Genomic DNA, 72,089 nt, shown 5'->3' with positions numbered 1-72,089 from the left:
ATGTCAGTATTTGTGTAGTATGCTCAACCAAGAACCTGAACCTGTTCTCCAGCCCTAGAACCAACACAGCCTTCTTAAATTTGTATACAATTTCAGGGTGTGTGCCTATGTAGATAATAATATTAACTCTTTAGAAACATCATACCAAAAGGCTTAGAAGTAAGATCAAATCATGGCACATGGTATCTATCATATCTATAACTGACCATAATATTTTAATGTCAAAACAATTAAAAAATATCAACAATTAAAAATATTGAGATATAGGAATGGAAAAGAGCCTGAGGATATGATAGTTCCACTTTTAAGAGTCAAAGAAGGTATTGAAAAAGTAAACTCTCCATTTAGCTATTTCTATACAGAGGGACCCTCAAAACTATTTATCAGCAAGTGATGACAAAAACAACTACAAAGAATATAAACAACTCTCCACACTGAACAGATGTTTTACCACTTACATGCCGCAGTCCTGAAATTTTCAGAATTACTCAGATGGTGCAGAAGCTGTGAGGCCTCACTGTTTATTGCTCCTAGTGGATATAAAATCAAATAATGATTTGTTTGTAATTTAATTTTATGGAAAGTTTGACACTGTCTAGCCGTGAACAATTGTGTTGATCTTTCAAAGGAGACATAAAACTTGAGGTTTGAACCACTTGTTTTCATTAATATCTGTTGAGGATGTGAGGTTGTTTTCTTTTTTTGTTGGGGGTGGGGCTGGCGTTTTGTTTTGGTATTTTTAAATTTTTTTTTGAGATTAGGAGTATTAGCATCCTGACAAAATTTCTGCTCTGGTAATTACATTAGTCTTATCTACATATCCTCCTGCAGCTTCAATGGAATATGGTTTGTTCCTCTCCTGATGTGCTGTGCAAAGCTGGTTTGCATATTAAATGTTTTGCTTAAGTGTGCCCAAAAGTTCCTACTAGCAACATGTAGCATAAATTTGCTTATTTGGCACTCTTTGTACCTTTTCTTTCTGACTCTTCAGTCTGGGGTGGGGCCAAAGCCAAAGGATGGGTGTGGAGAGCACTGGCCTCCTCCCCCTGTATAAGCAGAGCCTTCTTTGAGCAAAGACTTAGGAGTGAGCATTACTTTGGCATTTGTGAAGAAGGAACAAATTTCATTTCTCATATCATATGCTCTCCACAGGTTTCAGAAAGAACACAGGGGCAAATGAAAACTAAGGGCAAAAGCTGATGGAAGCACATAGGAAAATCCTCAGCTCACTAATATTTCCTGTGCAGCACACTGGCTGCTTTTCAGTTTCCTTCTTTCCTAGTATGGGAAGGTCTTTCAAAACAGCTTAAATGACTGAAGTGCAAAATTTACATTCAGTTTCTGTGAGCGTAAGGCACCTAAAGCCACAAGTCCCTTGGAAATTGAATGAAATAACAGGGAGCAGAGCCAGAGGCATTATGTGGTCCCCTGGGAATTAAACCCTTGCCAAACCTTTTTATGTGTAAAATACTCAGGTGCTGCAATGGCAGGAGCAATACAGAACCTGGAGTAGACAGATAATAAACCACGATTAAATATAAACTACTGTCCTTTCTTTCCCAAAATAAATGGTGCTGACTTTATCAGTTTTGAAGGATGCTTTTTGGCTCTGCTCTTGGGGCAATGGAAACTGATGATAAGACAAGCAAGTAAAAATAGGTGACATTGCACAGGTTAGTGAGACTGCTGGAAGAGATACCTTGGCATGCGCAGAGAAGTCAGCCTTAATGAATTTGTGGATGGGCTTTTATAAAGTTAAGGTACAGGCAAGGAGAGACAGTTTTGGGGTTGTGACTAAGGACATTCTGACTAAGAACATGTCCAAGCCACTTCTGCTTTTTATTTGGGGTGAAATGGTCAACAGGAACAGCCAACCACTGTGATATCTCAGCCCTTAAAATTTTTATGAGTTAGGAAAAACTACCAATATGTGCAAACAGTGTTTATGATTGACTGGAGGGAGGTGTGATTGAAACAGTGATGTATTCTGTGCATTGGTACAGCAATTTTTTTAACGTTTCTCTGTTTAGATGAATTTTAATGATACTAAGTTGATTAACAAACAAGAGTTGATTTCTCTACTGGCAGGTTCCATTTGCTCCATTGGAATTTGCAGGGGTGACCAGTTCATTGTGAATCTATAAATGTATACTTATAGACCTGATAAAAGAGAGGGAAAGTAGTGCCATAAAAAGTCATATCTGGTCAGCTTTATCTTCAGAATTATATACTTTGCAATAGTATAAGAAGTATTATTGGGCAATATAAGACATTTTTTCCTTAAAGTAAATGGCAGGAGAACAGTTAGCTATACAATATAATTTCATTTGACTTGGCTGACTTTTGATAAAATCATTAACCTCTGTGTTAGAAGGGTAATAATGTAAGACAATATTCCTGGCAAATTAAATGTTATTTTTATTGGAGTTGAAAAAAAAAGTCAAAGCACGGCCATCATTCATCGTTTCTGCAAGTAAAAGCAAAATAAAACATGTTTTGTGTTAGTATATTTTGGATAAGTTATGAGCAACTGCCTTCAAGTGAGTGATCCAGAGTTCTTTGAACTTTGTTCTAGGAATGAGAGTCATAAACTCCCAGACAGTGCATGGGACTCTAAACCAATAACCACTGAATGGAAACAGGATTGAGTGAGAGTCTTTGTTGGGGATTGATGTGAAGAAATATTGCCAATTATTTGTCCAATAAGGCCCAGTGTGCTTTTTAGCAAAAGCAAGAACGAGGAGGAGACTTGGTTAGGGGAGGACACGATGCCATTGGGTGTCTGCTGGGATTCTTGGTTAGTTCAACAGAGGCACTGAGAATTTAGAATTTAAAAATCTGAAAACAAAGAATACCAGCAGCTAATTTAGTTTAGCTTATAAAAAACATGGTTTCTTGCAAGCTGAAGAGAATCTTTAATGGATATGCAGGGAAGATATTTAGGTCTTTAATTTGTGAAACAATATTAGAACTAAAACAAAGTTTTGGAAGATAAAGAGAATGCTAGTGTTGGATATTTTCGATAAAATTCTCTATATGTAAATTAAACAAAATAGGACCTTTATAGAGCATATGTTAAACAGAGCATCCTGGCACAGGTACTCTTTCTGACTCAATTAAGCAATTAACAATCTCAGAAATCAAAAGCAATATTCCAGCAGCAAGTGGTAGTGCCCCACATGCATTCGTCTCCACTTCATTCCCTATCTACTGAAAGAGTTTCAGAGCTGGTGTTAAAATCTGGCTCTCAATACTTTGACACTGTCAGTGGAGAGCAAGTCCTTGTTCTTATGCATGATCTGTTCAGAAAGTAAATCCCACTGTTCCTGACACTTTGGTTAATAACCTTAGTCCCTGAAGCAGAAAATATGTGAGCACAGACTGATTTACCTGTACTCACACAGGAGCCACTTTCAAATTTGTTAAGATGCAGATAGGAGATGAGTAGGGTGCTCAAAATCTGGAAGCAGATTTCAACCTAAGCACATCACTCAAAGTGCTGTTTTGAACTTGGCCCTTGAGGTAGTGAGAGTAAGCAGTCAGATAAACCTCTTCTGCTCAGCCTCCTGGCTGAATTGATTTTCCCCAGAAAACATTCATGGAACAAACACTACTGGAGATATCAGTGTATATGCTTGGCTGGGCATTTATTTTTTTTTTAAGTATTGGCTGCTTAAGAAAGGCTTGCATTTATTAACCTGCCATAGAAATTTTTTGATGGCTTGTGAGTATCTTTAGGGTTTTGCAGAAAGATGCTGGCATGGCAACCACCCATCCAAAACCAAAAAGTCATCTACATCTAGAGCAGCAGAGATTTCTGAGAAGGTCAGTTAAGCAAGGTGGGTTCAGATTTTGGCAGCCACTGTTTACTGAATAGCTGAGAGTGCAGAGGTCTTCTACACTGATGTGGTTTTTGTATTATAAAAGAAGTAATTCTGCAAGCAAGAGTATGGGCCACATCTAATCTGTGTAATAAATTAACAGCATTTTCTCAACATAACACTGAATTTATATGACCTTACTAAATCAAAATTATTTTCAATAATATCTTTATAATGAATAAATCTATGACAGCTGAGAAATTAAGTCAACTACATACTCTGTGCACTAAATACTTGAGATTTATCTGGGTGGTTTTTTTTGGTGTCTGTAAAACTCACTAGCTGTGAATTTTATGGTATTGCCTGAAGCATGTGTTTTTTATCAATATAGTGGGATCAGGTAACCACTGAAGATTAGCTAGTAAAATTCAAATACATCAACTGCTGTATTTTAAGGACCATATATATAACCTCCCAATGCAGGGAAATCTCTGGAGCGAAGTTCAGGAAGGATGTTGATGCCAAATATGGAATTTAGGCAGAATTGAAATATCTAGACAGAAAAGTGTAATCTTGAAAGTCTTTGTTTAAGCTTCTGTTTAACCTAAGGGGTGTTAAAACTCCCTCAGAAGCTCATTATTTTCATTTTCAATGTATCTGGTCTTGAATAATGCACTACTTAGAACTGCTGCAGTAACAGACTTTATCCACAGGTTAATTAACATTTTGGTGTGTCATTCATTCCTGCATCTAACCACAGTCCATAAGCTGAACTCCCTTGCCTAAATCCTTAGAGGGGGGCCTTAAAGCACTAGATAAGGCTGACCAGACCAGAGGTTGTGGTTATTGTTTCTGTTTGAATATGACCACTGGTATCATTTTTTAAAATTTTTTTCTGCTGTCTTAAAGGTTTGCAAGTAATCTTGCAAAAAGTTGCCAATCCATGCTCTGCTCTCTTCTCAGCCTCTCTAAGGGGCTGAAGGCCAGGAAGAGTCCAGGGTTTGTTGGTGACTCAAGACAGTCCCAGATGAAACTTTAGTCTTTTGGGAAGCAGATATACTCCACTAATCCTACTGTAACAGAACACAAGACAGAGAAAAATTCAGGATTGACTGGTAGATATAAAGAGCAAGAGGAGTCTTAATATTTTTCTACAGGCTGTGAATATTTACCTGATTTCTGTTCTCCAGGGACATCACAGTGTTCTTATGAACTTTAAGGAAGTGTGGATCAAACCCTTAAATATTAAGTATGATAGCACCTAAATATTAAAGGCTTTGGTATTTAATTCTTTCTCTCTCACAACCCTGAGGTTCAGGTACATGTTCAAGGAACTCAGTAAGGGCTCCTGATGTAACCCTGCAACTCAGGTAAGTGTTGTGCAAGGCAACTGCAGATGATGGTGCAATGTTCAAGTTCCACCAACTGCTCTGTTCAGATTATGAAATGTGAGGCTTCCACTAGTTTACCTGTGGCATCTCCCATTAATTACTCCAAAATATAATAATTTTGCACAGGCATTCATTCAAATTTTAAATAGTAAAATCAACAATTAGAAATCACTTATACTGTTCTTTACATTTTAAAAGTGCTGAACAAATATTAATTCAGTTTCTTCATAAAACTGCAGGCTCCTTGTGATACTAATAAGCTGGCTGAGTCATACCTTCATATTCATAAACCATAGGTTTTTTCTCCAGTATATCTCAGAATTTATACAAATTGATTTTGAATCCATTTGTTTAAAAGAAATACAGCATTTCCAAAGCACAGGTTTGCATTATTGTATTTACTGTATGAAATTAAATTTGCAATATAAAACTGACAAGATATTTTTTTATTTTTACGCAGGGTTGGAAGATCTTTGAAAAATAGTATTTACATTTAATTTCTTTAAGTGCTGAAAATGTATCTTTCTCAGCTGAAAATGTATCTTTCTCAGCATATTTTTGAAGAGACATGAAAAACTTCAATTCAATTCCTAAACTTTCTGGAATCTTATGCAATAGACCCAATGCTACCCGCCCCCCGCACCCCCCCAAACAAAACACACAACTTAGAACAAGCAGAAACCTTGTAGTGTCTTCTTGTAACCTTTCACTTCAATTGATAACTAGAAGTGCAAAAATGTGTACTTTGAAGGTGGCAAATTTCTTTGAACACATGTCTTACAATATGTCTATTTTTACCCTGAAATGTGTGAAAACACTAACTATGGTTTATAAATATGAAGGTATGACTCAGAAAATCTAGTAGTGTCACATGGAGCATGGAGTTTTACCAAGAAGTGAGAGTGATTTATTTAATCCTTCTCCAGTTCAGGGCCAACTTCAGTTCTTATATATGCAATGTATACAAACATTTGTATGACCTGAAATCCCCAGTAACTATGCCAGTAACTATTGTGTAGAGGAAGGGTGGTCATATTTTCAAGCTCTATTGTAATCTATCCATTATTCTCTTGAGACTAGAATCTAGCACTTTGGGAAAGCTACTTTTAAAATAAAACATGTCAATTGTTTTATTGGTTTTGAAGTAATGTAACTGCTGGCTTTCAGAACAATTAATGCATAGAACCTACTGTAACAGGGCAGAACGATTGCTCTGTACTACATCAGGAAAGTTTTTATTCAAGGGCAGTTCAAAAGGATATAAAATTGGCAGAAAGAGATGTACACTTCACTTGGACCCACTTGCATGTGAAATTGAAAGTGCTCACCCCCACCCCAAAGGCTGTTAAATGTTCATTGCCATGAGTTGGGAGAAAGTCTGTGAATTCAATTCTGCACCCAAATCTATTTAAGTACTTTATCTAATGGCTTTTTAAAATGAAATTTTTAAACAGTACCCAAGATTATTTCTTATCCTTCTAGTGTAGTACCTTAATCAGAGGTATGACATAAGTTCCTTCTTATTTATATTTAATCTGATCTTATTTGTCTTACATTTGTTGTTGCCAGGGGATCCTACCTCATCAGGACAGATGGACAGAGATCCCATTGGCACTGTGTTTCATTCGGCTAAAGCTGTCCCCTGGCTGTGGGAGTACTTCCAAGAAGACTAGGTGAATATGCTAAATCTGCCTCATGATCCATCTGTCTCGGTGCTTTCCCCAGCATCTGTCTGTCTGGGTAATGACTCTTTCTTCTATTTAGGTTCAATTTGCTGAAAGTTTGAAGGAACAACCCCAACAGCAACTCCCAGACTTTCCTTTTCCTCCTTCCTACCACTGCTTCTTTCCATAATAACTCCAGAAGGAACGGGATGAATCACAACCTCGTGATTCTTAACCTTTTGGTGTGTGGAAGCTTAATGGGATTCACAGCTCTTAAACGACAGCCCTAGGCTCCCAGAATGATGGATTGGTTAAGTATGCATCTAAAAGTTAATCTGCTAAGAGTCGGATTGCCAAAAGGTCACACTCTGTACAGGAGAAAAAATATGTGCCCTAAATGTAGGTCCCTTTCCTGGCTTGAGTGCTGCAGTTTCCCACTGTTCAGCCCTGAGGCTGGTTCTGCGATTGGGTGCTTAATGCCTTTTTCTTTTTCAGAAGCTACCAGTGAGTGAACCAGAGCTTTGGAATACTGTAAAAGTAATCCCATGTCCCTTTTTACTGAGTAAAAGTTGGCCAATTAAATGATTCACAGACAATGAAGGAAACCTGTCTTCTTTCCTGAAGAAAGTGAAACCACACCTTCCATCTACCACTAGGAAAAGCCCAAACCTGACAACTTAAGGAAATATGTGGATTCTCAGTATTTGGTATTAAGGAAATCTTCTGTATTCTTGGTCCTTTGCCTTTGAACTGTGCCAAATTGCACAAGTTTAATTAAATATCAATTAAGAGAGATAATAAAACAAATATTAGACTTATATTCAAGTCTATACCTTTCTGTCTAGGACATTCACCTTAAAGGGATGAATCTCTGTTCCCAAATGCATGCAATGTAAATTAGGGAAAATGTCCTTTGAAGTAGAGCTTAACGGTCTAATTTTCTTTATCCTGGGTGAAGGCCTTCACTATTAGCCCAGAAGCTGCTCTCTCTCCATGCCTGACCAAGTTAATGTTACTTTTTTATTCCCACCCTAAAATAAAAACTTCAGAAAGAAGTTCAGGGAGGTTACCTGCAAATTCCATTTGTCAGAGTGATTTTTCAAAAGCAGTTCATTGGCTTGGAAGGCTCAATTCCACTAGGTTTGCTAATTAGAAACTATTTCTCGAGTGGGTTGAATTGAGAGAGCATTACCATTCCCAGGAATAAAATAGAGTTGACAGTTGCTAGGAGTTCCAGAGGATGTGCCCTCGATGAAATGTTTACGATTAAGCCTCCAGAACACTATGTGAAGAAGAGATGTGTCACAAGGCATGACACAACTGGCAGGTGTAGGAGCTCTGTATGAGCTTGTAGCATAAAACGGCAACTCAAGTCCAGCCCAAGTTGAGGTGAAGAGAGAGAGAGGAATGCTGTGACTCACAGGGATCTCATGAACAGGCCTGCCACAAACTCAGTTACTGTGAGCAGTTTGTGGAGTTTCTGCTTCCCCCTCCTCTGCTCCAAGGCTTTTCACACAGCACCTTGGAGGAGCTGCTGTTACTGCAGAGGTGCTGGGCACCACGATAGATGAAACGTCCATAGAACATTTTAAAGATCATGGAACCTGCTAAGAAGAGACAACACAGAAAGGCCTTCAATATATTAATCCCACAAAATCTGTGAAACATTTGGCAATAGGTGGGTGGCCAGTAGTGTATCTGTCATGCTTTACAGGATTGTCTTGCTCAGGATTGTCTTGCTATTGTCTTGCCATCTGTCTGCTGCAGCCATCTAATATCTGATTAGGAAGCTCTTTGAGCCAAGATTTTTCTGCTTATTTCAGGTAACACAATGATCCACCTCAGGCCCCAAGGTGCTGCCCCACTACTGACTCCATGAGACCAAATATTTCCAAACTAAGGATCAAAATCCCTATTAATATTTGTATCTGGAACTGCTTGAAAACTTTTGATCTACAAGAGAATGAGAAACAGAAAATAGGTTGATAATCACAGCATTAGATCATCTGCTCTGGAGATATATTCTATTGACATTTTCTTTTTAATGCTCATTATCATGTCTTTCTTTTCTCTTCAATATTTTCTTTTTTAATAACAGAATGTCAGAGTAGTCCAAAAGCTCTCATCTTTCATTGATTATCAGACAATGCTTATATTAGAAGACACCTACTTTGGTCCCATTTCCAGATCCCTTTTCATGTACCCATCTTCAATATTCCTTGAAGCACAAAAAATCTTCCCTACTGAATTTGTCTTTTAAAAACATTTCTGCTATAGAAGCCTTCTGTTAATGCCAATAAAAAACCACTTAGATTTGAGGGACCAACTGCAGTGTCTAGAAAACTGACTCTGAGAAGAATGTGCACTCAAAAAATGCCTTGACTGAATTTATTATACTAACATATGTTAAAACTTCCAGTGCTGCAAAGAAAACTCTCTATATCATCTCCTCTCATTTACAGCACCAAAAAGGATAAAATTTTATTCTAATAAAGTGTGGTGTGTTTGCAGCTGCAAGTGGGGTAGAATAAGATACATTAAGTGAAATAGACATTAAAAGTGCAAAATAAGAGATGGGTACAAAACTGAATTTTTATCATGACAATCCATTAGTGTTTTGCAGCCAGGCAGACAAAAACAGTGACCTGGAACAAATCAAGAAGAATGATGCTTGACTTTTGCTTCCTTCTGCAAATTGTGACCCATATACATAGTTTTTAATTAAAAATGTGTTTTCCTTATGAGATGATGAGCTAATTTCTGTTAATTTTTATAATTCATTAAAGACCCATGTAAAATTACAAATAAATGGGGAAAGAATGAGCTGGCCTTTGGACCAGCTACAAAACCCCCTCCCTGTGAAATAGAGAAATCTATCAGCATGTAGCTGTGTGCTGACTAGTTGCATAAGCCACCGTTATCCTCAGACAACCTTGACTAAATCTTGCCATCAATATTTAAAATAAATCTAGCACAAGCCATGTTTTTAAAATCCTAAGCTAGTCCTCTAGAAGACTGATTTTTTTGTCCCATAAATGACCTCTGGAAGGAAAAACACATGCACAGCACTTTCTTCCACAAGTGGAAAGATGTTCACCGCATATAGGACTGGCAAGCAGTGCGCAGGAAAATACATTTACTTGAAACACTTTAAGGGAACTTCTGAAGGAATGCAGCAGTGCTGTCTAGCAGGATGAGCCCATGGGCCAGTCCCTCTCTAATTTTAAAAAGAACTTGCCCCTGTTAATTACTGTGTCTGACACTGGGCGCACACATGACTCTGCATATATGTTTCTATCGGCTCATCTGCTCAAGTGCAATGTCTCAGGCAGTAGGACTGAGCTCTGCAGGTTGCCTTTGGCTGGGTATAACACTCTATGGTGTAAAGGCAAACCTCAAATCTGGCTCCATACTTTCTCACAAGCCCTTACGTTGCATTGCTTAGATCAGAAGCCTGAGCACTACATCAAATGTGCAATGCCACCAGCCTCTCCGCGGCACATGCTGTGAGTGTGCTCTCACACACAATCACACTGTGCTCAGAGCAGTCCATGGCTGAGCAGAAAGGCACCATGTACACCCAGAGCATCTGAAAACCTGCAACAGCAATCATTTATTGATTTATACCTGTGAAGTTGGAAAGGACTCAGAACCACAGAGAGGTTGGGGGTGGAAGGGACCTTTGGAGATCACCCAGTCCAACCCCCCTGGCAAGGCAGGGTCACCTAAAGCAGGTGACACAGGATTCTGCAATTGTGTTTGCATCAATAGTTAACATGCAATTTTCCACATTTCAGTGTCAGTCTACTGCAGAAGTGGCTGAAGCAAACTGATCCATATGAACCATTTTGTCACTCAGATTATTTGAAAATTTTGACACTTAAATATTGGCTTGTAATTGCTCTTGTTTTGGGCTGAAGGGGCTCATTCGTTTTTTGCCAAGAATGTGGATACCCAAAAAATCCATTTAAAGCTTCACCAATTTCTGTTCTAAAGTTCTAAAACTTTGAAATATCAACTAGTAGTGTCTTACCAACAGATGGCTAGTGCAGATAAGCATTATATAGATTGAAACAAGCAAATATTGATCTGGACTCATGTTAAAGCAACACCCAGCCACTGGTTAAAGAGAGGCAGCAGAGAGTGAAAAGTGATTGCTTCTTGAGTGAGATCGACTGCAGAAATATCCTTTAATCTTGTGAGCCTAAGATGTATAGGGTTTGGTTGACCTTGGTCCTTATGCACTGCTGTGTCTGAAAAAAAAGATTCCTCTAATTATCAGCACAAAAAAAATACTACCATTTAATCATAATTCTCTTGAAATGGCAACTTTGATTTCATGGTAGTGTTTACAGTTCTAGACTCACTAGTTGTGTCAGAAACCCAAGCTCTGGTGAGCAAACCCCCTAAGCTTCGCTGGAAAAAGCTTTTGAACTCACTGCTTCTTGCTCAAGAGGATGAAAAACAAACCTTAAAGCTGCCAATATTTATGTTTTGGGGAAACCAATTGAAAAAGAGAAAGAGATTTTCTGAGCTCAGAACAAAAATAGCATTTAAAAAAGCTTATTTTGTTTTATCCCTTTGAAAATTCCCTTTTCATTTTAATTAAGCTCTCACAGGATTCATGGTGTTGGAAAGTTTTCAAAGAAACAGAGAACTTGCTTGCCAGGTTTTTTGTCTTTTTTCTCCCCTCTGCTAGCTCACACAGCTCTACTTGTTGCAAATATTTATTTGCTCTGAGAAAAGGAGCTGAAGCAGAGGAATTGCTGGGAGTGTTCAGGAAACCTAAATAATATTAATAACAATTTCTACATATTATAGAGAGAAAAGTCCATAAGATTTTTCTGTTGTAGAAACACAGATCCAAACTGGAAAAAAATTGCTCAGGTTAAACTTTGAATTACCTCACAGTTGTAAACCAGGGTCACAGAAGCTTGAATTTTTTCACTAGGAGTAGAAAGATATAGCTGTTGCAACAACACATTGATTTGCAGTAAATTCTATGTAGTTTTGGCCTCAATTCCACAAACATCTAGCTGGTAATTTCAGATATGTGTTTCCTGAGGGGCTGACAGACTTTATCTCTTTCCCAATACCTCTGGCAGCTACTGTTTTCCCAGCACAGGATCATGACTTTTCTCTACATTTGGGAATTGGATACTGATGCATCCAGAGAGGCTCAGAGTGGCTGCTCAGCAGCTGCAGGGCTGGGACTTCTCCTTGACTCCATCCAAGAGAACTGTGTTTGGTGAGCCCTGAGCAGGCATGCCAGGGCTGACATCTCCTTTGTCCACAGGTCACAGTATGAGCAGGTCCCACAGTACCACTGGGCATAAAATTACAGACCTAAAAGGTCTGAGGCCTCTAAAAGACTGACTTTCATACCAACTTCTAAGGCAGAAATTAAATACAAGAATAAAACAGAATGGTTTCTGTTGAAAAGACTGTTACAATCACTGAGTCTAGCTGTTAGCCTTACCCTGATAAATCCAGCACTAAACCATGTCCCTAAGTGCCACAGGTCTTTCACATACAGCTGGGTATGGCGACTCCACCACCTTTCCTGGGAAGCCAGTTTCAGAGCTTTACAAATTTTTTGATGACAAATTTTTTCCTATCATCCTATGTAAATCTTCTCTAGCATAACTTGAGGCCATTTCCTCTCATCTTGTCACTTGTTGTCTGGGAGAAGAGACAGGCCCCCACCTGGCTACAACCTCCTTTCAGGGAGTTGTAGAGAACAGTAAGATTTCTTCTCAGCCTCCTTTTGTCCTGGCTAAACACCCCAAGTTCCCTCAGCTGCTCCTCACAGTACCTGTGCTCCCAGCCCCTCCCCAGCTCTGTTGCCCTTTTCTGGATGTGCTCCAGCACCTCAGTATCTTTCTTGTCAAAACTCACCACAGGATTTGAGGTGTGGTCTCACCAGTGCCCAGCACAGGGGGACAATCACTGCTCTGGTCCCACTGTATTCCTGAAACAAGCCAGGTTGTCACTGGCCTTCTTGGCCACCTGAGCACACACTGGCTCCTGTTCAGTCCCTGTCAAACAGCACCTGCAGATCCTTTTCCACTGGGAAGTTTCCAGACACTCTGCTCCCAGCCTGTAGCACTAAGGAGGCTGTGTGCCTTGAGAGCAGCTGGCCTTGCTGTTCAAGATTGAGGGAAAGAAGGCATGAAGTACTTCAGCCTTTTCTCCATCCTGTCTACCCCTGCATCCAATGAAGAATGGACATTCTCCATCAAAATTCCTTCAGTATGCTTCAGATTAAGTATTACTTAAGACTTACAAATCTTTATTATAGAGCTTGAAAATTGATTTGTATGTCATCTACTAAATGTATAAACTTCTCTTATTTCCTGTGACATTCTGCTGTGTTTAACAGGAGTCATATTTGTATATGTAGGAGTAGAATTTGGTCTAATTAGATATTAGAAATGTGGTTGCACTTGACACTTACACAAGGCTCCAGTCATACTCAAATCTCAAAGCACTTTACAAGGGAACAAAATAGAACAATCACTTTCTCCTGAAGAGCGAAAATGACAGAGGAAAAAGATGATGACCCAAATCACCTGGGCCTTCTGATTTCACTGCACTGGCTGAAAGGACCAGAGTAGCTTCATTCCTGAATTAGGGAAAATCAGGGCAGCATGACTCCATTTATAAAAACCTAGGACAAAAAAATGGCTATTAGGTTTAGAAACAAGTTTTCTAAATTATTTACTTCTAGTTTTGTCTTGGTAAAAAACTATGTATGAAAGGTTTTCTGTGAATAATACTTAATGTTTCCAAATAACATAGTCTATTTTTTCATGGCACTTTTTTTTTTCCTTCATTTTTTATGAAGATCACCGATGGAAATGAAGCAGTTTGATGTAACAGCAAACTCCAAATGCTTTTTCTGTCTCAGTTTTTAACACAGCTATTAGTCCTTTTCTGGCAAAACATTGGTGTTACAACAGTGGAAAGACTTGGACATAAGGATGGCAATCAAGTATATTCTCAGGTCTCCTGTCTCCAAAAATGCATGTGCACATGCGCATACATCCAAGGGTATTGTCAAAGGCTTGTGCCCATTTGAATTGTTATTAATGTTTGCAATCTAGAAATAAACCTTTTTGGCCAAGATTGAAAGATCTTCATGCACTGCTGAGTAATGCACTGTGTGCTGCAGCATACAAGTAATGACTGAAGAGTGTGAAACTCCAAACAGGCCTTTGCATTAAGATGAATAGAACAGCAGAACTCACTGAAGGGTTTCTGTATGGGTGAACCCAACAGTATGTTTGAAATGTATCAAAAGCAACTGCTGTATATTTCACACTTAAAAGTGAGGGCACAATGTATTGCATGCGCTGCCAGACAAATAAAAGTTTTAAAAAAGTGATGCAAGATTAAATGCCTCTGAATATTAAAGCTAGGCTCAGAAAATGGACATATACTTTTTGGCAACTGACTGACATGCCAGCAGCAAACAAACTGGGGAGAGAGGGCTGAAATTAGCTCCTTTCTCTGCTAGTATCTTGTCTATAACGAGGTCACAGATTTTTCCCTTTTGTTTGTTATTTTTCCCTTTTGTTTGTTATTTAGTTCGTCTGAACAAATATCAGTGCTCACAGAGCATTCATAAATGATTACAGCCCTTTGTCTGAGCATTTGCTGTTTGGGATTTGCTTGCTGAGCATGCTGGTTGGTCACCTAAGGACACATCTACATTACACAATGCCGTGTCATGGGAGAGATAGCCAAGATAGCCCAGGAAAAAGGACAGTATGTCTGCCTGGCATGGTGCCACTCTGTGCACTCATTCAGCTCCCAGGGGCTGTATAAATGAGTTAGCTCAATTCAGTTGGCACAGCTCTGTGCTGACCTGGCTGTCCTGATCCCAGGACTGGAACTGGCTTGTATGGAGGTAGGTCAGTCTAGATAGACTTTATCTTCCACATTTGGCTGACCTCAACTTTCCTTCTGCACTTTATTTCCAATAAACACGTTATTTTCTCATTAATTTCTTTTTTGTTCCATAATTAAACATTCAGACTTAAAATTTACTTTCTGTGCACATTTACAGAAAAACTTTTTTCCTTGGTTGACTAGATGGAAAAAGTGAACAAAAAGTGGAAAAAAGTTTATGTAAAATACAATTAAGGATTCACAAACATTCTTAGAGATATATTTTCCCCGTGTTCACCCAGCAATAAGTCTTATGCTTGGCAAAGCTTGCTTATATATTTTATTATTAAATATATTACCTGTAAAAAACATAAGATAATTCATCCACTTAAAGAGTAATGAACAGCACTACATTGTGCTCATCTGAATTTCTAGCATGTTCCTTTCCAGGTTACAAGGCTTTGATAATCTAATCATTCAAAACTAATTCAGAATTACTTTTTTTTAATGACATAAGTGAATCTGAACAAGAAAAGGAGAGTGCGTTTTTGGGATAATCTGTAAATCATCCTGCTATGAAACTGTTATGACTTCTTACTGCTCCTGATTGAAACTATTTCGATGAGTTTCAAACTATGTCCACAGTTTGTCAGATGGCATGAGACCATATGATAGCTGTGAAAGAAGAAATCAAGGCAAATGTCATGTAAGCTTACCATAATGATAGTTTGCTCAATGTGTGTCTATGTGTGAATCTTGGTGGGCTTGAAGCATTGGGCCAGAGGATGGCCTTTTTCATGCCAGAAGGGAATTCAGGTGGGATTGGAGGAGTTCAGGCCCTATGCAGTAATACTGATGAGCTGGGTGTGTAAAGATGCCATCTCAAAACTACTGAGAGCTTTCTCTGGACCCTTCATCTCTGCTGCTTCTTTACAGTCCTTTTACAAATGAACTAGAACCCAACAGGACCACTAGACAGCAAAAAACCCCACTAACAGTTATGTCAATAATAAATCTCAACATATATTCTTGCAATATTCTGTGATTTTCAGCTTAGAAAATGAAACACTGGGCAAAAATGTAAAACTATAAGATACAGACATTGTAAGAAGAAGAAGATTGCATAAAATTGGAATGGAACAAGAAAAGTTTTCACAGGAGAAGCTTAGGAAGGAAACTCTTTCACAATCTCCCAAGAAAACCCAACAGAGAAGCATATTTAATGGTGCACATCACAACTGCCTTTTGCCACAAGCTAGAGAAAAGTAAGACAAATAAATGAGAGAAATTTGTGTCCTAGAAGGGAAGGATATTTGTATCCTCTCTGCAATCTGATGCTGGAAAATTTCATTGAAGGACTGTTGTTGGATAGGCTAACAAGCAGAGAAAAGGGGCTGTTTAGGGGCAGAAGACTAAAAAACATGCACAAACAAAGAAACAGAAATAACAAAAATGGAGCATCCCATCCCTGCTCCACTCCAGGAACAGTAATGAGCATGGGATTAACTGGAGGTTTCATGAAAATTTCTCCATGCAAGGAGTTTTTCTATTACTCCTGACTTTGCCTGGTAGACACATGGGCCCTACAGTAACAGCATATAAATTGGTGTACTAAATTACCTGGTGTGAGCCTGTTTGCAGGTAGCTGCACTGGACAATGCTGAGCCTGAACAGATTAACCCTGTCAAAGGGCAGGGATAGTGTTTAGCCAGCCTAGAAAATAAACAGGATCCATCTATTGCAGTGTGGACAGAGGGACTCTCCATACTCCCTCAGGTTTGATGATCCTAAGACAAATTGATTGAATGCTTGCAGTGAAGAAAAACTGAAAATGTGTGTGTAGCCAGAATAAATGAATTTTATAAAAGGAAATTAATTCTCCTACTTCACTCAATCCTAATAAATAATACCTCTACACCAAAATGAATGCAATATATATAGATTAAAACCATGGCATACACTAATGGACTAATGAGTGTGTACCAATGCAGCTGAAAAGTAAAGGGTGCCAGATTTATCCCTGCGTTACCTCCATTGCTTGCAGTTATGTTGAATTACATTGGCAGTGAATTTAGCCCTTTTACAAACACTTCAGCTGCACCATAGTCAACATTTTCTCATCACACTCACTTTCTTTCCTGCAGTAAGCCCTAAAACAAACAATAAAAAATAGTGGTAGACAAAGAAACCACCTTTTCTCATACACAGATTGCAGGCAGAAATAGCAGGGCATCAGCTAGCAGTTCTCTTGGCTTCCATCTGCCAATTTCATCCCTTGTAACATCAGCCTTTTCTTTGTTCACTCCAAGATTTTTGATGTCTGAGCAAGTGTTTTAGGGTCCAGACTCCAATCTAACCAGACTTTCTCTCTCTGACTGGCATAGGAATCAGCATGTTTTGTTTTGCTTTGGTTTTTTTTTTTTTTTCCCCTAAAAAACAAGTCTATAAGGTGTTGCAGCAGCTTATTTTATACTGCCAGGTAACTTGGTTACACACTATTCTCAAAAAAAAAGAAAAAAAAAGAAAAAAAATAGAAAAAAAAAAAGAAAAAAAAAGAAAATAAAAGAAGAAAATAAAGAACAACAAATAAACCAACCATCCCAAAAGGACTGTCATTTCTGTTGCTTGCGGAGACTCCTGCAGCCTTGCTAGCAATGATTGAATGACAGCTCCTGTCTTGGTGTAGATTAACCTTCATTTTGATGGGCTTCAGTTCTTGCTAAGCACATCAGCTTACCTGAGACACTGACTGGAATACTGTCAAGCATAAATACCATTTCATCTATGGGAAGCCACACAGCATGCGAGGGTGAATAAAATGTTGTTGTTTTGCAGCTGGTGAGCAAGTATTTCAGGACAATAATAAGACCACTATTAAATGTCAGTATGACTGCACTATATAATTCTGGATCACAAATAAAAAAAATCCCATCACAGAGCAGATTCAGCACTTTGCCCATCGGAAACAGCAGCAGTACACAACAGCTGAAAATGGTCTATTTTTGTATCCCCATCAATAGAAATCTGAGTAGCTGCTAACAATGTTCCATCTATGGATTTGCAGCTGCAGTTATTAATACAAAATTTCACCTGTCGGTATTATTTGTACCTTTAAAAGGTCTGTCAATGTAATATCTTGAAGATTAGATATTTTCAGTTTACTCACATGATGTACATATATTTCCACCCATTTTTTCCTAGGCAGGAAATGCATCTAATTCATTTATTGTGAATTTGGCAGCAACCCCTGTATTTAAGTTGCTCAGCAGTGCTGACTATAATGGGATTGTTGTAGTCTTTCCATTCCTCCACTATTTGTATCCAGTTTTCTGCTGAGATGAATACCTCTGGGCTACAGCTGCATCTTTTCCATATTCTGTGACATTTCCTTAATCTTATTTTTCTTGTTGTTTAATATATTGAGGTTGTTAAAATAGCAATTTCCATTTTGCGTGTTGCTGACTTAGGACAACTGACTCAACAGCAGAAAACAACAGACTAAATGTGTGAATATTCTGTAACTAACTTTCAAGGCTACAGATAATTTGAAACTGGCTTGTGTTTTATGTCTAAGGCCAAAGCACATGACACAGAACATTCATCCCTTGCAAGACATGCTTCTCATCACCACTTTGTAAGGATACTTGTTGCATATTCAGTTCTCCTGCCAATGTGTGTCCTCTGATAAAAGAGCCTTTTCATTCTAGATTGTAGAGAATCTTAGTCCAAAAGCCAAGATGTGATTTTCTTTCTGTTCAAAGTTTTTCTGGTTTTTTTTTTGGCTGCTGAAAAAAAGAAAAATAAAAAGAGAGATGTTTCACTCTTTAAAAATCTGAGTTTCACCTAAGGTGTGACACATTCCCTTTAACATATCCTTCTCTGGAAATATGTATTTTAACCATAATCTCTGTTCAAATAAACATGATGGGGTCTCACTCACACACAGAAATAGAAGCAAAATAAATATTTATTAGCCAGATGCTGAAGCACAGCATTTTCCAGCTCAGAAAGAGCTTAATAATCCCTGCTGATTTTTATCCTTGTGGAGCTCTAAAAATCATTTGTATCCTCTTTCTGTCAGCGTGAGTAGAAGATCAAGATGATGTATGATAGAAAGAGAGAAAGTTTTCCTTGGGAAATGAAATTAAATTAAATAAAAGTCTACAATTTCCAACACAGCCAAGCATTTTTTTTTCCCAGTATCTAAGACAACCTGTGCTTTGTTTACATGTTTCTCAATATTTACAGATATTTGATCATGGCAACACTGTCTTTATTATTCAGTGAAGCACCAGGTGCAGCACCCGTTGCAGGGACCTAATCCCGCGCTGAAGTATTGCAGATCTATAAAAGGTAAAACCAATCCTGGTAAGGGGTATAAAAATGGTCTGGTAAATTACCCCAAGTTTCTGTTCTCAGAGTAGATGTCAGTCTGAGAGATGGTCTCATCAACCAAAGTAACAACTGTGCTCTTTAAATAATCAATGCCCAATTACAATGATGACACCCTCACTGCACAGCTTTATGCTGGTCTTGTGCACAAAACCCATGAATCAATGAACATGGAGAGAAAGAGAGAGGGGTTTAAAACAGACAAGCTGGTGAGAACAAAGAAGGAAGATGGAGGTTTCTGGGTCTCTGAAGGATGAAATATTTGTTGAAAAACTAATACTTACTTGTCTGTCATAGACATGAAAAAAGATACAGGTACTGGCACAGCTCTGCCACACTTTTAAGACCTTCTCTACATTATTATACAGAGTTTTGGTCAACCAGGAGCAATGATTTAAAACTGTGGTGGTGGAAGAGGGGTTTTTAGGACATGATCTGTCATATTTATATTTTGGTTTCAGGCAAAAAAAGTCCTTGAAAATGCTAAGTGGTTTCCATCAGGTCATGAATTCAGGAAATCTTTACTGAATTTGGAAAAAGATCTGATAACCATTGATGTTCTGGACCACTGGGAGAGGAGAACCTAGTTGTTTCATGTTTTGGGCTTGTCCTGGTTTAGGGCAAACTGGGGAGAAAACCTCCAAAGGGGTTCCTCTAAAAGCAGATTCAAGCAGCCCAGCTAGTTTGGGAAAAAGATTTCCTTGAAGAAAAGTGGAAGAAAACTGTTTATTTAACAGGCAAAGCATTAACCAGCACAAAAAATGAGCAATATTAAACAATAAAACCTCTTGCCAATTTGAAGAGATGACAAACTCAGAAAGTCCCTCCATGGGCTGTAGCTCAGCTCACTCAGTCTAATCTTCCTCCGGCACTGGAAATGTCACAGCCCAGGCCCGGCCCAGTGGCCACAGGTGGAGCTGCTGCTGCTCTGGTGTTCAGTCCAGAGTGGGTTTAAACAGGTCCAAAGAAAATGAAAAACTACAGTCCAGGGAACTTCTCTGCCTCAGCTAGCTAAAACTAACTAAAAGCAAAGGAGAGCTCTGTCCCGATCTCTGTCCATCCACAGACAGCACAGTCCAGGAGCAGGATGGGGGGAGCAAGTGCAGTTTCTGATAACAAACTCCACACTCCTTCTCTCCCCACTTCACTCTACCCCAAACCGAGTACATGAAAAGCACTAACAACTAAACTTTTATGTGCAGACCCTCATCTAGCATTCGAAGAATTGTATTTGAAATCAGCCCAGTGTATTTAGTAGTACTTCAGCATTTCTGTCTCTTGTAATACTTATTCACATTTCCCAATACTTCCTGGAGAACAGAACTGCAGTTGCTTGGCATTCCTAGTTTGGCAGTTGTGTCTCTCCTGGTCTGCAGAGGCACATTTGTATTTCTTTTGTGTGGATCATCCTGCCTCACAAACAGCCGATATTTACAAAGCACAGGGGTAGGAAGTTTGGCTTTTATGCATTCAGTCAAAGCTGTTCTTTGTAGATTGTTCTCTTTCAAAATCCTGGAGGTGAGAGTGTCTGTTCCTCTGGTATTTTCCTCTGCAGGAGAAAGTCCTAATTACCCTAACAGGCAGGCTGGGTGTCCACTGTTCTGGTCAAAAGCCTTCCTATCAGAAGGACAGCAAAAAAGTAATGATAAATCCTGCTAGATGCTACAAAAGAGGTTTTATTTTAAAAAAGCCTGTTTCGATTTTTAAATTTTTTTAATATTAATTTGGGTCTTTTATTTGGCCACTCATCTGGTATTGTGATGAAAGTAAGACACTGAGAGTTTTCTTCTAAGATACCAAGAGCTTTTTGTGAGTTGGTCACTACTTAAATGGTCAGAAGTCAAACGCCATGGGTACTTTAGGGCCTTGATCCAGAGCTGTAAAAGAGGCATATTCTCATCTCTCAACCAAGCCGTGTTCTCAGGGACCCAGAAGCCTCCAACAAAGAAGTTCTTGCTTTTGATATTCTATTGTTGATTTTTTTCAAAGCCTCGTCTGCTAGTTGGCCTGAAGGGAATAGCTCAGTTCTTAAGCCCTGAATGTCTCAGTTCTGCCACAGAAAAGCTATCTGGCTGTCTCATTGGTATCATCTTCAGAAGCTTCTGCTGAGAACTCAAGATTGACAGGTTCACTTGCTGATCAGGGTTGTGATCTCCACCTTGTTTCTAAGGATTTTTAAAAGCCAAATACCCACTGTGCTTAACTTTTTTTCCCCACTGGCCTGGCTATATATGTTATGATCTGTGGATATGATATTCATGCACAAATGACTAAGTCCCTTCTGAATTTCATCACTTTTAGAAGCAGCATCCATCAAAGTTATCTGCAATTAATTGCATTTCACATGCTGAATGCAAACAATTTTCTTCCATAAAAGCCTTCCATAAACTGAGAAAAAACCCCATTCACAAATGGTTCCTAAAGCCAAAATTACTGGTGTTTGAAATGCCTGATGCCACATTTCCAGGCAGAAAGAATGCCAGATTGATATTTTCTAATTTTATTTTCTCTGTAGAAAAAAAGTTTCACATAGTGACTTAACCTTCAAAAATGCCTGAAAAAAGAATACATTTTGGGGAAGTCTTTTAATTTCTATTAGTAATCTTCTGTTCCTGATGTGGGTTGGCTGTTGGGTGGTTTTGTCTCCACATTGATCCTGTGGAGGGTCTAAGCAACAAACTGAAGCTTTCAGATTTTCAAAGGTAACAATTTCACTAGCCTCTTTAGACAAAGGAGTGTCTTCAGTTTTCATGCAGACCATTCAGCTTTCCTGCTGTTTCTCACCCTGGTGACATGGTTGTTCTGTTTGGATGGAGTATAGCTAGTCAGGTCCTTTCCATAAGGAGAGGTTTACAGATATCATGAAAGGCATGTAAGGGTTTAGACACTATTCCTGGAACAGCTGTAACAGATTACACATCTGGACACATATGTATAACACAAAAGCAGTTCTGAGAAAAATCCTTCCAAATATTTTTGCATTTACTTCCCAAATATATTAAACCATTTTCACGAAGTCTTGGTATGCAGCTAAAAAAATTCATATTGAAATAAGTCATGGAAATAATCTTTCAGGGCAGTATCAAGTATTTTTGTTCCCTATTTAAATTTTACCAACAAGGAATTCAGAAACAATTTGGCAGAAATTTTTTAAGACAATGCCATCATAACCTAATACCTTATTTCTTACTATTTCTTTATAAATAAACTATGACTCTTGCTTGTTCACTAAACAAAAAGCCTTGACCTTTTCTGCCTTCACTGAGGATCTACCTTGATGCTCTTGGCCAGCAGCTGACTGGTTATATGAACAAAACCTGAGCTCTTGCAGACTGTTGCTCAGTTTTATAGTCATATTTGGTTCCCAAGGTTATAATCACATTTAGTTTTCCACAAGTTTACAGTACCTTCTCCCACCAGTTATATAACTTAGGTGTGTGAGATGGAAGGCACTGTAAACAGCTGTCCTCATAGCATCTAATAACTCTAGAAGTTGCACAGAGGGTCAGGAGAAAGTCAGGGTTCTCAGGGCAGATTACAAGGGGTCCAGGATAGCTTAGGTTTATCTCCAGACATGTTCAGACATGTAAAATCACAGCAAAATTTGTTTGCTGGCCTTGAGTCTGCTACACAAAGGAATTATCTTTCTTCAAACAGATCTTCATGATAACTGCCAGATAAGGTCATACTCCAGCCTCCCAGTCATGCTCACACAGATTTAATATTTTTAGTAAAGCTTCTTTTTCTTGGGTAGCTCTTAAAGGTAATAAAACTAATAGCATGAACTCTAACTGCATGAGTACTCTCTGATACAACTGATAATGGATCCAGGCTAGAATAAAACTGGTGGTTAAATTCTTCAAGTCTGACTTTACTGGTGAAGACCATTTGAAAGTAGGGGACCCCTTGATATTTCAGCAGCAAACACTAGCAAATGCACAGAAACTTTTTACAGCATGTAAATAACAGCCTCCAAATAGCCTGGGTAGAATCTTTCTTTTTCTGCTTGAGGTGATTGTCTAGTGAGAGAAGTTTCCTGGTTGAAGGGATAAAAAATTTAAGCCTGAGGCCAGCATGGAAAGCTTCTATGTCCAAAGAAAACCTTCAGCTTGTTTTCCAACTCCCACTGTCAACAGCCACTTCTTTCACTGCTTTTAGCAGAGGATGTAGGCTTCTTTCAACATTTTTGCATCCTGTTGGTTGCCATGAGCCAGCTTTTTCTGGAGGTCAAATATGCTCTTTTGAATAACTTAACACCTCCCTAGAAAACCTGTCTTCTCTCCTTACATCACAGACTTAATAGCAGGCATGCTATTATATATATATGTATAATAGTCTACATCAGGCATGCTCCCAATATACTTCTGGTTTTTCAAAGTGTTAAAAATGAGGAAAGCAGATTTTGGGCTTCTCAAAATGCATAATTTTCAATATGTTCCTGAACTTAATGCAATTTAATTCATCAAAAAAATCTAAATTTTATTAGTTTACCTTCAGAAGCTCTGGAGTTTTGCATCTGTGCCTTCATGCTAAAGTACCCACCATAGCCCCTGGCATGGTGAAGCCTCACACTCAAACAAGGTTTGCTATTGACATCTTCATGAACTTTGAAACACATTCTTCACTCCTAACTTTTCAAGAAGCCTTACCTGCACCTACGTGCTGGAGTTAAGTGAGTTCATGCTAGCTTCTTACATATGCTTGACATCTGCGTAAAGAATACACTTTCTAGTGATTTTTGGATGCCTTCTGCTTCTGTGCTTAAAGTTTGTCTTTCTGCAGTAGCATATGAATGTGTAAAGATTCACATTCTTCTGGTACTCTTATTTTATGCTGCTTCCATTTAATTAACCTAAGAACATTGCAAGAAATGATCAAATGGTTATGTCTCACTCAGTACATTACATTTTCCTGTGGTTTTTGACAGCTTGAAAAGTCAGGTTCTTTCATAATGATCCTATTTAACATTTTTTACCAATTTTTATCTGGTTGTGTCTCAAAATCAGTAATAATCACATTTATTTTAATATATTTTTGTTATTTATAATATATTTATTACATGTTATAATTATTATGTGGTTTATATTGTTTTCTAATCACAGCTGACCACTATAGAGTCATCACAACAGTTAGAGTACAATACTTCTGTAACAGAAAAAAATGAGGCAAAAAGTAGTATTAGGGTATTATGTCTTGAAATTACAATGTTTTCTTAGGGGAAATCACAGCTTCTTTATTCTGTGGGAGTGCATAACCAGTTCATCTCAGAGAAGGAAAAGGGACATGATGTGGATGTGTGTACCAAAAAAATAAAGACTCTATGTATTAAGATTAACTTTTAAACTTCAAAACAGCATATTTTATAGAAAAGTTTGGAGACATTTCCTCTCTAAAATAAAAGCAGAATTGTACATAATATTTTGTGTTTCAAAATGTTATTTATTACATTTACAGTTAGATTTTAAACTTGCTCTGTTAAGTTTCTTCTTAAGGTTGTTTATTCCCTGATTAAGTGAGCACAATGCAATAGACATGCAGCATCACCAGAAATGAAGATGGCTCAACAGAGAAAAAATTATTTGCATTCATATTGGGAGTAGAAAATCAAAGCTGAAAGTTTCATATTCCCATAGCAGTAGCCAGTCTTTCAGACTGATTTTTGATTTAATAAATCTCAAGAAATAACTAAGAATACCCTAAGAAAAAGAGTAAAAGTACAGACAAAGCTTCTATCTGTTTGCCTTTTATTCCCCATAATCCAGCCGTTGTCTGCAGCTTTCTTCCAAATACCTGTGCTCTTAATGAGCTGCTGCAAAAATTCCACCTTCACTCCAATTTAGGAATGAAAGCAAGCAAGGTGAACCTTGTCCAGTATCTTGGAGTCAGACAGGAGGTCAGATCTCTGTTAATATTACATACTACTTCAAAGACAAGTAGAGGTTTTATGATGATAAAATCATGATAACTGAATCACAGCCCTTCTGTTTACATGCATGTATGCCTATATATAATAGACCACCTTTTCATGATAATTTTTTCTCTATACTTTTTCACTGCCTGTATTTTTGCTTAAATCTTTCATCCTTGTAGAATAGACTTTTAAAATAAGCTACACCATGCAGGCTGGGAAGTACCACTACTCCCCTGGTTTCTACTTGTTATACTTTTACCTGGACATTTAACACTGGCTATGCTCAATGACCTCTGTTCTGATCTGGAATATCTCTTGTGCCTTTGTGTTCACTGCCTCCTTTTCCTACTTCAGAGGACTGGTACTGCATTGGCTCTTTTGCTGTCTGCAGGTGTTTCACCCATTTTATGAAGTCTCAGAAATAGCCAGTACTGGCTTTAAGATTTCTTTAGTCACACTCACATAACATTTAATCAAATCTAGTCAATTTGAGAGCATCCTTTTTAGCTATGCACTATGCATTTCCCTTTATATATTCCAGCCTGAGATAGAATCTTTTTAGCTGCCTATATTAATTGTGCTAGTCCTGTACTTGCAGTTGACCTTTTTAGTGAGAACTGAGTAATAAAGCCACTAAACACTTCAGGCTTTTTGGTGTCCTTCAGTGTCCCTCCCTGCTGAGCAACAAAGAATATACCTTCCTGGTCTTATCTATTCACCACTGATAGGATGTTTTTCCTGTGATTTCTGTTTCTTTCTCTTCACATCTCCCTTTGTGCCATGTGCATTGGTACTTGTTCTCATGGGATAGTGTCTATCACATCTCTGAATTCCTTGAAGTCAGTCTTTCTCAACTGACAAAAGGTTTTGTTTGCTGCTCTCTTCCCTGTGAATCCCAGGCTCTTCAGTTTTATGGTAGTTCACTCTAAGTTGTTTCTCTGTCATGTTCTTAATCAGTTCTGCCTTATTACTTAGAAAAGGCTGCTATCCTGGTCTTTAATACATAAAAAAAGAAGTGTTCACAAGGCACTCAAAGCACCTGTTGGTGACTTCTTGTCCTCCTTTCTCTCTAAATGACAAGGTAATTGAGTTGCCCTTGTATCAGTACATGGTTCAGATGATTTAGTTTGCTGCTTACAGACAGCTTGGGATGGCTGGTTTTTCTGGCTAGGATATTTACTTCCACTATTAAATCACTTCTGAATTATCTTATCTTCTAAAATATTTCTTGAATGGTAACCTCTGAGATGTCATTAATATCATTGTGTCACAGCTGAATGTTACCTCCACCCTTTTTGCACATCTAAGTAGACTTTCATCTTAACAGATTTAATTCAGGAGAGCTAAACTGTGTCTCCAGATAGCTCAGGCCATTGTGTCTGATGCCCATGGCTGTTATCTCTTTGTAGTACAAAATCTGTTGGCAAAATCAAGAGCACAGGGTGATGGAACAGATACTTTTCTCACAGCAACCATCTACACTTTGGGTAGTTCATTCCAGTGGCATTTATTTCAGCTGGGAAGGTTTTCTTTAAGAGCTCTGGCGGGGTTTACTATGTTGGTTTGCCTAGAATAACATTTCAGGGTGAATCACATTGCCAAATGTTTGCTTGAAACCTATGAAGTTTCTGGGTTTTTTTTAACAGTTTGTGGCTATGTTTGAGCATTATTCCTAAGATGGAAACCTGGTCAGCATTTCACAGCTTGAAATACAGACTTCTCTGCACCGGGGTTCAGCTTAACTGCTTTCCTGCTTTCTTTGTTCTAGTTATAATTGTTCTGTGGAAGACTTTGTTACTGAAAGCAATTTCACATCGTACAGTGCAAACTGAAAAATTGTTCTTGCTTAATGAAGTTTTTGCTTCAGTTGCTATGGTTCCCATCACTGCTAATTCATTACCAGAGAACAGAAAAACAGATAAATTAGAATATTGTTGTCCTGGCATAGGTAACAGGAATCTAATGAGAATATGAGACTGACAGAGAAGAATAAATAAAGAGCTATCATTCTTGGTCTCAGGTTACTTGAATATTTCAGAATAACAAGGTATCAAAATTCTTAGAAATATAAAGGAATAGTCTAAGTAATTACTCAGGTGGACTGTAAGAAAATTATCTCTATTAATTTATTGATTAATATGCTTAATTATACTAAATAAATAATGTCTGAGAAAAGCAATCCTTTATTTTTCCTCCAGAATTCTTTGCAGACTTTTCTGTGTTTCACTGGGGCCCCACACTATGTATTAATAACAAACAGAAGAGAATGAAGTATATTGTGTTTTCCTACAAAGCTTTGTATATACAAGACTGACCTTAAGGCATGAATATGATAAAAGATTATAAATCAAAATAGAAAGGAGTCTTGTTGGTGGAATATTAATTAGTCATGAAGGTGATACTGCATCTGTGCTTGCAATGTACTTGTTCTCTGCAGCACTTAGAAGCTGTAGCTGAGCCTGGTCAACATCATGTGATATATTCACACAACACAAACCATTTGGTAGCTTCCCTAAAAGATTTTATTTACAGTTTAAAAGCAAAAAGAGGCAAAAGTAAAAAAAAACTGAGCAATGAGATTAACTCAGTATTATGTGGCTGCTGAGTGGTGGCAGACTGTAAAGAGTTCTCCCGTGTCTGTGCAGTGGGAAACAATTGAAATGAGAAATTTGGAAGAAAGCTCATTTTTTTTAATGAAAGCTTTCTCTTAAAAGTGGGTTTTTTCCCCCTTGATTATTTTGAATAAATCAGAAATATAAATTAATAGCCTTTAGATGAGCAACCAGTATGTTTTTTGTTCCCAACACATGAAGTAATATTTGATTCTTCCTATAAGCATTCCCTCAGTTTTTATGAAAATGGCATTTAAAACCTCTGTCCATAGATGCTTTTTCTCCTCACTCAGTTGATCTGGGGGTACAGAAAGACTCCATTCCCCTGTAGCCTCTACACTTTTTCTCCACTGATGAGATATGCATGTTCTCTGAGATAGTCACTTCTGATTCAAATCAGGCACTGCCTGTAGCTGCTCATACTGCTGCTTGTTAGTCTTCATCTAGGCTGCGTGGCTCTCATGGGAACCCAAGCAAATCTCTTCAATCAGAGATGGTACAGACCAGAAAACAGTTCTTTAGTGCCTGGTAAACATCACTGGCTCAGAAACTCTTCTGTAAATAAGCAACCATCTTGCTTAAGAAGTATTTTTACTGTATTGGAAGGAAGTGAAGAAACCTGTGGCATTTCATTAATCCTTTGTGATATATGAAATTGTATTTAACACCAAACTATAAAGAAAATTATTACCACGATGGTCCTGGACAAGAAGGAGATGAGAAATAACAATCCCTGACATGGAGGCATAAGAACCCAGCTGGGAGAGACATGGAAGTCAGCTGTGGCCTCAAAACCTCATCAGAAGACATTTGTTTGCCTCATCAGGGACGTAGAACAATCATTCATTTTATACTTCCCAATTTCCAGGATTTCATAGACTATCTAATTTTTTTCCAGGATGAGGAATCCATGTCTATTTGAATCTTGCAAGAAGAAATCATGTCAAACTCTTTTAACTGGCTGAGGGATAAGGAAGAAACCATAGAAGCCATGTATCTTACAAAGCCTTTTGATACAGCTTCACATAAAACTTTCATAAGCAAGTCAAGAAAACTAAGTGAAACTGCTACAGGGTGGATACAAAGCTGTTTTTAATTTAATGTCAGAATAGAAGGATGTCTAAGTAGATTTCAGCCAATTTGTCCTAACCTAGCCAATATTTTCACTTATGTCTTGGATGAAGGAATAGAATATGAGTTTATGAGATCTGCAGGTGATCCAGAATCATCCAGGCTGTAATGAGATTGAAGAACAGGATTAAAGTGCAAAATGATCTTGATAAATTGAAGAAATGTTCTGAAAAAAATTGGACTAAATTCAATAAGAACAAGTTCAAAGTTATATATTTTATCAAAGATTATGAACTGCACAAATACATAATAAGGAACAACTCGCCAGGAAGTAGTTTGGGAGAGGAGGACCTGGCAAGAACAGTGAGTCACTAACCCAAAACAACACATTACTGTGGAAAAGCAATACTATTGGGGCGCATAAGGTACTCAGGAGAACATCACATAGAAATGAATCTTTCTGTGCTAGTCAGTATTGATAAAATTGTCTTTCTTATGGTCCAAGAAAGACAGAAAAAGAGAAGAAGAAAGCAGTGAGCTGGAATTAAGGTATGACCAATGAGGAAGGGTTTTAAGAAATAGAATTTTTAAGTCTTGAGGCAACTAGAGAGAAGTGTAGTAGTGTTTAAATATATAAAATAACTCTGCAAGGAGACAATAATCCTTTCCTTGTTACTTGTAAATGGGCTACTGCATTTCAGAGAGAAATAAACTCCCTGAAAGAACCTCTGAAGCAAAAAAGTTCAGGTTAAATGTTCAGAGATTATTTTGAGTGGAAAGAGACCCACAACGATCATGGAGTCCAACTCTTAAGTGAATGGACCATGAAGGGAGTGAACCCACAACCTTGGTGTTAGCACCATGCTCTGACCAACTGACTCAGAGTCAGTGTTAGGTAAGGCTTTATGACATAAAGGGTAGTTAACAACTGCAGGAACTTGAGAAACTGAAATCAATATCACTTGAGCTTTTTTCACACAAAGTTTAAGATATATATTTGTTAGACAGAGGTCTATCAGGATACTTTAGATATTCTTGATATTTTTTTTCTGATGAATGGATTCTGATGATTACCTGGTGTACTTCATTGCTGTTTCCTTGCTGATCTATCCACATAGGTAAAAATCTGCAAGGTAATAAGGAATGCAGTACAGAGTGATGATATGAGCTGGCAAGGTGTTGGCCACGTTTTTTTTTTGCCTAGATAGGATATGTTAATTTGCAGCTCTGAAGACTCAGCTCAGACAATGCTCCACCTGGAGCTGAAAATGAATATAAGAGATGTCAATCTACCCAGTAAACCAACAGGCACCTCTGTAGATACTCTCTTTAATATCTTATACTTTAAATGTATTTCATTAATAACAAATGCTACAATTTATGTCAGGAATAAGCTACAGTACAGGTAACAATACCTCTTGCTGAACATCTACTTAGTACCATACTAGTTGCTGTCTAGTTCCAAGAAGAAAGATCTACTCCTGGATCTCCAAATTAATTTGGATAAGACCCTGCATCAGTGTTACCAAAATAACTACTTCAATCTGATCACCCCTAAACTAAGCATGTCTCAGAATCACAATTACATTTAATACATCAAATGGAAGAATGTTAAACATCAGATTACTAGGGTTTGAGGAGTATGCATGCACACAGCCAAGAAACTGTCAGCAGTCCTCTTTGCTTTCTCCAAGAGACATGCTTGCTCTGACAGTGCACCCCTCAGTTAATTCTGGGGGATACTGCAGTGTGAGACATTCTTTCCTCTGAGTTGAATCACCATCACGTGACCTCAAAACTTGCACGTTTTCTTTGTTCTGAATTTCCTTGGGACAGTTGCTTGTGTTGACAGAATTGCTGCTTCCAAAGTAGATGAGATGGACCAGTGGGATCAATAGAACAGGGAACCTTCAGTGTGTCCCATAATACAAAGTCACAAAGTGGGGTCCTGCTGATCCCAAAACATCAGTTTTCTCAGTTGACCTGAAAGAAAAGTATACATATAACCTTATTAGCATATTTAAAGACTCTGAGAAAGCATTTTGATTACAAGTACACTTTGTTTTAAACAAAAGCTACAGTTGTCTTCATCAATCAAATCAACATACACAGCATACAGTTAATACTTGTACAAAGTACTACCTGCCTACAAACAAACAAATCATATCTCTACTCTGCCACACATGAATGCACTTAAATTTAATGAATGAAGAAACCAAGAAAAAGACAAGAAGTAAGAGCAGGATTTCTGTAAAAGAGAAGTGAAAATTACATTAGCCAAGAATTCTGTCACATCAGTACAACACCACACATTTAAAAGGATTTATACATTAGTTGTACAAAGTTGGAGAAATGGCCATTAGAATCAAACCAAAACTTTGAGACTTTGGACAGCTGTTTTCTAAAGCATGAAAGAAGTCTTGTGTTCCAGAGACACTGAAATAATGAGGACTGAGTTGGCAGTGACCTTGTAGGGTCTGGTGTTTGCTTCCTAAATTTTACAAAAAATATTAGGATTTCAATGTTGTAAACATTTACCCCAGCTCCCTGCCTAATGTAGTCCATAGGCTTTTCCTGAATTAACTTCTCATTCAGACCTACTAGCTACAGATAAAATGAGGGATGTCTCTTGGAAAAAATAATCCAGTTACTCTGACACCACCACACCACACACTCCCACTGAACCACCAGACATTATATCTGGTAAATTGTTCCAAATATCTGTTCATGCTTAAACTTATAATCTTTATTCTAGTCTGAATATGTCTATCTGACAGCTAGGGAGCTTTTTGATTATTTGTCTGATACATTTAATGGCACTCTATTGTCAGAGTTTTTTTTCTTTCAAAGGTTCTTGCAGGCTATGATGAAATCAAGCTGAGCCAGCTCATATTTTCCATATAGCAAATTGGTCCATTAAGATAGCAAATACACAGGGTTTGTTCTATTTACACAGGACAAAGGCAAAAAAGTCAGTAACTTGGCTCTCAGTATGCCTCAGCTTTCAAATTTATAATTATTGCATTTTTATCTTGCCTCTTGTATTACAGAATGTTCATCTTTAAAATTAAAAATTTCCAAGGACACACCAGCAATATCAAAGCTGACAATTTATCACACCTAACTAAAATTGACCCCCACACTATAGTGTGCATTTTTGTCACACACTATTATAGAAAGAATCTTAAAGATCCTCTTGTGTAGTTCCATGGTGTGATCTAGTGATCTGTGTCAGACACTAGCACTCCCATTAATGGTTTTTGAGATTTGTTCTACAGGTACTCATGATCATTACTCTATCACGAAGTTATGGAGAAGTCACAATAATTTTCCTTCCCCTTTTTCCACAGCACTCTTTCCACATAAAACAGAACTTGCAGTTTTAAAATTCAAGTCAAATCTTGCTGTTTTAGTACCAGTGACTAAACCATGGCCCTAAATGAGCAATTCAAATTCTTCCCGATTATTACACAGAATTCTGATATTTATGTAGAGATATATTGGTGTATAAAAGGACTTTTTTTGTTCTGTCCCTTGAGAGTTTGCTTAATTTGGAGACCTTTGTCTTGATTTGGCATGAAATTAATATTGTCTTCCACTTGTCCTCTCCGAACCTTCAGACTTTTGGAAGTTTTCCATTTTTATAATCCAGCCTCTTCCTCAGCAGAAAGCTTCTTCCCTAATGCCATGGACCCTGAACATTTTTCTTGCTTCCTCCACTATGGGCATCATTTCTTTATAGAATATAAAGACTCTCAGCTATTTGACTTGAGAGCCTCCAGGGAGAGAGGATCACAGTGAATTGCCTCACTACCAGGCCCCTTCAATCTCTTCATGTGTTAGCACGTACAGAAGTGTCATTTGTGCTAATGTGCAATTTCACTAGTGAAAATTTTCCTGCCAACCTCAAAATGCCTTCCCAGAATGATGTCATGAGACTTGGCTCTAAGAGACAGCACAGTTTGTTATTGTCTAGTCTCCTTTACAAGCTGTTCTTTCCATTCCTTTTAGCATAGTAATCTTGGACTGAAGGGTCCTTCTTGGACCCAGCTTCAGCATCTTGCTAGTGGCCCTGAAAGACAAGCTCAGGTTCCTGTTGTGCAGTTCTCAGCTTCATTTGACCAGATGAATCTGCAAAGAAATCCTCTGCAGTTTCCACTTGAAATTTGTACTTGGATGTTTCTAAATGTATATAATTCTTCTTAGCTATCTCCTTAGGGTCTGCAAGCATTCTTCTTCCCTGGGTTTCCACCATATTCACTGTCACCCATTTTACCTCTACTACTTATGAAATCCTCCTTTTCTGTTTTGGAATCGTCTCTTCAAATTCTTTGTTCACCTTGATTCCAGGTGACCACGTACTATTTGGCCTTTCTTTAATTTCCTGATGTTTTCTGGTATCTCTGAGATTTCATGGCCAAGTCAGCAACTTTTATTGTGTATAGGAGGAGTAACTTCTAGTCTTAGCAAGGAAAGAAAGCATAGCACCAAGTCCACCTCTTTTCACAAAGGTGATAAATATTGACAACACGGGGGGCAAAAACTGCTCAACTATTTTCTAAAACTCTTTCTAAATACTCCTGTCTGCCACCCTTCTCCATCCCATCACAAAGACAATGCATGATTCACAAAGCAGTTCAAAAATACACCAAAGTTCACAGCTTAGCTCAACCTGCTATTTGCTTCCAGTGATTAAGAATTTAAAAGTTTAAACCCCAGGATTGATGTTAAGCCTGTGGGATGCAGCAACATAATCCTTAGAGAGAAACCCACACAAACAGGTATGCTTTTTTCCCATTCTGTTTAGGATCTATGTAACCTTCAAATATGCCAAATAACTCTTGTCATTTCGCTTGAAGGATGAAAGTATTTCAGTTGTGCATTGATTAATTATTTCCCATAAAAAGAACACTTAAAACCACTATTTTTCCCTCAAGGTGTATGTTCATATTCTCACATACATCATTATGTGCCATAAACACTATGCATATATACATAGGCATAGTTGTGGGAACCATGAATATATAAAAGAAATGCACATAACTGCAGTATTTTTGTAGGTACAAGTACTTAGCTGCTCTTTGAAAGTCTGTCTCATAAGTCATAGTGTTAAGACAGTTTTTTCCCTCCAGACTGAAAAATAGGTACAATTATCATAAAAGGCACCACTATTTCCAATGCACCTCTGTGAATAAATATCAATTAATTCATGCATCATGGAATGATAATGAAATATTATAACTTCATCTATGATAACAGTGTAACTTTTCATGCTCGCTCACTTGCAATCATCCTCTCTAGATTGCTAATTATATGCCTGAAGCTGTATTTAGTGGAAAAGATTGAACCATTTGTTCTTTTGTATATTTTGTCAGCATAGGAATAAGCCTGTATGAAATAACTTTGGAATTTTTCATACAGAAAAAACCCCAGCACTCAAATCTACTGCATTGTTTACTTGGTATAACCATAATATACCTCAATTCTGTTTGCAAAAATACTTCTTGGAGAACGTGGGTCCTCTAACCATAAACTGCACTCTTTTAATTCTTTGGGCTATTATGTTGTTATTGTGCCATGGCATGTGTGCCAACGCACTATGGCAACACTCCTAGAGAAACAGCAGCGTGCACAGGTCTTACAGGTGTCCACACAATTTTTCCTGGATCAGCATCATTGGCTCTGTGGTGTCCTATGCCTCACAGCATAGATTTATAAGAATATTTTTCTCCTTAAAAAAAAAAATCACAGAACTGAAATCCTCCCACCCCTTTACTTGTGCACAGGATAGAGCTTACTTGTGCTATCTCTTTAACATTGAGTAAAACCTTGTACCTCAGTAATATTATTTCTGCTTAGCTCCAGGCTAGTTTTGTCAATCCCCTCATTGTAGAAGTTAAAGCTTCCAGATTCAGTGTTCAGGTTTGATGTATCAAGGTTTGACTGCAGGGATGAGGCTCTGGATTTAGTGGTGGTTCTGTCTCTATGGTGACTCTTATAGAAATTGTGTTATTTGTGTTACCTGCAGTGATGGAAGAAAATCGAGGCTATACACCGAAGGTCAATCTGTCAGGGGAAATGGAAGGAGCACTGACAAAATGCTAGGGTCTGGTTGCACAAGGGGCAAAAAAGACCAGGTGACTATAGTTCTCCTCACTGACTTCAAATGCTGAGAAATCACACCATCATTAGTAATGTATTTAGCTGATACCGGCTTCAGGGATATGCACAATATTTGACTCTGTATTCTGGAGGATGGATTAGGTTGCAGAGGGAAGCATTAAAAGGCTACTTTATGAGGTACCTACATTTATGAGATATAAACAAAAATGTGAAATCCTGAACAGAACTGATATCTTTCAGATATTTTCTTTTAATAAATGATCCTTGCAAACTCAGCTGCTCCTGAGATCTCTAAAAATATCTGCTGTTTTAATCTCAGTGGATATATGTAAGGACAGCAAGTTTGCTGCACAGATAACAATATTTAAAGGAGATTGAGTTTTCAAATCAGTCTTCTTGCAGTGGAAATTCATGCTTTTATGTCTCATAACATAATTTTCTCTACACCTGAGGTGCTCTCAGCATGTATAAATGCATATTCAATATCTCCTGTTGATCGATATAAAATGACTTCTGCAATATGACAATGGTGCATGTATAATTCCATAACAAAGGGCAGGGGGCTGGATGACTTATGTGCACAGTTTGCAGGATTTGATCTTCACTTCTCAGAAATGCATTTTAAAGCCAATCATGTCAGGAACCTCTGAAAAGAGTTGTCATCTCTCATGAATCTGGAAGCCTGTAGGAAGAAATCTGTGATCTTTGCCCAGTTGCTAATGATTTCACATCACAAGTGGCACTAAGCAGAGCACCTGGTGATGTTGCTGCCCCTTGCCCTATGTATGGTGATGCTCAGTAGGGATCCACACTGTAGATCTGCCTCTTCATTCTGGGCTCACAGCATCAGGGTGAGAGGGTGTAAAAAGTTTACAATCTCCTTTTTCTTAATGCCTTAGCATTGCAGAAAGCATCACTCTCCAACCTAATGTACTACATGAGCCCTACCAGCTCTGTAAAGAGGGACAAGAATATTAAACATAATCACCAAGATATGTGCAAAGGAAAACTGTGCAACCATGTAGTTTGCAGCTCTAAAGAAAAAGGAAAGAAAACCCAATCTTTTCATAAGTGTACATGTTTTTGAAAAAAAATTTTTTTTTTTTTTTTACTTTTACCTGCTGATTTTTAGCAAAATAATTTTATTCTGGGCAGCCTGTTCCTGGAAATGGCCTCATAATTGCTAGCTTTATCTTCTGCTGCCAGTGTCTATTTAATCACCTCCTTGTTGCATTCACAGCCCACACACTGACGCAAAATCTCCTCCTGTTCTGATTCTTCACCTATTAGAGCCTTGGCCCAAATACCTCTCTGATGCTGAATGAGCAAACACGAAGTCAATGTGAAACTCAACCAGGCATAACTTGCTGCAGAGAGATTTTCTGTGCACTTTCCCCCTTTGCATTTCAAATATAATATAGCCTAACAATATAGCCTGAAAGATGCTGGAATTAGGTACCTTTTAAAAGCAAATACTTTTCCTGTATATTAAAATACCCTTGTTTAATTCCCTGCACTGATTAATTGACAATGTAAATGAGACTATGTGGGAGATCAGTCAATTCCCACAAGACTATAAATTTAGTTACTTAGAGACAGGAATCAGAACACAGTGTCAGAGTTCATGTCCTTCTCCCTGTGGGTGCTGGCCATCAGCAGATTTGGTGCTGCAAGCCACCAACACCATTGAAAATGGAACAGTTTTACTCAAATGTAAAATTGCAAAGTTAGGGTTTCTAAGAGTTAGGTACTGTCATATCCACTTTTGCCAGCTCTGGAACAACTAAATTGGCACTGCAAACCCAGCTTTAGGTGCTTGGAGACTTTGAGAAAGGAAAGCATCTCTGAGCCTTAAGCTTCTCTAAGTTTGGAAAATAGATGAAGAGCAGCACTCCACATCTCTGTTGTGACAACTTTGTACTCAGGTGCCTGAATTCCTTCTAAGGTCCCCCCTGGGTACCTAAGTCCTTGTTTAGATATGCCCTTGAGGCTTAATTTTAGGTATCAAGGAATTTGGCACAATGCCAGTATTTTGAAACAGAGGAGGAATTTCTGTCCCTAATCCAGGAGATAAGGCTGTGAAATGTGTCCCTGGAATTTACAAAGACATGCCCAGAGCCAGGGCTGAGCAGCCAGGCAGCTCCCTGCGAGGACACGTATCTTCCGTGCACTCTGGGGGTGAGCACGGGGCCAGACACCTTTCACAGACTCAGAAGCTGTGTTGGAGGTATCAGCACAGGAGTTAGATTTTGTGGCTGCCAAAAAACCAGAAGAATAGGAATCATTTTGGTATGCATCTGTGTGAAACAGAAGCAATGCAGAGAGAAATCGGGCTGTTGTGCTTACCACGTGTGCACTTTAACCGTGCACGAACAAGCTGCCTTCCATTGTCTTGCTGCAGAGTATGTTATTTCCCCAGGAAATGGGTAAATACCATATTTCCAGGTGGGGAAGCAGTAGTTTGCTGGATTGGAAGGGACAGCTGGCATGTGTCTGTTGTGGCACTTTTCCTCTGTGCAGTTGTCAGGATGCAGCACAATGTTGGCTGCTGGAGTAAAACAGAATTTTAATGAACAAGCTGCAGGGAAAGAAATAAAACAAATTTGTCTCTATCCAAGTAATCAGCCACCAAACATGCACATAAAATTCATATATGGCAGAATAACAAGTAAGTGTCTGTGATCTGTTTGAATTTTTCCTTTCACTGACTTTCTTGTATAAAATCTAACCTGGTACGTCTATGTGAATCTAAATTTACCTTGCAACTGAAATCCTAGCCTGCTAGTAACTATCTTATTATTGCTGTTAGTACTTTCTATTGCTATTTCACACCTTACTTTTTTTTTGTTACTTAAAAAAGCTCATTTTTTGTAAACAATCAATTTATGTAGCATTCCTGCCTCAAATCCAGGCTGCATTTTCAGAGGGTTTATTACTTTGTGGTTTCTACTGCTTACATGAAAAATCAGTTCACAGCATTTGCTTGAACAACATGACAGAGCCCAAGATTTTCTTTTCCTTTCTACATAGTCCAGCTGTGTCAAGGAACAACCCTATAAGGGGGACCTCATGGAATCTGCACAGGATGGCACATTAGTGGGAGGTGGGTTCTTCCAGTCTAACACTGGGGCACAATCTTGCTGCCAAACAGATAATTTCCACTTTAAATCCTATGATATTTAATAAAAATGATATTTTACAATAAATTGAGCATTAGATATTTTTTTGTTTATTATTAGCATTTTTTGCAATATGCAAAAGGAAGGGTAAGAGTGGGGAGAGCAGCACTGTGCTGTCAGCTCTGTTTCATACTTGCTGCAATGGTAATACTGTAGGGACCAAAGACCAATGTCTTTGGTACAGCTTATAGAGACACTGATGAGAGCACAAGGTTGGATAAAGAAACCCAAACAGTAAATTTTAGTGCTTCCTTCTGCTTCTTTGATGTTACAAATTCAAAATGTCCAGTACCAAAGACAAAATGGGAACAAAGCTGAGTCAGAGTAAGAGCACAGGAGTGAAACTGAGACTCACTAAAATACTGGCAAAGTTTTCATGACTAAGAGCAACCATTATTTTGTTGTAGACGTGTCTCTTCCCTAGGCTAAAGCACTGCTATTCAACAAATACGGGTTGTAGCTGAGAAGCCAAAATAAAGGCTGGTAAAAGAGAGTAGGTACTGCCTTCTTCAGAGTTGACAGAGGGACTCCTTAGTTACTCTTCCTGAGTTCAAACATTTTATAATACTCACTTATTCAGGGGCAGGCCAGGCCTCAAACTTCTGTTCTTGCCTTTCGAAACTGCAACTGTAGCCATACAATAATAAATAAATTACTCTTGTTTACCCTCCTTCTCAGGTTCCTGCTTCTAGCTTGGGCCTTTTCCTAGGAGCACCTATGTCAGCCTTTTGGATCTCATGACTTTAATTTCCTGCACTGTGTATGTACTTTCCTAGGGACATTCAAAGGCAATGAGAAAGTATTGACATTTTGATAAGGAAAGTGCAGAGATATAACATGCCCTACAGAGCAATATGCTGTCAGCCAACTGCCTGGCAAAGGGGCCAAGCAGCCTCCTACAAGAGTGAGTCACTTTTCTTTCCACCACTTCTTGCTCATTGCAGTGAGCAAAGGGGAAATGAAGGGCCTGATCCAGAGCTTATTGATGAAACACAGAATCTCCCTGCTGGATTTGGCTTCATCATGGGTTTTGGCAGCAGTTCAGCCTTTAACATTTTCCACTGTTGAAGACCTGCTAGCTGCTATTAGCCCTGCTGACAGGTTCTTCCCTTTCCTTTTTAACCTGTAATTCTTTTTCAGTTGGAGTTGTCTGTTGGGTAACTAAGTTAGTATTTTGCTCTGGGGTGACATTTTCATTTCCAGTATAATATTTCATAATGAAAGTAGCTTACAGCAACTTCTTTCTCCTTCCTTATGCCTCTGACTCTTGTGGATGCTCCATAACTTCTCCATGAAGTGCTTTGCCCCTGGATATTACCCCATGACCTTTTATACTCTTTTGTTGAATTCCAGTGTCATCTCAACCCTTTTATTTAGTGTGTGTGGGTTGGTAGATGGGAACACCTCAAAGCTTCAGTCAAGAATGAGCCTCCTGCCCCAGCAGATAGACATGCCTCTGACAGACATGCCTCTCATAACACTTACAGCTGCATTTTGTGATGCAGCAGGACATGTTGCACAAGCTGCTCTTGGCACAGGGGAAATTGAAGCCTCTTAAAATGTGTCTCTTTCTTCCTGTCAGTCCTATGTGGGAACCAGAGTCCCACCTGGGGCAGGTCCTAACAGGAGATGATAACAAACTAAAGAAGGAAAAAGATTAAATGTTCTTTCCAGGTTACATAGGCTAAGAAAGAGACCTGGCCAAATACCCAATAGGAATTTCACTTCTAATGTTAACAGTCTTTATGCCAGGATCTAAATTTACTCCTTCTTCTTTTTGTTGAGCAATGATTTCCATATCATAAGGTAGCAATTCTGCCTTTGGATAAGACATTGATGGAAGCCAAAGGGTCATTCCTATCCTTTGTGCAGCTGTCCACAAGGAAGCAGCTGAGCAGTTGCAGATTCGATGAATAAGAGATCATTGTTTGTTTTCAAGAGGTGGTGTTTATTCAGGAATGTGCAAGGAGAACATGATTTCTTGCATCATCCATCTCTTTCAATACATACTTCCTATGTACGTGGCCTAAACTTAGCAGCTAAGGATGTTTGGAGCCCAGGGTTTGGAGAATGCAAAAGTTGTCCACACATCAGGACTCCAAGAAAACCAGAAGAAAGTAAATGAGGACAAAAGAAGAGGGAAAGAAAAAGCCTATTGCTTTGTACCTCTGTGAAAGGCACTGAATTCTAAGGCTTCCTCTCTGTTCATCTCTTGCTGTGCTATCTCTAATGTAGTTTATAAACTCCTCAGTGCAGACACCTGCTTGTTTTATTTGCAGTCGTAAGATGTTCTTTGAATAAATTGCTGACAACTACAACCATAATGATATTGAGCAACACAGGCATTTACCATAGCTAAAGCAGACAATAGGGAGTTCCCTAACCCAGAGCAAAGAGGCAAGAAGGAGCTTACAAGTGCAGAACAATTAAAAGGTGCTAATATTGTTAATTATTATTAACACTTGTATTTCTGTAGCAGAAGGAGCTACAAGCAGATTCAGATCCCCGTGCTGCACAGTGTAGTTCAAAAGCATGATAAGATCATTCCTGCCCTGTATAAGAATACAATCAAAAGCTTTTCTCTGCAGAGCATTCACAGATGAGGGAATATTACAAGACTGGAGAGCAGCTTGCAGGACTACTAGGCAATGCAGACAGAGGAATAATAATGTTCCCATTATAGAGATGGGGAACATGGATATTTGCATCAGCTTACAGAAAAAGACCTGAAGCAGCGCAGTGAATCTAAATCTTGCGATGTTTAGTTTTGGACCTTAACTACAAGGTTGTCCTTAAGTTACTGATTGTCAGTTTTGAGAATTTCTAAAAATTTCTTCAGTATTCAATGTTTTAGCCATTCAAAACCAAGCAATCTAAATTTAATTCTCTTGAACTGATACTGAATTCAATTTCCTAAAAGCTTGAGATATAAAGAATCATGCTATGTGTAGGGAGAATAAAAGAACAGCCTTAAAGATAAAGTTAATAAGACTCAGATAGAAAATTATAGTAAAAATTTTAACTGTCATCTTAATAAAGGATAATGTTGCAGTGCACTCAAATCTGTACCAGAAAATTTTATTACATCAAATGTTATATGTCTGCAGGGCATACCTGACTCTTCAGGTGACAAAAGTTATTAGTTTTTGGGAGCTCCCTTTCACTTAACATACACTTTTAAATTTTGTATATGTTTTCAACTCTTCAAATGTACAATTTTTTTTCAATATAATTTTTATTTTTCCAGATCCTAAACTTTTCCCTTGATATTATTTGATAATATTATCTAGAAAAAAATGAAGTTCAATATTTCAACAGTGTAAGATACACACGTGTGAGACACTTCATGTTTTGTACAAGACAGGAGGAAAATAATTAACTCCACAATAATTTCCATAATTTTAAACTCCTACTGGGGCATCATTAAAATGAAAATCTAAACAGGCCGTATCTTTTTTCAATACTTCGATATTGTTAAACTCACCAAAATTGTAATATGGCCCTTGCAGTCCAGACCCCTCTTTTGTCTGATCTCTGAGGATACAAATTTGTTTCTTGGATGGTTTCTTATTGCTGACTCTGACTATATCAGCTCAGGCTTTAATACCAGACGATTCCTGATTTAACCCCTGATGGGTTTATCAAGATGACCACCATCATATTAATATCGGTTTTTAATATCACAAATTTTATCAAAATACTGCTTTCTTCATACTGTAAAGCAAGCACTGTAGTAAGTAAAGGCTAGTATTAATACAGTTTTTGGAACCAGCAGTACTATCTACACAACTTTCCAGAATGGGTGTTTTAAATTACTTGATCACTGCTTATTTTTTATCATAGTGTAGTGAACTATGTTTTCTGTACCACTTCCTAAGTAACAACATAAAGGCTAAAGTTTATAAACCTAAATCATCTTGTTGTGGGCTGAATAATTTCTTCATGAAGGAATGCAACTAGGGTTCTTGCCACTAGCAAGTAGATGGATATTTCTGGATGCATTCACCAATTTTATTCTCCTAACTTTTATTCTGCTCCCTCCAAGTCTATTAATGAAATTATTTCCTGAAAATATCCATGTTGGAATACATCTGTACAATAACATCTCTACAACTAGGAAGCCTTTCACACTTTCAGAATATCTTATCCAGTCTTTTGTTCCTGTCTGGTTTTTTTTGTCCATTGGTTCTTCCTTGCTGCTGACTTTGTGGCAGGACGTGGAGTCCAGTTGGTTCTCTGCATTGTTAATTTATGGTTTTTTTTTTTTTTTTTTTTTTTTTTCCTGTGTGTGGCCCCCCACCTTGGTTCAGGTGATTGATGAGATCAGAAGTCATATCATTACCTCTTTATGGTATTGGCATCTGAGTGCTGCTCCTGTGCATATGCTCAATTTACTTCCTCTGTTTCCTGGGCTTTCCATGTAGTTGTGGCTCTTTGTCACATGGTTTAGTGTTGGACTTGGCCGTGCTCAGTGGCTGTACTCCATGCTCTTAGGTCTTTTCCAGCCTAAATGGTTCCATGATTCTATGCTCCTCAACATCTCCATAGCTGTCTTTTTCCTGCTTTCTGCAGTTAGGCCAGAGGCAATGGAGAATCCAGTTATCTCTGTGGTCTCTGGGCTTCCTTGTGTATTCCTAGGACCCGCAGCTGACTGTGCCTTTAAAGGGGAGCAGTGTCTGAGACATGTGAAGAAACAGCCCCTGCTTAATAGCAGGGCTCTTTGCAAAGAGGTTCAGGCAGGCAATGAGGATCTCTCTGCTTTCTGGGATCTCACAGCTCTGTCATCTGGGAATTGATTCTCGTAATGTTGACCTAATTGTTGAATTCAGAGGCAGTACCTTCAGGAGGTATGTCCTGTGTTTACCTCTGCATTTGTTATTACTGTGGATTAGTGCTTGAACACAGTGGGGAAGGTATGCTCCTGCATAATGTATTTGCAGCCTCTTGGTGACAAATTTTCTTAAGTGCCCTACAGACAATATATCCCCACAGAAATAATGCAATTCCAGACTGTCAAAAGGAAAAAAATATAAAAGGTGTTCCAGTCTTTTTCCAAAGTTGGGCTACAATTTCAAAAAATTCTCCTTGGTGGGGAAAGGAAGAGGGTTTTCCTACTTCCCACTTTCTCTCCAAATTCAAATACTAAATATTTTTTTTTTCACTAGCCCTTGTACATTTTATCCATCTCATGAATTTGCTCAAGTTACTATTGCTTGACACTGTAGTCATCCCAGGGATGAATTTCTTTTTACAGCACCAGTCTACAAACTAGAGTGCAAGCTCTCTTTTTGCTGTATTTCTCCTTGGCATTCACTCTCTTTCCAGAAAGGTCTAAGTACAGCACAAAAACAGACAGTGAGTTGCATCCAACTAATGCAGAAGTCTGGTGTGCAGAGAGCTACTCTATGCCACAGTTAGTCCCTTTAAGGCTGTCTTACTGGAAAGAAATGGGACCTCTTACATTGCAGTACAATTCCTCTTAGAGAGGTAAAATGGGTCAGATGAATCACTACTTAAAAGTGTGCAGCGGCTACGACTGGCCTCTGGGTCCCCGGCTGCTGTGGGCAGTGCCGCCGGCAGTACCGAAGCGGGAAGGGCACTCTCCCGTGGAAAGATTTCCTGGGGAGAGCGCTTAAGGCGAAAAGCCTTTAGGAGCGCGAGAATTCCCGGAGCTGTCTGCAGTGTAGTCAGTCTGCGTCTCGCAGGAGAAAGACAGGACCGCGCGGACAGGGAAAAGGGAGATGTTTATTGAAGAAGCGTCGGGCGCGGACAAAAAAGCTTGCTCAGCAAGGTCTTATAACTAGAACACAGCGACCAATCTAAAATTTTGAGAGGAGGGAATAACGCATAACAAACAGCTCAGATGTCCAGTGTAAATAAATTAGGGGTTGAATCCTGACCTCTAAACCAATCATTCAATGTCCAGGCCAGAATGTTCTGGATGAGTGGGCAAGGACCCTGAATAACAGACAGGCAGTTAGGGAGGAATTTAGGAAAGATAAAGTGTAGCTGACGGGACAATTCAGAAGAGGGAGAGAGAGAAAGCCCGGGCAGAACCATAAACAGAATGGGGGGTACAGGAATAAACCAACTTAAAACTAATGCACCCCTACATTTCCCCCTTCTTTGTTTAAAAAGAAAAAGGAGGAGTGGGGTAACTTAAACACCATCTTCTGAGGACTCATCTGACCCAGGGTGGTCTTTTAACTGCTCGTCTTCTTCGGCACCTTCTTCTTGACTTTCGTCCATAATCTGTTCTTCGACTACCACCCGATTCACTTCTAAAGCAGACATCGATTTAACTATAAGCCTTCTAAGAATTCTCCAAACGACAGAAATTGCAATTGAAATGACTAGTAAAATGAAAAGGACTAAAACAACAGTTTTCAAAATAGAGACTACCCAGCCCGAGAGACCCCATCCCGTAAAGATGTCTCCCAACCAGTCTGATGTTTTCTCCTTAATGTCGCTGATCATTCCCTTCATTTGGTCAATAGATCTTCTGGCGTCCCCGGCTTTGGATGATAAATTGAGGCAGCAGAGCCCTTCGAACTCCTCACACCGGTGATCCTGAAGCAGCAATAGGAAGTCTATTGCTGCCCGGTTTTGGAGAGTCGCCTGCCTTGTTATTTCCTCGTCTGCTAGGAGGTTGCTTAGAGCGGCTGAGGTAAAATTGGCCTGTCTGGCTACCCAACACTCCAGGTGAGCTAATTCACCTAGAGACTTTGCAATAGACACCCATGGGAGAAACACTGTCCATGCGACACCTTCTGGCTTTGACCAATGAACAATTTTGGAGTCGCACTGTTCATCTAAATCTTTAAGGTCTCTTGCTACGCGGACTGAATTGTGTGCGACAATTTTCTCCTTCCAATCTTTAATTTGGGAATTGTTGGGAGCAAACAGCGTCAGCCGTCCAAATGTACACGGGCCTCCTAGAAGGGGAGGGGGGATGCCTGCCCATGCTCGGTTTCCGCAAATGAAAAATACGCCGTTGGGGAGGGATCTGGGTTTATCGTCAAATGAGATGGGGGTGGTAATATGAGAGGTGACAGAACACCAATTCCCTGCCGCGTAGTTCTGATTCTGTTCTATAATTGGTGTAAAAGATTTTTCGTAGCGGTCGCGGGAAGGGAAAAATTGAACACACAAATTTGCTGACGCGGAGCCGAGCAATTTAAATTCGGTGGGGTCAGATTTAGATATATTCAATTTGGACATTAGCCTCCTCCAGATTGGATTGGGATTGGGACTAGAGGGACTGAAAACTTTATTTTGGGAAAGGGGTTCAAGGAAGGAGTAAAGGGGCTCGGGAAACTCTTTTGGAGGAAGCGGGATCCCCACAAGGCAGGTCGACAAGGGGTCTGCTGCCGAGGTGGCGGAGAGACACAAATGATCTCTGCCGAGGGCGCCAGCGAGCATCTTCCAAATGTTTTGCTTGGGTTGAGGGACAATCCATGAGTTCGCGATGGCAAAAAAGTTCCAGAAAATGATCAGCTCGATGTGGGTTATGGGGACGGACATTCTCGGGCTTTCTGAAAAGAACAAGACAAAAAGTCATACAGGTAAAACATTAGGAATGGTTCTGCTCCGGGAGGTCTAAACCTCCTTCAGAAGGCCTCTTTTTTCTCCTCCAGCAGGCCTCTTCGACCTGTGCCACTTTCTTAGTTGGAACTTTACTGGAGGCGGTGTATGGCTTGACCCATTTTGAAGGGACCCATTTTGGACCCGAGGGAGTGGAAACGCAGGCGTATCCCCTCCCCCAGGTGACAAGGTCAAAAGGTCCCTCCGTCCTCCAGGTCTCGGGGTCCTTTACGAGAACTGGAGGCTTCTCTTTCGGCTGCAGTTGTTGGTGTTGCCTAAAGTGCCGAACAATGGGTGGATTTAGATTTTCGAAAGAGCAGTTTAAAAAATTGATTGTAAAAAGGGCCCTGGCAAGGCGGACCTGGGGGGACTCCATCTTCATTGCCTCACGTTGTTGTTGGAGGACCCTTTTGAGGCTCTGATGGGTCCGCTCCACTACAGCTTGACCTGTTGGGGAATAGGGGATGCCGGTCTTATGTTCTATTCCCCATTGCTGCAGGAAGTTGCGCAGTTCCCTGGATTTGTATGCTGGGCCGTTGTCAGTTTTTAATACTTTTGGAACGCCCAGCGTGGAGAAGGCTAGAAGTAGGTGTTTCTTGGTGTCATTTGCCTTCTCCCCTGTGTGGGCGGAGGCAAAAACCGCGCCGGAAAAGGTATCTACTGACACGTGAACGAACTTCAGTTTTCCAAACTCAGAGACGTGTGTAACATCGGACTGCCACACCTCGCAACTCGCCAATCCTCGAGGGTTAGCCCCCGTGTTAACAGTTGGAAGCTGGAAGGACTGACAGTGGGGGCATGTGGCCACAATGGCCTTGGCCTGGTCACGGCTAAGTTGGAACTGCCTGACCAGACCCGGCGCATTCTGATGGTAGAGCTGGTGGCTGATCTTAGCCTGGCGGAACACGTCTGGGAGCGGGGCCATCTGCACAGGGGCAGCGAGGGCGTCCGCCCTCCTGTTCCCCTCGGCAACGAACCCTGGCAGGTTAGTGTGGGACCGCACATGCATCACATAAAACGGATGTTCTCGGTGAGAGACTAATCTTACTAATTTGGTGAGCAACTGATAGAGGGCTATGTTGGACACCTCCTGCAGAATCGCTTGTTCTGAACGGGCAACTACTCCTGCTACATAAGCGGAATCAGTGACTAGATTGAATGGTCCAGGGAACTTCTCGAAAGCTCTGACAACAGCATCTAACTCAGCTACTTGAGGTGATCCTTCCACCTCTTTGATGTCAGCTTCCCACTGCTGAGTCTGCGGATCCCTCCAAGTCAAGACTGACTTGTGGGATGCGCCGGATGCATCAGTGAAAACAGTCAGAGCCTTCAAAGGAGTCCTACTCTGAACCTGCTGAAGAGATAATTTAAACTGGACTTCCGAATTAAAAATTTTGTGAGCCGGCCGATGAATAGAAATCTGACCAGTGTAGCTGTCCAAAGCGAACTGCAGGGCCTCATTCTCTTGGAGAAGGTGTTCCAACATAGCTTTTGTAAAGTGGGCCGAATCTAATTTGAGTGGTATGTGAATACATGTGAAATCCACACCTGCCAACTCCCTGATCCGAAGGCGAGCCTTGCGGATCAGTTCCGCCACCAGCTCCTGTGGCTTCGTCATTCTTTTGGACCTTTGGTGACTAAGGAACACCCACTCTATAATCAAGAGAGGGTCCCTAGCCCCTTGGTCTTTTTTGGTGTTCTTGATGTCCTCCCACTGGAAGATCATTCCATGGAGGTGTGGCAATTTCCCAAGAATAATGAATTTGAAGGGCAGACCCGGCTGATAACGATGGGCTTGCCTCTCCGAGATGGACTTTTGGATCTTTTCCAACGCAGCTCGCGCCTCTTGGGTGAGCGACCTGGGAGAACTAAGCTCCTCTCCCCCTTTCAATAAATTGAAAAGGGGGGCCAGGTCTTCGGTGGGAATGCCTAGCCAAGGCCTTACCCAATTCAGAGACCCACACAGCTGCTGGGCATCAGCAAGCGTTCGAATGGAATTTCGAATTGTAATTTTTTGTGGTGTGATAGTTGTTTTGCTAATTGTAAGACCTAAATATTTCCAGGGTGGCATTCTTTGAATTTTGTCCTGCTGCAACTCGAACCCTGCAGCAACCAATGCATTGATTGTTAGGTCAAGACTGTGAGCAAGTTCGTCATCAGTTGGAGCACATACGAGAATGTCATCCATGTAATGGAAAATTGTAGCGTTGGTTGCCTTTGCCCTGACTGATGAGAGCAAGGAAGAGACATACCACTGGCAAATTACTGGACTGTTTTTCATGCCTTGGGGCAAAACTGTCCAGTGGTAGCGCCTCCTAGGGGCCTCTCGGTTAATGGTAGGAACCGAGAAAGCAAAACGCGGCGCATCGTCCGGGTGTAGGGGAATTTGGAAAAAGCAGTCTTTGATGTCAATTACGGCTAAATTCCAATTTTGGGGGAGCATTGTTGGGGAGGGCATCCCTGGTTGGAGGGGACCCATGTCTTCAATGACGTTGTTAATTTGTCTAAGGTCGTGAAGGAGCCGCCACTTCTCTTTATTAGGTTTCTTTATGACAAACACTGGGGAGTTCCACGGAGACGTGGTCTCCACCAGGTGACCTCGCTGCAGCTGTTCCTCCACGAGCTCCTCGAGCGCCTTTAATTTCTGTTTAGAAAGCGGCCACTGTTCTACCCAGACAGGTGTGTCAGTCAGCCAATTCAGTTTCTGGGTAGGGCGCTCCTCAGTGACCGCTGCCCCAAAAACCTGGGGAGCCGCTGGTAAGTCAATACGGGCTCCCCACTGGGCGAGCAGGTCCCTCCCCCACAGGGGCTCCGTGTAATCTAAAACAAATGGACGTACAGATGCTAATTGTCCATCCGGCCCCATAATTTGCACAATGCTCTTAGATTGTTTCGCCAATTGGATCCCTCCTACACCTCGGATTCGTTCTGCTGCGTCTTGCAACTCCCAATGCGACGGCCAATCCCGTGAGGGAATGACCGTAACATCTGCTCCAGTGTCCAGAAGCCCGTGAACGAGCTTCTGGTCCCCACCTTTCTGTAGGCTGCAGGTGATTCTTGGTTTTTCTTTGCCTAGGGCCTGAGCCCAAGCCACCGATGGGAGGTTTGAGGATGTGGATGTTTTGGGTGGCTTGGAGTCCCAGAGCTCCTCAGGGATAGGAATGGCTTGCGCCACAATTTGACCCCGAGGCAGAAAGGTGGGAGGGCTGGCACAATAAATGGCTACTTCGAATGTTTTCGGGTCTGATGATATGAGACCCGGGATGATGTGAATGTCTTGTGGTGTAAATTTGGAATCTCCAACTGTGACGAACCTACCCTTGGTCCGATGCCAGGTACCTGGGCACTCCGGGCTGACGGAGACGAGTTGGATATTTGAGTCAATAAGATGGAGCGGCTCCGTCAACTGCAACCGAAAGGGGGTCGTCCTGGAGGTAGTTGTTAGGACTGGCCGAGGTACCGCCTGAAAAAGATCAGAAATAGGTTCGTGAGAAGTTAAGTCTGGTAAAGTTTTAGAGTCTGTGGCAACCGGCAGGTCCTGCTGGAGGTCCCCCTCCCTTCCCTTTTCCCCGCGTGGTGGAATGGTGACACCTGCCCTATTTTTATCGTGGCGCGGGGAGGAGGCGCGCTTGCAATTTAGTTTTTTGGTTGGTGTTGTGGGGTCCCCTGAGGCCGATGTTTCTTTTTAAATTCGTAAAACTCCCGCCTCAGGGGACAGTCTGGCATCCAATGCCCGGATTGGTTGCACAGGTGACACGGTGCATCCGTCCGGGGTTGCAGCTTTGGTGTGTTGGGCTGTCGGGACGGGGCAGCAGCAGCAGCTGTGGTGACTTCCTCCAGGTCGGTGGCAGCTACCCTTCGAGCTGGAGCCCTGGGTTGCTGGTCGGGTTCCCCCGCGATGATAGCGAGTTTGCGGTCACAGACGTCTAGCATCTGATCCAGCGTGGGGGGAGGATCTAGCGGCAAGCTGAGGATAGCGGCCTTGCAAGCTGGATTTGCATTCGTCGCTGCCACCTCAGTGAGGATTCCCCTCTTAATCGACTCATCATGGACCTGCGTCTCGATCGCCCTGCGGAGGCGCTCAACAAAGCTTAAAAAGGGCTCGTTAGATTCTTGAATGATTTTCATATATGATGTTAAGGGGGCAACAAGAGACCGTAAGGTGAAGAAAGCCCGCTCGGCTGCTTTGGCTCCCTCCTTTAAAGCCTCCACTGGAACATACCACGCTTGAGCCTGCCCATCCTGCCATGCCCCTGTCCCACACAAGTGGTCGGTTGTTAACACACCCCCCTGCAGATCTGTGGCTGTCACTTGGTTCTCCCGCAGCGAGGGCAAGATTTTACCAATTTCTCTCTGCCAATGTTTTTCCCAAACCAGGAATTCTGTGGGGTTTAAAAGACAGGAGAACAGCCGCCTTAAATCTGCAGGGGTGACCACGGTGTCAGAGAGTGTGGCTCTCAGAATTCCCCGGAAGTATTCACTCTCCCGGGAGAAGTCTTTTTGGGCTTTGCACAGCTCCTTTATCGAGTGATGTGGGAACGGGCTCCACTGGGGCTGGTTCCCCCCCCCCATCCCGGGCTGGTAAGTGACCGGGGCCGCCGAGAGGACTGGCGGCTCTGGAATCTGGCCTTCAGCCCCCCCCGCCGCGGCTCCGGACGGAGCGTGGGAACCGGAGCTGAGAGGGGAAGAAGGAGGGGGGGAGATAAGAATGGGGGCGGAGACGGCTGACGACTTTGTCCCCGCCTGGGAGACGTGGTATGGGGGAGGAGCCGACGCCGGAGTGGAAGTGCCGCGGGGCGTGGAATCGGGAGGAGGGAGGGGAGGGGCGGAGGGAGGAGGAGCGGGAGGGGATACCGGAGAAGGGAAAGAAGAAAGAGAAAGAGAAAGAAGTGTTTTTTGGGAAGAAGAAGGAATTCCGGCGGGAGGCGCCACGCGGTGTCCGCCATTTCGGGCTCCCTGTGAGCTATCCTGTAAAAGTGGGGCAGATGGCGGGGAAGGAGGAGGAGGGGGGGGGAATATTAAAACGAACTGGTCTTTCGCAGCTGCGAGTGTTCTTAACCGAGACAGAATGAGGACGGGGATAATTCCGAAAAAGGTCGGAGCAGTGACTTCGTTTCTGTGCGGTGCCATCGTAGGCTGCCGCTTTCAGGTTTCCGCGCTCGGGGGCAGCGGGGGAAGGAACAGAACAGAGGGAACAAGGTGAGCTGGGAACAAAACGCACGTCAGACGGCTTTCTGCTCAGTTTCCTCTGGGACTTCAGAACTTTCCTAATTTGGGAAGCCCAGAAAGCAGTCCGCGAAAGCGAAGAGCTCCCCGATTTAGCCAATTCTCCTAATTTAGTGCAAACTTGTCCCCAAAAACGCCAATCGTGAATTTGTTCAGGGGAAACTTCTGGGAACTGAGCAGACAGCCAAATGATTAGTTGTTTAATTTCCCTTTTTTCGAATTTTTCAAAACCCCCCTGAGAAAGGATAGCAGAAACAAAGTTAAAGTGTCTTTTTTGAGCTTTGGTAAAACGAGCACCCATAATGAGATGGTAAAAAGCTCAAACCACCAACCCTGGAAAAACGCGAGAGAAAGGACCTTTGGAGTACCCCCCACCGCCGGGCAGTGCCGGCAAAAGTTACGAGAAAGCCGTACGAAAACGGCGTGAGTTACGAAAAAGCCGTACGAAAACGGCGTAAGTTAAGAAAGTGGGGGGGGGGAGAAAGAAAGGAAGAGAAAACTCACGTTCTAGGGAAGGCGGCTCCTGCGAATGGATCGACTCCGGAGTGCACGGAGCTACCGACCCAGTCCCCGGTGGAGCGATACCCATGAAAATGGGTCCGCTCCCACACAGGGTAGGTTAACGACTCGCGAGAAACTTTCTGGGAGTCCAACGGATCGCGCCCGTCGGCTCCGGGGTTCTCTGTCGTAGGGTCCGCGGTGTCGGACTGCCCCACGTTGGGCGCCAACCTGCAGCGGCTACGACTGGCCTCTGGGTCCCCGGCTGCTGTGGGCAGTGCCGCCGGCAGTACCGAAGCGGGAAGGGCACTCTCCCGCGGAAAGATTTCCTGGGGAGAGCGCTTAAGGCGAAAAGCCTTTAGGAGCGCGAGAATTCCCGGAGCTGTCTGCAGTGTAGTCAGTCTGCGTCTCGCAGGAGAAAGACAGGACCGCGCGGACAGGGAAAAGGGAGATGTTTATTGAAGAAGCGTCGGGCGCGGACAAAAAAGCTTGCTCGGCAAGGTCTTATAACTAGAACACAGCGACCAATCTAAAATTTTGAGAGGAGGGAATAACGCATAACAAACAGCTCAGATGTCCAGTGTAAATAAATTAGGGGTTGAATCCTGACCTCTAAACCAATCATTCAATGTCCAGGCCAGAATGTTCTGGATGAGTGGGCAAGGACCCTGAATAACAGACAGGCAGTTAGGGAGGAATTTAGGAAAGATAAAGTGTAGCTGACGGGACAATTCAGAAGAGGGAGAGAGAGAAAGCCCGGGCAGAACCATAAACAGAATGGGGGGTACAGGAATAAACCAACTTAAAACTAATGCACCCCTACAAAAGTGCCTATTTCTGACCACAGACTGTAAGTTGAGTCCTGGCTGACTTGCCTAGCTTCTGGTATCTGCATTGTAGATGTATTTAAATGAGATTAAACCCTCTCCCTGAGCCTACCGACTCTCCTGATCACTTGTTCAGCTCTTACTGCACATTACATGGTGAAGCCCACTAGCATGGTTTGAAGGCAGCATGCAGGTTTCCTCGTGAAGATTTCCAGGGACTCTTCATCATCCTTCATATTGTCCTGAACCACAAGTTAAACTGATGAATATACTTTTCTCTAAAAGATACATTAAATATCTCCTTTTGTAAAATAGAAAATCTTCCACATCTAAGAAATCCACCATTGTTTAGTGTGCTGGTTACTGGACCAGTCCTGTTTCTGAAGTTGGGAGAGTTTTCTTTGTGTAGGAGAAATGTGTGTATACTCTGGCCAGAGTGATTCTAAGTGGTAAGGCATAAGTTCTGTCTCCAGTAGGGTTACACAACAGCAAGCTGCTATTACAGATGCAAGAGCATGTCTCTGTTCTGCCCTAGATGAGCTTTGTGACCCCCCTTTGGGTGCTGCCTGCCAAGTCAAATTTCAGCTTGAACAGTTGAAGCTTGGCAGAGAGTAAGCAACAGAAAGTGGGATCTCTTCAGGGCAATGGCTAGATAACATTAATAATAGACATTGCTACCAGCTCTTTCCCAGATGCTCACTGGCAATACTTTATTTGTGGTCATTCCTATGCTTAATTTAAAAGGAGAGATTCCTCATAATCCTTGGTGATTTTCTTGGATCAGTTAGATTGATGTGGTTACGCTGAAATACCTTCTTTAAAGGGAATAATTTCCTTCCCTAACTTGCACGGTCATGCTCTGCAGTGGAGAGACATAGGCAGGCTCCATCCTTGTAATCATAAAGCTGAAATTCCCAAGTTTTGCCTATCCTATTGAGGTTCTGAGGTGAATCATCCTGAAGCACTGCACCAGGGCCTAAATGGTGCAGAGAGTTTGGGGCATAGCTTCAAAGTACCCAGGTTCTTTTCTCTGTACAGACCTGGGATTGATAGTTTTTTTTCTTGGAGGATGGAAAAAACCCAAACTGAATTCCCAGTTATTCTTCTGACTTTCAGCAAAGCAGTACCTACAGCCTGCAAAAGTCTTTGAAAAATCCTTCACTAATCCTGACTTATTTTTTCAGTTTGTAACTATCTGACTGATTTATAACAGTTTCAAAGGGAATTGAGCACCCCATCTATTATCAATCAAACCTCACCTCTTGCTAAACTGAAGAAAGACTATTCCAGCTGTATGGCTGTTACTCTCCAGGCACCATGTACCAGCAGAGATATTAGAGGTCTTGAACTTTGCAGAGATCATTCTCATAGCACTCACTGAGTTATGTACTGTTGCCACAAATTCCGCATGTGTCATGATGAGAGTACGATACATTCATGCAGGACAGCTTTATTTTCAATCAAATTTGTGTCAGGCAGGGATATGATAATATATTTTAATTCATTCTGTTGCTTGCAACATCAGGTGCATCAAGGAGATGGAAGAAGCTTCAGAAGCCCAGGATTCCCAAACTAGCTGGTTTTCTCAAGTGACTGAGCATGGAATTCAGTTCAGACTTTAATCTAAAAACCAGGTAAGTTAATTCCTAACATTCAGGTACCTGAAATCAGGTGAGGTGAATCCCTTTCTAATTCTATCTTGGGACACCTAGGTTCCCATCTTATGGAAGTCAACAATGGCAGTGTTAGAGCAAAAGAGAAGTTTAGCAATCCCCTGTTTCTGTCCCTGATAGTGGCTAATATCATATCAATGTGAAATTTCTGAAAAGAAGGATCATCATATCTTGATTATTTATCCAGGCTGGGTTTTTTTCCCTCCCAGTTTACTCTTTTTCTTTAATTGTGCTCAACAAGTCTATAAAGAAAAAATTTATTTCTGGGAACAAGGCAAGTAATGACCATGGCTTAAAATGCAGATGATTATATTTCCAACAGATCATGCTCAACTTCTTTGTCCTTCCAGCAGCTGGTGTGCTACAGGCACCACAATTCAGCTGCATTAATGCCATGGCTGCAGCAGAGTCCTGTACCTCCTGTAACTGAGCCAAAGTCAGAAACCTTACTGACATAAAGGATTTTGACTACACTGGAAAAAGCCATAAACTAATAGGTTACTTTGATACTTGCAAATTCGGGGTCTTTTTCCATATAAAGTATTAATTCATCAGAAAAATGGGAATTTAACTTTAATTTCACTTTGAAATAAATATTTTTTTATTAAAATGCAAGGGTTTTTTGTGTTTTTATTTTGTTTGTTTATTTTGCCTGTTTTGTTTTGTTTGTTTTGTTTGTTTCATTTGTTTCTGGGTTTTTGTTTGCTTGTTTGTTTTTTGTTTGGTTGGGTTTTTCTAAGAAGTAACATTTCTAACTTCAAGCACCCCAGATCCTGGTATTTCTGTTGCAGGATGGAAACACTAATTCCTCATGATTAACTTTTCACTATTTTATTCATATGCTTGATCCTATGCAGACTCGAGTTCTGCAGCACTGTGAAAGGAGGGAGTCTTACAGTCCAGTTTCTGAGAAATGGCTGTGGAGAGGCTGGGCTCTGGCTGGGCTTTCTGCTCACTGTCTGCACATAACACATGGAATGTAGGTAGAAAAGCTTACACTAACCTTGAAAGTTACATTTAAATGCATTGTGGAGTTCTATTTTTGCTATAGGACAAACCCTGTTCACTCATTCCTGTGGTGAATCCTGGTGCCTTCAATGGGATTTGTCACCTGGTAAAAACACTGCAGAAAGACAGCACTGGCCCAAGAGTAAACTGTTGCCCTTCTCACTTCTAAAAGATGAACTTTTGAGTGCAAGCAAAGGAGGTTTCAATGACACTTGACTCTACGTTTGTGTATGGCAAAACAAACCTATAAAAGTCCACTTACCCCCTCTACTTCCCTCTTGATTTACAAAGGTGGAAACTTTCAGGGTGTCTTAGCTGTAGACCATAAAGTTCTCTTCAAAACACATTAAGAGTGCCAAAAACCATTTTGGGATGAGTAACATGTTTTAAAGTAATAGGCTAAATCAAACCAAAACCTTTGCTGACATTTTGATTTCGTTTGTGTTAGTTGGTGTAATGAAAAATTAACTTTACACATAAAAAATTTATTGTAGCTCCTTTTATTGCCTAAGAAGAAAAGTTTAGTGTAGCCAACTGAACGATGCTTCTTCCTGGGTTGTCACTTTATACACTTTACTATTGTAACTTATGGGGATGTTTGTAAGCAAAGAAGTGTTATTTATTCTGCAGTACTCCCATTTGCTCACTCGTTATGCTCATCATGGCTCTAAGTAATAAACTTCATAATATCACCCATTAATGGGGGTATTTAACTATAACTACTAAAAGTTAATGTGCAAATGTCTTGCAGTTTTCCCATGTTTACTCACAATTTTTCAATAATGTTCAAGATGTATGGCCCCCGGGGCAGAAGCCCAGCGGGGAGGCCGGTTGTCCAGGATAGCTCAACGAGGGTCCAGGATCGCCCAGCGGGGGTTCAGGCAGCCCAGGCAGCTATAGTGATTTGCAGCTCAGCTCTTTAGTGATTTCAGCTCTTTCAGCATGCCTGGGGCCGTCACCCTGGGTATAGCCGCAGCAGACGCAGAGAGAGAGAGGAGCAGCGCTGTATGGGTTCCGCAGGGTTCTTTATTGGGGTCCCCGCGAAGGTTCCAGGGACAGCTCTCCTCTGCCGAACCGGGCAGAGCTAGGGGTTTTTATACCTTATAGGGGGATTGAAAGCTGTCCAATAGTAAGGGTCAGGGGAAAAAGTGGCCTATGAGTCTACAGAGAGATAACAGGGTCCGAAGGCGGAAGAGGGGGGCTTCTAAACCCTTAGTCATGCTGACTTGGTATTTCCTAGCTCAGGCTTCTGTTCTCCAAGGCCTTGCAGGCCTTGTGCCTGCTACAACTCCACTTTCTGTATTTAGAAAAAAGGCGTTCCCTATGGTTCTTTTAAAACAGTGGACAAGGCATGAGAACATAAGTAACACGATGACAATTACAAGAAAAATCCACAACATTCCCTTAACCAAAGATGCAACCCATCCCGTTAATCCCCATTGACCGAAGAGGTCATTGACCCAGTCTGGGGTCTGTTCTACTTTTAAGTCCTTCACAAGTCCCTTCAGTTTCTGGATGTTGGCGTGGATGGATTCCGAGCGTGAAGAGAGATTGAAGCAGCACATCCCTTCGAAGTCCTCGCAGCCATGTCCGTGGGCAAGCAGCAGGAAGTCAATCGCTGCTCGATTTTGGAGTGAGGCGTGTCTTGTGGTTTCTTCTTCCTTTAAGAGATCGCTCAGGGCAGCAGAAGTAGCGTTAGCTTGCTTACTGAGCCAGCACCCAAGGTGATTTATGTCACCCAGGGCCTTAGCTGCAGCTACCCATGGTAGGAATATAGAGACCGCTATCTTTTTAGGTTTGTTCCAATCGTATAATTTGGGATCGCAATTTTCATCAAATGCTGTGTAGGACCTTTTGTGGCGTTTTAACTCGCTCTCTTTTTTCCAATTGTGCAACAAGGTGATATTTGGAGTAAGGGTGGAAAGTTTTCCTAGGGTACAGGGACCTCCCTGGAGTCGTGAGGGGATTCCAGCCCATACTCTGTCACCACAGATGAGAAACGTTCCCTTGGGTAGAATTTTGGGATGGAGAGAGGACACAGAGATCACACGAGCAGTGTAATTACACCAATCGTGAGGGTTGTAGGCTTTGTTAATTGGTGATATGTCTTTTCGGTATGTGTTTTTGTTCAGATCAATTTCAGGCAAATTATTCTTTGGACGTCTAAAGTAAAATTTGACACAGAAGGTGGCCTTAGAGGATCCCAATAGATCCAATTCTTGAGGTTCCTCAAGAGCATTGGGCAGTATTTTTGTCCACTCGTCCCAAGTTTCTACCTGGTGGGGTCTCTTACCTGTGGTGCGGAGAAGCTCTGAATTATAGGCGGGCCAATCATCGGCTACAAAAGGAATTCCTACTAGACATGTGGAAAGTGGGTTATCAATGCTCCCCATGGATAAGCACATGTTATCCTGTTTTAATGTTCTTGCTAAGGTTACCCAGACATTATGGCTCGGCTGTGGGCCGATCCAACCGACGGCACATGGCACGGTGAGGAACATCCAGGCAGCAGTGAGGACAGCGCCAACGGAGATATTTTTCATCTTTGGGCAGGAATGGGGCTTCTGATAGGGAATATAAGCAAAACTTGTTATTTTTATGGTAGGAGGGGAGGGTTAGGGTTCCTTTCTTGTTCCTTTCCTCTGTTCCTCCCACCTCCCCCCTTTATTTTTAGTTTTTTACTGTTTTTTGGTTTTGTTTTTTTTCTATGGTGCTAAGGGTGGGGGAGTGGGTAAAAGTTAGAGGCTTTTGGTAAGGGTTGATAAAAGGGACAGTAGGGTTTTTAGGGTAAAAAGGGTAATAACATCTAATTCAGAGAAAGTTTGTTTTCAGGCTGTGCCTGGCCTAGGGCTTGATGCCGCAGAATGTTGTTCAGCTTTCTGGTTTGTCTGCTGCTGTGTGATGGGACAGTCGTCTCCTCCACCTGTGGATGTTTGGCGACGTCTTCGTCTCCAGGCCGAGCTGGTCTGGTTTTGAGGAGGTCTTGTGTTTGACTCAGGAGGATTCTTGTCACTGCTTGTGGAAGTGGTATTTGCAGTGCCTAGGTATGGTTTTATGTTTTTCCCTGGGTACCATCTTGGACCAGATGGTAGCAGAACACACGCGTATCCTCTTCCCCACGTGATGAGTTCGAAAGGTCCAGAGACTTTATGTGTTTCTGGGTCCTTCACCAGCACAGGTGGTTTCTCTGTGAGCTTTGCTTGGGTGGTATTTGCAAAGTGGCGAAGTATTGGTGGATCAGGCTCTGAGGTTGTACAGTTCAGGAAGTTGATGACATAGAGAGCCTTGCAAAGTCTTTCAACTGGAGAGGTGATTTTTGTTCCTCTCTGTTGCTGATTGAGGACTCTTTTGAGAGTTTGGTGTGTCCTTTCCACGATGGATTGTCCTGTGGGGTTTGCAGGTATACCTGTCTTGTGTTGTATTCCCCACTCACTGAAGAACTCTTTTAACTTACGAGAGGTATAGGCAGGTCCATTGTCTGTTTTGATCTCCTTTGGTACTCCCAGGGTTGCAAACGCGAGGAGAAAATGTTTTATGGTGTGCTGCGCAGTTTCTCCTGTATGTGTTGATGCAAATACTGCTCCTGAGAATGTATCAACCGATACATGCACGTACTTTGACCTCCCAAAAGGTGCAAAGTGGGTTACATCTGTCTGCCACAGCTGGCAGCTGTTTAAACCTCGGGGATTGACTCCCGTCCCCATAGATGGTATCTGGTAGTTTTGACAGTTCGGGCATGTGGCAACAATAGCTTTTGCCTGATCTTTTGAAAGCTTGAACATTCTGATAAGGGCAGGCACATTTTGATGAAAAAATGAGTGTGACAACTTTGCCTGGGCAAAGATGTTAGGGACATTAGCAGTCTCTATTGCCATGGCTAAGGTGTCTGCTTTCCTGTTCCCTTCTGCAATGAAACCTGGGAGGTCAGTGTGTGACCTCACATGCATTATATAGTAAGGTTGTTTTCTGTGGGAAATTAAACGTGTTAATGTAGAAATCAATTGGTATAACTTTGGATTGGAAACCTCTTTGAGAAGAGCATGTTCTGCTCTCATAGCTATGCCAGCAACATAAGCTGAATCTGTGACCAGATTAAAAGGTTCGTCTTTGAATTTCTCAAAGGCTCTGACAACAGCTGCTAACTCCGCAATCTGTGGAGATCCCTCCACTATTTTTATGTCAGATTCCCAATTTTGGGTCTTAGGGTCCCTCCATGTCATTACCGACTTGTGGGATGACCCTGAGCCATCTGTAAAGACAGTTAGAGCTTTGAGAGGTGTCCTACTTTGGACTAATTTTGGAGTCAGATGAAATGTCACATCACGATTAAAAAGCTTATGTTTTGGGATATGCACTGAAATTTGGCCTGTATAGCTGTCTAAGGCATACTGGAGACTCTCATTGGTCTGGAGCAAATGTTCCAGATCCCCAGTGGTCATTGGCAAATAAATGCATGTGAACTCACACCCTGCAAGGGAACGGAGGCGAGTTCTAGCCTTTTTTATTAAATGTGCCATAATTTCTTGGAAGGTGGTAATGGTTTTTGTGGGTTGGTTATTTGTAAAGATCCACTCCAGGATTAGTAAAGGGTCTCGAAGTTGAGTGTCCCATTGGAAAATCAGTCCATAGAACCTAGGTGCTTTTCCCAGAATGACGAACTGGAAAGGCAGGCTGGGCTCAAAGCGATGGGCTTTGCGTGAAGACAGGGCTTCCTGGACCTTGGTGATGGCATCTCGGGCCTCTGGTGTTAGAGTGCATGGAGAGTCCAGATTCTCCTTGCCCCGGAGAAGGCTGAACAGTGGAGCGAGGTCCTCTGTTGTAATTCCTAGCAGTGGACGTACCCAGTTGATGGATCCGCACAGACTGTGCAAGTCTCTCAGGGTTTTTGGGTCGTCTCGGATGGTGAGCTGCTGGGGTACGATGGTCCGTTCCCGGATCTGGAGTCCAAGGTAAGTCCATGGATTGGTGTACTGTATTTTGTCCTCACGGATCTCGAATCCTGCCTGTTCTATGGTTTCAATAGTCCTTTTAACCGCTTTGTCCAAGTACGTTTTTTCTGGTGCACAGACCAGGATATCGTCCATATAGTGATGGATGATCGCATTTGGGAATAGGTTCCGAACAGGAGACAGGATGTGAGCAACATACCACTGGCATAGACTGGGATTGCATCTAAGTCCTTGAGGAAGAAAACGCCAATGATATCTCTTGAGTGGAGCCTCTCTGTTAAGAGAGGGGACGGAGAAGGCAAACCGTGGAGCGTCCTGGGGATGCAGCGGGATGCTGAAGAAACAGTCTTTAATATCAATGATAGCAAGTGTCCAGTCTCTAGGCAGCATCGATGGTGAGGGCAGGCCAGGCTGAAGGGGACCCATGTCCTCGATGACCTCGTTGATTTTTCGAAGATCGTGGAGGAGCCTCCACCTGTCCGTTCCAGGCTTTTGTAGTACGAAGACTGGAGAATTCCAAGGGTTGGTGGTCTCTACGATGTGGCCTTTGGCGAGCTGTTCATCCACAAGGGCATGTAGTGCGCGCAGTTTGACTTTAGAGAGGGGCCACTGCTCGATCCAGATCGGGTCATGGCATTTCCAGGTGAGACGAGGAGTGTCTGGCAGTGCGCGCTCCTCAGTGGCCCCAATTAGAAATCCGGACTGGGAATACGTAGGGAGGCTCCCCACTGACATAAAATGTCCCGTCCATACAAGGTGATGGGGGCCCTTACCACAAATGGGCGGATGGTAGCCAACTTGCCTTCAGGCCCTTCGACGAGGATGTTGTTCTTGCTCCGCATGGAAACTGTAGCTCCACCGATCCCTGTGATCATGCCTGCCACAGGTTGTAGCTCCCAGTGAGCTGGCCATTCAGAGCGGGCGATGATGGTCACGTCTGCACCGGTGTCCAGCATCCCTGGTAGGTGGAACTTCTCTCCTCTGCAGGTAAGACCGCACTCGATGACAGGCTTACTCGGTCCCACAACTTGTATCCACATTGCTGTGGGGTTGAGAGGAAGCTGTTCCCTGTGATTCTTAGGGAGTAGAAAGGCCTGTGCAAATGAGGTACCCTTTGGAAGAAAATATGGTAAGTCTGTGCAGTACACCTGGACAAAGATTTCTTGTCCCGGGTGCACTGTTTGTACTTCTGGAACAACAAATATTTCTTTTGGGCTATGGAGAGAATCACCTATAATTAGGATGTTAGAAGGACCTCCTTTTGGCCCACGTTTGCCTGTGGGAACGCGATAAACATTGTTATTTTTAAAGTCAATGGACAGTGCAGTTACCAGCTGACGGCGCGTTCCCTTTGGTATTGCTCCGTGTGTTGGATCCTCCTCATGTGGTCTGGAATCTCCTGGGATGGTGCGTGACTGGGTCTGGATGGCCTTTGATTTGGTGTCCTTGCGTGGGGCCCCACCACGCTCCGATGGAAGTTTCCCGGACGCGGCTGATAGTACTGCTGATTCTGGGGCCTTTGGTGGAAATTGCGAGGGTGCCTGGGAGGTGACCTCTCTGGACAGTCCTTTATAAAATGTCCAAAATCTCCGCAGTGGTAGCAGCGGACCTGATCTTTAGAAGCTATTACTGCATATGCACTAGAAACTCCTTCTGCAACACCCTTAGTAACTGCTTGGGCCACTGTATCTTCAGTGGACAGGTGGCGTGTGCAGCTTTCCAGCATTTGCTCTATGGTAGGTTCTATGTCCATGGGTAAGGCTCTCAGAATTGTTTTACATTTTTCATTCGCATTACTCATGGCAAGTTTACACAACAGTTCTTTTCTTGCCTCTGTGCTCTCTATCTGTTTTTCCAGAGCATCCTTAATTCTATCCACAAATTTGATAAAGCTTTCATCTATTCCTTGTTTGATAGTAGAAAAATGGTGGGTAGGGGTAGAATCATCTGGGGTGAGAAATAAAGAGGTTTTTGCTGCTATAGCCACGTCTTGTAATGTTGCCTTAGGTAAAGTATCAGCTTGGTCAGAGGGTTTCTGCAAATCCCCTTCACCAGCCAGCTGTTCGAGTGTAAAATTTGGCTTATCAGCATCTGCAGCATAGTTATCTGATAATGTTTTTAATTGCTTTTTCCAATGCCTTTCCCAAAGCATGTACTCGGCGGGAGAAAGGAGGCACTGGGCAATATTTTTAATATCGTGGGGTACCAGAACATGTGCTGAGAACGTAGCTTCTAGGAAATTTCTAAAAATATGTGAACTTCTACCATGTTCTGTGGCTGTATTTCTTAATTGCACAAGTTCTTTATTTGTAATAGGTTCCCATGTCTTTCTATTAGTGGCACCTCCTTTTTTTCCCTTCTTATATTCTACTGGAAAGGCAGTAATTCTCTGAGCTAATTGCCAGTCCCCTGCCTGTGTGGCTTCCATTTTTATTTTTGCCCAAGGATCAACATATTCTATTTCCAAATCAGAATCGCTGTCACTGCTGTCATCAGATGACGAGAAGTGAGAGCTATCAGGTCGTGCCTTATGTTTCTTATGGCTGGCTGGAGCTGCATTTGGCAGAGGTGCCTGTGGCTGGACCGGGTATAAGGCAGCACATGGCAGGACGTGGCTACACGTGGCACATGGCGGGGTGGCCGTGCAATGCGTGATACAGCAGGCACAGGACTGGGGGGCGTGGGGAGGGGGGGCAGAACTGAGGGAAGTCTGGGGGGTCCCGACCGGGGGCTGCGGAGCGTGGGTATGGGGTTGCGCAGCGAGGGTATGGGGGCAGGGGGTATGCGGGATGTAGGAGGCGGCGGGACTGAGGGAGGGTGCGGCGGGCACGATTCCGGCGGCAGGCAAAAGCGCGGTGGTGGGGGGGGGGCACGGGTGCGCAGGCGGGCTGATCCCGTGCCGCAGCAGGGACGGTGCCGGGGGCAGGGAAAGGCGCGATGGTAGCGGGGGGGGCGAGGGCGGGGGAGGGAGTGGGGGCGGACGCGGCAGGGACAGGAGGGACGGCAAGGGGGGTGGGGGGGGCCCCAGCAGGGTCGGGGGGAGCAGGGGGAGGGGTGGGGTTTGGGTCGGTCCCGGCGGGAACTGGCGCAGATGCTCTCGGAGATAACACAGAGCAAGGAGGCGCGCAGGATGTGGCTCCCGAGGGGAAGGCGGGGGGGAAGAGGGGGTGGGCAGGGGCCGTGGGCGCCCTGGGGTCGCGGGGTTGCGGCGCAGATGGCGGGACCCTAGGACCCAGAGGAATGCTGGATTCCAGGGTGGAGGGGCTGTTATCTCCTCCATTAGCATTTGAAATAGGCGCTTCTGTTAAGTGAGATAAGAACTTTTCGTTTCGTTCGACAGAAGTTAGCCCTGTAGTTAAAGTCTTTTTGTTAGTTTTTTCTACAGCTTTAGTTATAGCGTGGAACATAGGTAAAAACCGTGTTACAGAAAAGTCTTGGTTAGTTTGAAACTTATATATCGTGGTCCCAATTGTATCCCAAAAGGAGTCTAAGGTAATAGTCTGTGTATTAGTATCTGGGAAGTGGCAGAGAATCCATTTTATAAAACGTTTCAGGTTAGTTTTTGAAAGGTTACCTTTAGAAAAAGAAAAGTTGTTAGAAGATAGGATTTCTAGGATTAGGGAATATAAATCTCTCTCGTTCTGGGATCGTTTACTAAGCTTTGATCCCATTTTTCAGTTCCCGCCAGCAGAAAAAAGAGAAAAAAAAGAAAAAACCCAAAAAAAAAAAAGGACCCGAGAAAAAAATATTTTTGCGCGCAAGAAAGGCTGTGTTAAACTTACACTTTTCAGCCTGTTGTGGGTCAAAGTTCTGCTGGGGGTCGTCTGCTCATCAGCCTCCACGGACACTCGCGTGCCCAGATGTCGTTGTTGCGGGTCGGCTGACGTCCTGTCCAGAAGAGTCCTTCTAAAACGAAGAGCTTCTCCTTCCAGGATCTCTGGCGAGCGGAGGCAGTGACAATTTCACGAAGAAATGCTGCTCCTCTGAAATGCCAGGTCCGGCATTCAGTTCCGCGGCCAGGCTATCACGGCGGTTCAGATGTCGGCCCAGGGGCCCCCCGCTGTTCGGGCGTCGGCTCTGTTCGGGGCGCCAGCTATGGCCCCCGGGGCAGAAGCCCAGCGGGGAGGCCGGTTGTCCAGGATAGCTCAACGAGGGTCCAGGATCGCCCAGCGGGGGTTCAGGCAGCCCAGGCAGCTATAGTGATTTGCAGCTCAGCTCTTTAGTGATTTCAGCTCTTTCAGCATGCCTGGGGCCGTCACCCTGGGTATAGCCGCAGCAGACGCAGAGAGAGAGAGGAGCAGCGCTGTATGGGTTCCGCAGGGTTCTTTATTGGGGTCCCCGCGAAGGTTCCAGGGACAGCTCTCCTCTGCCGAACCGGGCAGAGCTAGGGGTTTTTATACCTTATAGGGGGATTGAAAGCTGTCCAATAGTAAGGGTCAGGGGAAAAAGTGGCCTATGAGTCTACAGAGAGATAACAGGGTCCGAAGGCGGAAGAGGGGGGCTTCTAAACCCTTAGTCATGCTGACTTGGTATTTCCTAGCTCAGGCTTCTGTTCTCCAAGGCCTTGCAGGCCTTGTGCCTGCTACAAAGATGTGCTCTGAGTCTGGGAAGAATCACACACTTTAGTGCAATTATGTATGAGGAAATGTATAGTTATTTAATAAATATAGAGGAATTGACATTAATGTCTGTGTATCACTGGGTGTGCCCATTCATTAAAATGATTACTTGATACTTTTTTGTGGGAGATAAAAGATATTTAGTGCCATTTCATGCAAATTGCAAATACTTACCCATACCAGAATAAACTGTGAAAAGGGAATACTGTTGAAGTCTCCCTTGTTTTTCCAAGTGTTAGCAAAAATGAGAAGCAGCTAAACTGCAGTTACCCAAAGGCAAGAACTCTGGTGATTAACTTGTTATTGCTTGTTATGCATTTTCATTTGCATGCTGCCCAGATCTATAGATCCATAATTGTCCTGCACACTTTCTGCTTGAAGGTTCTTTTGAAAGAAAAGTGCAAGAATTTAGAAATTCCTAATAGTTTTTGTAAGGAACTGTTATTTTCTGTCTGCCTTAAATGTACACTGAATAATTTTTCCTTGTTCTCAAAACCAGAATGTACACATGTGATCAATACTGTAGCAAGTACCTGAATATTGAAAACACAGATTTTTCTATTGCCTAGTAAATGTAATCAAACTTCCCATGATGCCATGCTTTTGTGCTGAAATTCATAAACTTCAACTTGAGTTTTCAGATGATAATTATTTTATTTTATGAGTTTCAGATACCAGCACTGTTCTTGCAATCAATTTTTAGCCATCTAATAGAGTACAAAACAGCATGTATCAAAAAGTTGATCTGATGAAATTGCATCACTTTCAAAAGCAGATGTTCCCGTTATTCAGAAGAAGCCATTGATTTTTCAGGGTACTTCCTGATCCTTCTGAGAATGACAGCTAGTGATGAGGAAACCTCTTGGTAAAAGTCAGTGATGTAAATTTGAAACACCATTTTACATGACAGATGATAGCTATTAATTTGTAAATAGATGTGTGTGCTGTAGGGCATATGTCTATAAGTGAAAAGTCCAGCACCATCACAGCTCAAGCTGAAGTAAAGAAACAAGTGGTTGGAGGGGATACCTAGTGCACCTTGAAGGTCAGTTCCTCTCAGTTTTACATGAGCTATCCCTAGCTTGCTTGCTATGCCCCAGTTTGGGATTTGGATTCCACCTCCCCCTTCTCCACCACCTATCCTTATAACAGATAAGACAGGATCTTCTGCTTTGAAATGACCCTGAAAAATTCAGACCAAAGCCCTTTTAAATTCCATTATCTGAAATGCAGAAATCCTCTATGAAATGCTGTCAAGCATTGCCATGGCAACGTGATGTCACCTGGTGACAGAATAAGCATTGTAGCATTTAGCTGAGACCATGTTGCAAAAAGGTGATTCATGAGCATGAGCAAAAAGGTGATTTTGAAAGAAGGGACCCATCTGTACAAAGGAACATATGCAATCTAAACATTTGTAATCATCTTCAGGGAGAGAAACCACTTTCATTTCTTGTCTCAACAAGGGGCAGGGTATAAATCACAGTCGGGAGACTTGATAACTTGCATTATCAAGAAAGGGAGTGGATGGAGGATAAACTTTTATCAGTCAGTATGTGTCTTAAAGGCTAGTGAGCAAGGGCACTGGGAGCCTGACTCTGCAGACTGGCTGGTCCTCAGGGCTAACAGATATGGCACTCAGATGCTGCTCAGGGACTCAGCTTGGGCTCCACGAGCATGGCTCACATTGCACACATTGATAATATTTCACTCTATTTAGCCATTTGCATGCAATTCTGACATGTATTAAATTATCTTCTTTTCCTCTGAGTGCTTGGTGGATTTTAGACTGAGCTTGAAACTTGTGAGGGTGGATCCTGATTACGTGGGTGCACTGCTTCACTATTATGGGCCTCAGCCAAGAATAACCTCCCCGTCAATATGCTTTTCCTCCAAGCTTTTAATAGCCTCCAGAGCAAGATGAGTACAGAAATTACCCATGAAATCTGCTACAGTATGAGAAAAATAAGATATTTTGGCATCGATTGGAGGTGAAGAAAACAGGAAAGGGGCTGCTGGAAATCCTGGCCATTAGAAGTCCCACATACGAGCAATTGCAGCATTCTCTGGAGAAGTGTAATGCACATTCATTTGCTTTTTTCCTCAAGTGTGTTTTTGGCTTCTTTATTGCCTCCAAATTCTGGAATACACGAGGGTCCTCAGAGGTGCAATGCAGAGGCAAAACTGCGTTACAATGCACAGAAGATTTTTTGCAAATGTGCATGTCAAAGTTCTCACTAATTTTAATCTGAGTTCACAGTCCTTGCAGCATCAGTGAAACTAACACCTCATAATGACACCCGGGCAAAACTGCAAGGCAAATGTAATTTCAATATTTACAGCAAATTTCAAGCACTTTTCAAAGCTGTGAGCCAGCCCATATTTGTTGGGTTTTATTTGGATTTACACCAAGAACACTTAGGAAAGTTATAACCAGGATATTAATTTCTCCCATTTTCTTTCAAAGAGGTTATATCACTCCACATCAGCTGTAGTATAAATAGGAACATGTTTGAGTGGAGAAGAACCCTAAAAATCACAGTTAGGAACCCTTGAAGTCATACAAAATTTTAAAGCATTCTTTCTTCTGCTGATATTCTAAAAGATTTGCTTTTCTATATTTCTGCTCAATATATAAAAATAAAATATGTTTATTCTGGCCTTTCAAAATCCTTGCTGTTGTGATGTGTGGTGAACAATCTCTTCAACTTTTCCATTGCTCTTCCCTCTGTGATTTAAACCCAACTAATTTTAACTGTATATTTTCTCCTCACACTGGGTGAAAACCAGTCTCTTAGGTCTCTGAGCCCAGCACTTCACATGTCTTTCTACACCATATCACTCATTTTGTAGATATACTGAGCTTTATTTTAGACTCTGCTAAAGTATTTGAAGAATTGGGTTCTTTCCAGAACCCAATTTTTCTGATAACTACCAGTTGACTACTGGTTTCCACTATTTTTATATTCATATTTTCTGCTAAGTCCCATTGAATTTTATCATCAAAGAAGTCAAAACCTGCTCAATCCTTACAATTCATAATCTGTCTTGCCTGGCTATCTCTACAACAATTTTTGATACATAATTTTGCTGCCATACATTTTAACAAAGCAGTACCCTATCCTCTCTAAGAATGATTCCATACTATACTTCAGTGGCAATTTTTTGCAGCAAAACTGAGCTGTTTTCCAGGTTGTACTATAATTTGCTACCACAATCATCTGGGATGAAGTCAGTGAAGAATAACCTGGGTTATCACAGTTTTACACTTTAAAGGGCACTAATTTTCTTTGAAATCAATGATGATTGCACCTTAGTTCTTAAGGATTTATCTGAGATCAATTGTTCAGCATCTCTCAAGTGCAGGTTTTGTGTAGAGGTGCTGAACCTTATAGATTCAGGCACCCACTGCTAAGGACCCTTATTTGGAAACACTTGAAATGGGGATTTATTCCAGAAGGAGTACCTCAGATGGCGTGTATGCTTCTGTGTTCAGTGACAGTGACAAATGTGAAGGCACTGGGCAGTCAAGATCAAGGGTTTTCCCCTGTCCATCTCATGCTAATGGTCTGTTGCAAGTCCTATTTCACTGGGCAGGAGTTAACTGTTTAGCTGCAGTCATATTTCACAAGATTGTTGAGTTAACATTACATGAATTATACACGGTTTATAAAATGATTATTTAATCAGTGGAAAATTAAGTTCATAGATGTTTTCAAAATCTGAACTAGGACATTCATCAGCAGAACTGCTAAATTTTTAATCAAGTCTGCTGTGCTTGATGTAGCTATCATTCTAAATTGCACTCTCTCTGCTGGTCCTCTTACTGCAGTATATATCTTAGAGTTATCCTTCCTCAGTGCTAATTGAATTTTTCAGCTCAGATTTAAGGCAGAGTGACATGCCACTCAGCATTTTCATCAAAGGATAGTCTTTCTTACTTTTAACAAATGAAATGCTTTAAATATTGGGAAGATTGAATAGCAAAGTTTTTGGTTCCTTCTTACTTAGAGGTATATTTTTAAAAAAACATGGTAGAGGTATAAAGAGTAAGGAGTTTTGCTTGTCTTGAAGATGAGGAACAATTTGAAATTCCCTGGTCTGGATTTGTTTAGAGATTTTATTCTTTCAGTCATTACTGAAAAAGTTCTAGAAGCAATGAACAACACGTTTTCTCCAGGTATTTAACCATCTCCCATCCCATGTAAGAATTTCTTGTTCTGTAAAAACCTTTGGGAACTCTTTTTCATTAAAACTATGAGAAAAAGATATGCTCAAAGAGAAGAAAAGCTCCAGAGGATTTATGCTGTGTATAACCTGTAAGTCTAGATACTACCCCAGTTAAAGGAGAGACTGTAATGTCTTCTCAGCCCTTGTTTCTCACATCTCGCTGAACAAACTTCTGAGCAAGGCCAATACCTGAAGATGGGAAGCCTTTTCTGGTAGACATACTTTCACTTCATCTTCTCACTGTACCTGTAATCCAGTCTGTTTCAAAGGAAATTTGGCATGCATGTAGGAAGCCAAGAAATCTCATCTTTAGTCATCTGAACAAACATTTACCTTAATCTCCTTGTAAGCACTAACTGTCTGCACAAGCATATTATGAAGCTCACTGTGAATTTTTAAGCATCCTAAATTTGCTCATCATCAGAATAGGGTTCTTCTTGCCTGGGACTTCCACCTATTACTTGTTACTTCTGAATGGCAAGACTTGTCATACTATTCCTGTAGTCTAAAGCCCAGGATCATTTCTTAAGGACATCCAGAACTTGAACTGGTCAGTCAAACTCAATGCAAGTAAGAGATTTTTGCATATGGGTATAACATAAACAAAAAAGTCCTGCCCAGTTGTCCATGTGGTAAAATCTTTTCATGCTGTGTTTCAAAATAAACCAAGGGACAGTTACAAATCTATGTGCCTCCACAGACCTAAATGATAGTGGAAATCGGATCTTGGAAATTGAATTAAAAAGTGGTAGAAGATAAATATACATTTCATTCATCAAAGGACGGAGACACAACTGTAAATACATGCATATATGTGTAATAATGCCATTTATACCAAAGAGTTTGATGAGTTTTTGGTATTCATCGCAAAGCAATTATATCATTGACACGAGCTAATAACACGTCAGCACTATAGTTTTTTTAACAGAAAAATGGATTACCTAAAGAGAAAGGAAAAATATTTTTTTAAAGTTCTAAACTACTGATTATCTACCTGGGAAATGAGGCCACGCCTTCACATGTTTGTCCTGTGCACTCTGAAAATGCCTGTGTGGAACTTGCCTAGGAGTGTCTGTTATTTCCAGAAGAATTCGAGAGCTACTTGTTTGTGACAGAATTCTGCAAAGTCACATGAAGCCATCAATGGCTATGCTAGCTAGGGGATGTAAACACTTTCTTGGCTCACTCCAGCATACCTGACCATCCAAGTACCTACAACTCTCTCTGATACCAATGCATTCAGGGTGAGGGTTCTCCCCAATGCATGCTGAAGTCCCAGGCACATGTACATGTCTACGTGAGGGAAGTCTCCCACTTGCCATCAAGACCATGTTTTGGCCCACACACAGTTTTGTGGAAAAACTGGACCCCAGGCAGATGGTAGATGACAAGACAAAGCTGGACATCACCAGCATATGGGGAGCAGAAAGTCAAATGGAAGAGACTGACTTCACCTAGATGCAGCTGGTATCACTTGGTATCAAACCTGAATAGTACGTGGGGGACTCAGATAGAAATCAATGAGATATGTGCAATGTGCAACTTAATAAGCTCCTTCGGGAATTCTAGAAATACTCCTAAAAAACATTAAATTTTTGAAGATTTATCTCAGGCATTTTCAGCTCCCACTGCCTTCCCTGACATACTGAGCATCTCATGTCTTGAGAGAGGCAAGTACAGGTGCCAGACTGCAAGTAAGTACAGGTGAGATGCCAGAAGCTCTGAATCTCCTGTAGGCTGTCAGGCAGGGTTTGGATGGGGCTCAGTATGCTGCTTCTTTTGCATGCATCTCTCCTTGTGCTGAGTTGTACCTGAGAAGCAAGGTAACAGGTCTGTTATTCTGAGGTACCTGAGTCCTTGGTTGCCTCTTGCTCCTGTAAATTTGGGCGGTGTGATGCCTGCATTTCATCTCAATATTGCCAGTGCAAACTTGTTACGTGTTTGACCATGTGAGGCTGTGGTTGTGCTGGTGTGGTGTGTGTATCTGTGTGTAGGTGCAGAGGGCCTGGGTGAATGTACCCCAGGGTTTAGGCCTCCCAGAGGGAGCTGTTGCTATGGCACTGCTGTGTCAGAAAAGCACCAGCTGCTTAGAAAGGCAGGTATGGCAGCTCCACTTCTTCTTTGGTTCTGCATTTCAGACATCCTCACCCAGTGCCAAGGAACATATAGAGTGAAGTTATCTTTTTAGGTTTGCAATCCATTTGTAGTTTGTTTTTCAACTTAGTGTTTTTTTCAGGTTTCAAGGAAAATATCATCTCAATGTGAGCCAGCAGTGGCCCTGGCAGCCCCGAGGGCACACCCCACCCTGGGGTGCATCAAACACAGCACAAGAGCCGGGTAAAACAGGTCACTGTCCTGCTGTGCCCAGCCCTGGGGTGGCCTCACCTGAGCCCTGCGAGCTGTGCTGGGCCCACAGTTCAAGAAGGATGTTCAGGTCTCTGAATGCATCCAGAGGAGGGGAACAAAGCTGCTGAAAGGGCTGGAAGGAATGTCCTGTAAGGAGTGGCTGAGGACTCAGGGCTTGTCTAGTTTGGAGAAAAGGAGGCTGACTGGTGACCGTGCTACTTTCTGCAGCTTCCTGAAGAGTGGAAATGAAGAAGGAGGTACTGATCTCCTCTCCCCTTTATCTAGTGACAGGACACATGGGAATGGTTGAAAACTGAGGTTTAGGCAGGATCTTTATAAACATTTATTTACAGAGGGCGTGGTCAAATGCTGGAACAGTCTTTCCAGAGAAGTGGTTGATGACTCAAGGGTGTCACTGTTAAAGAGGCATTGGGAAAATGTCCTTAATAAACATGATTTAGCTTTTGCTAAGCCATGAAATGGTCAGGCAGTTGGACAAGATGGTCATTGTAGTTTCCTCCCAAATGTAATTTTCTATTCTATTCTATTTTGGGTGCAACAGAAAGTGCTGTATTAGTTAAGAGTTTCTGAGTCACACAATATATTTTTTTAAGAAACAAGAGTTATTCTGGAAATTAGAGATGTTGTGATGTATGTAAATTTTGCTTTCAGTTGCCTTTCAGGTGCTGTATACTCCTCAAGTTCTTCTACTTGTCCCCATTCTCTTAAATTTTTGCATGTTTAATGTAAGAATATAGAGAAAAGATTCAGTAGGAAAATCCAGCCTCAGTTTTGAAACAATTCTTCTTCAGCAATATATTTTGAATACCATGTTTCTTTTATGAACATATTTCTTCACAGTTTTGATATTAATTTGGCTAGTATAAACCAGTGAAAATAAGGACCAGATGCTCAGCTGGAATAAAATTTACACCAGCTGAAGATCTATCCAGAGTTACAAAAACCTCCTATGGTGAAACACAGCTCACAGTGTCAAGCCACAAACCATTATTTCATATTGCTCTGAAACCATGCAGAAAAATAAAGAGCTGCATGCATTCAGTAGAGATGT

General features: G+C 41.4%; 1 protein-coding gene and 1 long non-coding RNA gene across 2 annotated transcripts in view; one reads left to right on the top strand and one right to left on the bottom strand.

Moving 5' to 3' along the window:
• Window positions 1-43,612: 43,612 nt before the first annotated feature.
• LOC135299490 (uncharacterized) lies at window positions 43,613-49,273 on the bottom strand. Its single transcript, XM_064418629.1, has 2 exons — window positions 48,981-49,273; window positions 43,613-45,592 (listed from the first exon to the last, which is right to left on the bottom strand). The coding sequence occupies exon 2, from the start codon at window positions 45,579-45,581 to the stop codon at window positions 44,217-44,219; it is 1,365 nt and encodes a 454-aa protein (XP_064274699.1). The 5' UTR covers window positions 45,582-45,592; window positions 48,981-49,273; the 3' UTR covers window positions 43,613-44,216.
• Window positions 49,274-70,744: 21,471 nt separating this feature from the next.
• LOC135300078 (uncharacterized) overlaps window positions 70,745-72,089 on the top strand; it is a 5,960-nt gene continuing 4,615 nt past the window's right edge. The window contains exons 1-2 of the long non-coding RNA XR_010361957.1: window positions 70,745-70,770; window positions 70,908-71,274. This is a non-coding gene — a long non-coding RNA (uncharacterized LOC135300078). The remainder of the gene's footprint in view (window positions 70,771-70,907; window positions 71,275-72,089) is intronic.

This window comes from Passer domesticus, chromosome 4 (genome assembly GCF_036417665.1).
Source record: "Passer domesticus isolate bPasDom1 chromosome 4, bPasDom1.hap1, whole genome shotgun sequence".
Lineage (NCBI taxonomy): Eukaryota > Metazoa > Chordata > Aves > Passeriformes > Passeridae > Passer > Passer domesticus.
Note: the sequence above shows the minus strand (reverse complement) of the source record. Positions and strands in the feature narration are given on the sequence as shown.

Bases quoted from the DNA above. Each gene is read 5' to 3' on its own strand.
- LOC135299490 (XM_064418629.1), bottom strand. From the start codon at position 45,581: ATGTCCGTCCCCATAACCCACATCGAGCTGATCATTTTCTGGAACTTT.